This window comes from Gastrolobium bilobum, unplaced genomic scaffold (assembly GCF_033153095.1).
Source record: "Gastrolobium bilobum isolate Gb01-03AN ecotype WA unplaced genomic scaffold, APGP_CSIRO_Gbil_v1 utg33850, whole genome shotgun sequence".
Classification (NCBI taxonomy): domain Eukaryota; kingdom Viridiplantae; phylum Streptophyta; class Magnoliopsida; order Fabales; family Fabaceae; genus Gastrolobium; species Gastrolobium bilobum.
Window position 1 is genome coordinate 66660 of NW_026899874.1, and position 54649 is coordinate 121308.

Consider the following 54649-nt stretch of genomic DNA (forward strand, 5'->3'; position numbering starts at 1 on the left):
TTTTTGGTAAAAGTAGGTAGGTATCAGAATTACAAAAAAAAAAAAAAAAAAAACAATGGATTCGTTTTCTAATTCAGTGACAAATCTCAGCTCCTTGTTATTCTGTACATAACAGAACTGCCTATTAGTTAAAGACAAACATCATTTAAATCGTCCCTCTCAAGTCAACATCTACTGCTACTGTAGTTTTGGAATACATTTGTTTGTTTTGTTATCGTTGTTGATTCGAAAAAAAAAAAAAAAACATTTTCCAATCAAGGAAACGAGGGTGTTGGCAAGTAAATGAATCCAGATATAGAGACAAGTCCAACAAGTTTTTTCTTTTCCTATCTGATACAACAGAGTACATACTGTGTTCATTTTTGAGATTTTGATCTATGTGATAGGTTGTGGCTACACAAAATGGTGCCTGAAAACATGAAGAAACAACTTGCTTTGGCTTTGAGAAGCATCCAGTGGAGCTACGCAATCTTCTGGTCCAGTTCAGCTACCCAACCCGGGTGGGTACTAACTGTTTCATTCACTGTATCTCTATTGTGATTTTTTTATTTTTTTTATTGAGTTTGCTCTTTCCCCTTCTTGAATATGTTGGTTTTCCAATACATGGAAAGACTTTATATTGGATGAGGCATATTATGATTTATTTTTCTCCTCTTGGTTAGTTTGACATCCAAGTGAATCTGTTTTATTGCTCCGACTAATGTGGATGATGGCGAAGTTTGATTGTGCAGTTTTGTTTTATACTAATGGAAGAGAATAATAAATCAACAATTCTAATCTAACCAACTACATAGCTACTTGAAATTCTGACTTCACTAATAGATTTTCTGGTATTACTGGTTATAAAGTTGTTTGCTAAGAAGCCATTATATTCAAAATTAATTTTTTGGCTGATAATTTTGAAGGGTCTTGAGCTGGGGGGAAGGTTATTACAATGGAGATATTAAGACTAGGAAAACAAGTCAAGGAGTAGAACTTAATTCTGATCAAATAGGCTTGCAGAGGAGTGAGCAACTGCGAGAGCTATTCAAGTCCCTCAAAACTGCAGAAACCAGCCCACAAACCAAAAGGCCTTCAGCGGCACTGTCCCCTGAAGATCTTACAGATACTGAGTGGTATTATTTGGTTTGCATGTCCTTCGTATTCAACATTGGCAAAGGGTAAATAATTTCTCATTTTTTCCTTTTTTTTTTTTTTTTTTTTTTTAAGTTTTGGATAATCAAATTGTCTTCCCTAAATGGGGGTTGTGTAATCTGAAGTGTGTGTTAGTCTTAGTTATCTTCAAATCTGTGTATGCTCGTAGGTTACCAGGAAGAGCTCTAGCAAATGGCCAACCCATTTGGCTCAACAATGCCAATTCCACTGATTGTAGAGTTTTTAGTCGCTCTCTGCTGGCAAAGGTAAGATTCTGTTTCTTGACTTTGCTTGATTAGAATGTCGTTTTTTTTTATACTCTTTAACTCTTTACCTTGCTTAAAATGACAAAAAAGTCTGAAATATGTCTTCTTTGTTTGGTTTTTGTTTCATAAACACACACGTGACAATTGTCTTCTCTCATGCTCAGAGTGCATCCATTCAGGTAAACATCCTGATTTTTCTTTACTTAATCATCCCTGTACTATAAACTCCAATAGTTATTAACATGTTATCTTAGTACTATCAAATATGATGCGAAGAAATTTAGATGTGTTCGAAGAGGTCTTGCTTTTGAAACCAATCTGTACTCTGTAGTGTTTGGTCTGGAATTTATGCAACAATATGTATCTTAAATTCCTAATTAGTAATTACACCAAGTAGAAGAGAAAGCACTCTAACATTCGTCCTGCATTCATGACAATTTCCTCTGGACATAAGCAGTAGACCTGTAGTTTCTGCAATGGTAGCTTGTTATCCTAATTCCCAATCAAGGCAAGACTACTTAAAATCTTGTGATCTGTTCCGTGCATGTAGTTTTCTTCCAACAAGGGACTGAGATTCCAAATCTACGACTACGATGACCATAATGACCATCAAAACTAATTTCTGTCATATTTAGTAGGAAAAATCTAATCAATGCACTGTGTAATTTGTTTTCTGCATCTCATCTTTCAGACAGTGGCGTGCTTTCCTTTTATGGAAGGGGTTATTGAGCTAGGTACAACTGATCTGGTCAGTTTTCCCTTGATTTTAACATAATATTTTTATTCTGTTATCCCCCCCAACCACCTCACAACCATGTTGCTGATTTCTTCCCTTTTTTGTGTGTGAAGGTCTCAGAAGACCTCAGTATCCTTCAACGGATCAGAACTTCTTTCTTGAATATTCTGTATGTCAATGTTCCTAATAAGTCTGGAGCTACATTGAAATCAAGAAATGAGGAAGATATTGCTTGTGTAGCATTTGATCATAATGCATATGATGTTGAATCAATTCCAGAAGTAGGGTATGAAGTAATCAACACAGCCTCTCCTAATGGTAGTTCAAATGCTTTACAAGCCAATCAAGCACCAGATGAAACATGCATGGTTGAAAAGATAAACGGTGGCACCTCTCAATTCCAAAGCTGGCAAGTTATGGATGATGAATTGAGCAACTGTGTCCCTAACTCCATGAATTCTAGTGACTGTATATCACAAACTTTTGCCAGCTATGAGAAGATTGCTTCTGCTTCCATGGGTGAAAACCCTTCTGACCCTTGTGCTAGAGACATTCAAAAGTGCAATAACCCAAAAATGACCTTAGTGGATCCTCTAAGTGATGATCGCCATTATCAGAGAGTTCTTTCTTCCATTTTAAAAACCTCAGACCAGTTAATTATGGGGATGCATTTTCAAAATTCTCATCGTGAATCAAGCTTTGCCAGTTGGAAGAAAGGAGGGGCAATAGATTACCAAAGGCCAAGAGCAGGAACCTCACAAAACTTATTGAAGAAAGTAGTGTTTGAAGTTCCAAGGATGCACTTGGATGGGCTGCTCGAGTCTCAAGAAGAGAATGATTATAAAGAAGGAATGAGACTAGAGGGTGATGAAATTGGCATGAACCACGTTATGTCAGAAAGAAGGAGAAGAGCAAAACTAAATGAAAGGTTTTTAACCCTTAGATCAATGGTCCCTTCAATTAGTAAGGTAATATATATTTTAGTCATGACATTTGTTCGCTTGATTTTCACTGCTCCTATTGATTAAATGCATCATTCTTGCAGGATGACAAAGTTTCAATACTAGATGATGCAATTGAATACCTTAGAAAGCTTGAGAAAAGGATAGGAGAGTTGGAAGCTCGCAGGGAGCTAATAGATATGGAGACTAGGACTAAAAAATCACCTCAAGATTTGGAGGAGAGGACTTCTGATCAGTATTTTAACAAAACTAACAATGGCAAGAAATCAGTGATAAAAAAGAGGAAAGCTTGTGAGATAGATGAGACAGGGCTAGAGATTAACTCAGATGCTTTTAGAGGCAGTTCAACTAAAGATATTACTGTCAATATGAGTGACAATAAAGTTGTGATCGAAATGAAGTGCCCTTCGAGAGCAGGAAGACTGCTGGAAATTATGGAAGCAGTTAACAGTCTCAGTATAGACTTCAATTCAGTTCAGTCGACAGAAGCTGATGGGAATCTTTTTCTGACCATTAAATCTAAGGTGAGCACTTGGATATGTCTTTTTGGTTTTATACTTTTATTTGTTAAACAGAACATGAATAACTGATAATGTTCTGCATTTTATATTTGTTTCATACTTCCTAGCATGATCATCTCTCAAGTGTATACCCCATTGCCTTTTATCCTTTATTTGCAGTTCACAGGATCAACTGTTGCAACAGCAAAAAGGATCAAACAAACACTCCAAAAAGTGGCTTCGAAGTGTTGAATCTTTTGATTTCCCTAAAAAACCATGGGGATGTTCAATTTAGTTCCTTCCACTGCCGTGTGACTGAGGGTTCATTAGATTGATGGAGTCACAGCTGCAAGTTCTTCTTGGAGATTCTTTTTGAAGACTTTTAATAAAAGGAAAAAATATAGTTTTTGGGCAATACCATAACTCTTGGTGATGTAACATGGACTTTTGTTTAAGCAGTTGTAAATGAGTAGATAGACTTAGTTGACTAGCCATTAGCTCCTATAGCTTAAAACAGCATGAACATTGACCACTGACTATATTTTGATCGCTAGACACACATTCTTAATTATGGTAATCTTTCAAGTAGCACGTGATATTGAAAATGAACCCATCTACATTATTTGCCGAGAGCATCATACTGAAGTGAACAACTATTTTGACCTCATTTTTGTTTTTTTTTCTGTATGAATCAATAATTCTCACTTTGTTTACAGATTTCTAAGTCATGGGACTCTAAAATTCATGTGGCTTAAGAAATGCATGTAGATTTTAGAGAGTACACGTAATATACATACAGATTCTCAACATGAAAGAACACATTCCTATTAGAACTTCTCATTACATACTCATCCAATTTCATAATCTTTCCTATCTAGTAATGTAAAAAGAGAAAGCATCAAGTATTTGTAGAGGAAAATAAAATACTGGGAGGATTGCAAGGGTTGTAAATTGTCTCCTCTTTATAATGAAATACTGTACGGGTGAAACATTAATGGTAAAAAATTATATTACAGAAGTGACAAATTTTGACCCATAGTTGTGATTACCATCAATTATTCCATTCATTTTTATTGACGGTGTAAAGAACCAATTCAACCCAAAATGTTAAGCCGTTGGGTGGGTGAGACTATTTATATATCTCAACATGCTCCCTCACACGAGAGTCCAGGGCTTAAAGGGTGGACAATGCACAAGCCCACTACCTGTGCGAAGAAAGAAAGTGGGGTGGCGAGGATCGAACTCGGTACACCGAGACTATGATACCATGTAAAGAACTAATTCAACCCAAAAGCTTAAGCTGTTGGGTGAGACTACATTAATAATTTTATATATTCCAACAAATGAGATTAATATTTATCATTTTATAAGAAATAATTTTATCTCCTATACATATATAAAAGTATGTGGGGCCTGTATGAGGCTATGTGAAAAGAAGAAAAAGAAAATATAAACCTCACACACTTTCAGTGTGAACACTGTGTGTAGGAAATAAAATTATCCCCACATGAGAAATATTAATCTCTTTATTTATTTATTCCCTAAGAATACTTGGTCTTGGTCAAATTAAGTTTACAGTATTATAATATTTCTACTTTTTATATTGAGATCAAAGCACTACTTTGCTGGCTCTTGACGGATCCATGCGTAGATCAGTTTTTAAAGTATGGGGTAATACAACCCACAGCCGGCCAGAATATTCCAATTTGTTGTCAAGAGATAGTATCTGGTCATATTAATTCAATATACTTAAAATAATGATGTTCACACCATTCAATAGTACTGCATTATGCGAGTAAAAAAGAGAATATCTTGACTAAGGGGATAATTTTCAATACGACCTGCTAATATTAATTTGAACATGATATGAATTTCTTTTTTTATGTGTATCAACCACTGCCGACCCCAAAAAAATCATACTGTGTTCTTGTTAGGGATATTCATATTATTAAATAATTATTTAATTATTTATTAATTTAAGGCAATTTAAATAATTTTTATTCACAAAAATAAAATTTAAAAATTATTTATGTCGTATCATATAAGTCTGTAGAATAAAATAAGTTGTATTTATATACAAAATTTTAACACAAATAACTATTTGTATGATCATCATATTGAATTCATATCAATCCAAGCACAGATGAAAATTTTCATAAAATTTTTTTGTGACTGAGAATGTCAGTCAAAAATACTACTGAAATGATGATATTCTCGAATTCCCATGGAAAAAATTTCAGATGATTGATAATTAACACTCCCTTCGACCCTATCCGTGACAGATATTATCTATAGTTGTCACTTTTCAACCCTATGCTTCCTAACGCTCTGGTAAGCTTTTTCATGTTTCCATAGCTTCACATTGTTTTTGCTTCATTTTGCTCCGAGATTTTTCCTCAAACTTTATTATTATTATATGCTGGAAGAATAATTGCACTTTTTTGGTCCATTTCTAACAAAATGCAAAATAATACTGGTTCAAACTGAGTTTGAAGGAATTAGTTGAGGCGCTTGTATTTAGTGCTGGTTCTGACAAATAGTGCAGTGTTGTTCTTCGTGATTTTTTTTTTTGTTTTTAAATGCTGATTTTGTTTTATTTTTAGATTATGTAAAAATGAAAATTTAATTTTAAATTGTAAATGTTTTGAATGAAAATGATGGGTAGGGTTAGTTTGGTAAAATTATCTCACATTTTTAATAATATTTGATAATTAATCAAACGTAAATCTAAAAAATTTAAGTCAACATTTTTGATAATATTTTAACTTACTAAATAATTTAAATTTTTTTTTTTTTTTGAAAACTCATTTTTCTATCATATTTTCAATAATCATAATTTTTGAATAATTTTTTTTTCCGAATATTCAACTTCAAAGTACTATGGACCTCACTGCACTGCACCTACCCTTTGATTGCTTTATGGATGTCATACGTTCGCTGCTGACACTTGGTAGTAGGAAAAAAAAAATTAGTCAGGAGAGTGGAGTGAGAAAAATAATTTAACCATCAAAAGGAGTAAAATTAAAAAGTGATTGGGAATTTTTTTTTGATGGGTAACAATTTGAATGATATCAATAGGAAATATTACCATCTAAGGTATGGTAAAATAATCTTTTCTTATCTTATCCAGTAATAAATTTTGGTCTACTAAATATTTTTTCTTATCTTATCCGGTTATAAATTTTTCCCACCATGTTCTCGACAAATTTTTTCACTGATAAAAAAAATATCTCCTCTATCAAATATCCCTTAAGTGAATGTATGTATTTGACTATAGACCTCGTGAGTAAAGGTACTAATATATTGTTTAATATTTTATTAATAGATGATATCTTATGTTGTCTTGATAAGAAGAAAACTCATATCATTTAGATATTGTATTTGATATTAAAAAAATTAAAATGACAGCTGGCTTTCCACGAGCACACAATGAATGACTGATTCGTTGTCCGTTCTCGAACTCAATCATGATGAGACTTCTGATCCTGAATGATGTCTCGTAGTAAACAATCGGGACTCTTGGAATTTGACCAGGTTTTTCACTGTGTGGACCCTTTTTTTCTTTCAGAAACTAGACATTAATGCATTCATAGAATATTTTTTTTTTTTTGGTATAAAATAATGAAAATCGAACATATAATTTAATATAAATTATTTAATTTTTTAAGAAATTTATTTTTTTAATTCAAAAGACTAAGGTGCATTTAATACATATTTTGTTGAATGACCAACATACAAAAATAAGAATTTTATACTATTATCTACCAAATTTTTTTTTTATACTATTCGTTATTTAATATAATTATTAGAATATTTTTATGCTTGATATGCGTACAGTATGATTGGAAACATTAAAGAACAAAGATTAATGATTTTTGATTCTGTAAATAAAATTGTCATTCGATTAGAGAGTAACAAATTCAATCTTTAATATCATTTCTCAAGTTATTTTATCCAATATTTCTATTATTTTAAAAATCAAATATAATTTTTTATCAAATACTTTAATTTATTCCACTTAATATAAATGCCAACAAAAATTTCAAAAAATTAATAATAAAATTTTACAAATAATTTATTTCCTTTAAAGTGATATAATTTCAAACAAACAAAAACGTATAAAGCAACAAGGACAAAGATATTTTTTGATTCTGCGTACAGTATGATTGGAAACATTAAAGAACAAAGATTAATGATTTTTGATTCTGTAAATAAAATTGTCATTCGATTAGAGAGTAACAAATTCAATCTTTAATATCATTTCTCAAGTTATTTTATCCAATATTACTATTATTTTAAAAATCAAATATAATTTTTTATCAAATACTTTAATTTATTCCACTTAATATAAATGCCAACAAATAAAATTAAAAATTTCAAAAAATTAATAATAAAATTTTACAAATAATTTATTTCCTTTAAAGTGATATAATTTCAAACAAACAAAAACGTATAAAGCAACAAGGATTTAGGGCAAAAATTAAAGTTTTTTTATAATTATAATTTAGTTCAAAATTATAATAATATTTTTTCATTATAATTTTTTAAATTTTCAACTTAAAATGATGTCATTTTGAAAGTAAATATAAATAATTTATTTAGAAACATTAAAGCCAAACAATAATTATTTTAAGGAAAAAATACGTGTTATTTTAAAGAATGTAAAATTATATTATTTTAAATGAGAGAAAAAAATAGATAAAAAAAGAGAGAAAGAGTCGGCAAAAAAAATATAAGCATAAATCTCATTTCTTTGTGAGAGTAAAATGACAAAAATTGTATCATTTAAAAGGATAATCATTTTTTCCTTATCTTAAACCAGAGCGGTACTTACAAATCAAAGTTTTGCATGTTCAAGAAAAAAAAAAAAAGACAGGTGATTGAAAATGTCTCTCTATGGAACACAAGAAGTGACAAATATTAGCAATAACACGAAAGAGCACTAAAAGACATTAATTATAAGAAAAAAATATTTCTAATTTTATTGCACTAAATTTTTTCTGTTAGGCAGAAAAATATTATTTCCAATATAAATAAAAAAGTGACAGGCTTATTTACCAAAGCGTGTAAAACCTGCCACATAACCCACTTTCATGTTATCTAATGCAGCCGGGCATATATTTACACCCATCAACAGCAACACAGATCATGAGATGACAAGTGTATAATTAATAATACTTTCTATAGTTGAGGAACAAAATTCATTAATAAAATTGATTCATGAGTAAAAAAATCATTACAATGAAATAACTTTGTTTATGGTCCTCTGAACTCTAGCTATTCCAATCTCAAGAATCATACCAATCCCATCATCAATTCCCATATCAATCTAGACAGGCAGGGAAGAACAAGATACCCAAACAAGTAATAAACAGCAAGAACCTTAACCCATATACAGTTTGAAGTACCTCATTACTTTTGCAGAGTAAAGCATTAAATGTGATATTATTCCCATTCAATTGTTGATGGCGGCTTGGACGTAATGTCTTGCACAACACGGTTTACACCACGGACACCATTACAGATCTTTCGCGCAACATCGTCAAGGAATTTGTGCTCAAAGTAGTACCTGGGATTTATTTCATAATATAGTTAAAACAAATTGCATTGAATGGGATAGTTTCATAAATAGGAAAAGAAAATCCCATAGAAAAATTTAAAGGAACTTGCATTCCAAGTAAAAAATCAATGCCCTGAAACTGATGTATGTTTAACAAGGACAATGCCCAAGTATTTAATTAAGATCAAGATATAGCTTAATGAGATGATAGTGTGCTTAAGAAACACCACTTCCTCCTGTATATTTCAGAATTTTCATATATTAGGCGTTCTTTAAAGTCTCGAGTAGGTGTATAAGTTCTTATAATCTCGCGGTAAAGACATTGACGGAGCCAGCAAAGTAACCAAGCCAGGGCCTAAAAATTTAGTCCGTGCCAAACACTAAATTTTTGAAACGTGGCTAGCTACGATTATTTGGCTATGTTTAAAACGCGGCTAATTTTTAAAAATTAACCAAGGCCAAGGCACAGGCTAGAGCCAATGTGGCTCCGCCACCTGATAAAGAAACCTTCTGCAGTATCAAATAAATATGCAACAGCAACAATATTGAAAAGCAGAATATTCTATCATGGGAATCGCATCAGACTTTATTTGTTTCATTGAATAATTTGCTAGAAGCATATTTGACCTACAGATGGTAATTTAGTACCATTTTTAAAAAAGAAAGAAAGATTATGCAGCAGCAACACAGCATAACCAAACATGCTTTTCATAAGTATATTCTGCAAATGGAGCACAATCAGCTGTAATAAGAAATAAAAAGTTATCTAGCAGCATAGCCATACATTTTACAGTTGAAATCTTACCAGTCTGCAGTCATTCCATCTTGACTCGTAACAGCTCTGAGAGCAACAACATGAGAGTGTGTTCTTTGATCACCTTGAACTCCAACAGATCTTACTGGCAAAAAAACTGCAAAGGCTTGCCATATTGAATCATAAAGCCCAGCATCCTTGATTGACTGAATGAAAATCTCATCAACCTGGAAATATAATTGGACTTAAACACCAGAGGTAAATCAATATTATAGGGACACATAAATCCATAAGCACAAAATTTCCATGTACCTGTCGGAGAATATCTAAGGCATTTCCTTGAGTCACATCACCCAAAACTCTCACTGCAAGGCCAGGCCCGGGGAATGGGTGGCGTTTTAGAAAAGCCCCTGGAACGTCCAAGATCCTCCCTAATTGACGAACCTTTATACATGAGAATACAAAGAACAAAAAAATCAATGCATAACACAACAAACACATAGATAGATATGATCAAGCTAATAGATCAAATGTAAAACCTCATCCTTGAATAGAAGTTTAAGTGGTTCAATAAGTTTCAATTTCATGTCCTTTGGAAGACCTCCAACATTATGATGACTCTTGATGGTATGGGAATGGGTTCTACCACTTCCAGGTGGTGGGCACGATTCAATCACATCAGGATACAAGGTTCCTTGAACCAAATAAGAAGGTTTCTTTCCCAGTTTCTGCTCTAGCTTCTGAGCAAAAGCATCAAAGACGCAGATAAACTCTTTTCCAATAATTTTCCTCTTTATCTCAGGATCGGTTACACCTTTAAGCTTTGTAAGAAATTGATTAGCAGCATCCACACACACAACCGGCAGATGAAGATCCTTTTCAAAGGTTTCCATCACACGTTCCTGCTCCTTATACCTGTACACACATAAGAAGAATGATAAAACCACATATTTGAAATTCAAGATCTACATACAGAATCTTTTTTTTTTTTTAAATATTTCAATCGGTTCATAGCTTCACAACTACTCCGATTCAGAACGGATCCCGATATTAAGACTTTAAATCCCTCTGAAAGATGGGACTGAGGAGAATGAACATGCTCTCACCCCCTACTCAGTTTCCTAACACCAACTGAACTACCATCATTTGGTATCTTCGTACAGAATTTAACTGAAAGATAAGTCACCTAAGCAAGCCATTGTCGACAAAGATACAATGAAGCCTATCCCCAATGGCTTTATGGACTAGAGTAGCAGCAACTGTGGAATCCACACCTCCAGACAAGGCACAAATGACAAGCTCATCAGGCCCCACCGTATCTTTGATCACTTTCAGTTCTTCCTCCATCACATCCTCCATGTTCCACCCCGGTTCAACCCCACAAACATCAAAGAGAAAATGCCGCAGCGTTTCCATTCCTTGTGGGGTATGTGTCACCTACACAAAGAAACAATGTAATTTTCAACAATCATTTCCATAAAGCACAAGGTAAAGTTTTAAACTTTCAATTCTAATATGAAAAGGTTATACCTCAGGATGATACTGTAGGCCATAGAACTTGGAAGAAGGATTTTCTATGGCAGCGACTGCGCCCTGCTGGCTTCGCGCGACGACGTCGAAGCCAGGGGGAAGCGTGACGGCCTCATCGCCGTGACTCATCCAAACGACCTGTCGTTTGCCGACGTTGTCAGAGCCGAAGAGTGCGGAGGGCTTGTCGACGTGAATTTCCATGCGACCGTACTCTTGCTTGTGGCCGACACGGACATCGCCGCCGAGACGCTGGACGAGGAGCTGGAGGCCGTAGCAAATGCCGAGGACGACGACGCCGTTGGATTGGGCCCATTCGAGGAAACCGTCGGGGAAGGAAGGGGAATCGGGGGTGTGGACGGAGTGGGGCCCACCGGAGAGAATGACGACGGAGGGTTTGTGGTCAGTGATGGAGTTGAGAGAGGAAGTGCCGGAAATGCAAAGGGAGAAGACTGAGAGGCTTCTGATTCGGCGAGTGATGAGGTGAGTGTACTGTGAACCGAAGTCTAAAATCAGAACCAAATCCGATTTCACGCTTTTCGGGTCCATTACCTCCTCCTACTCCTAGGGTTTATGCTTCTCCCTAAAGGGTACCAGCCACCAAATCAGGGTTTATGCAAATGCAATAATGGTTATTTATATATATATATATATATTTTTTTTTTATAAATAATAATCGTGTGACATTAATTACTAATTAGTAGCACTAATAAGTAATAGAGTTTTATAAGAGTTATGTTGTATAAAAAGTGATTATGCAAAGTTATAGAGATTCATTTTGCGTACCGTAGTTTTTTTTTTTTCTTTTGCTTCAAAAAATGTGAGTCCCACAAAATGTTGTGTGCATAGGAATTTTTTTTTGTGTAATGTTAAATGAATTTTTTTTGTGTAATGTTAAATAATAAATACAAACCCTAAGTAATAACCATGCTCGGTTTGGCGGGAAGCGTTCCAAATTTTTCTTCCTATAATCTAAATAATAATTACGTTTATATATAATTTTTTGTGCTGATACTTTCATTTTTAATTTAGTCTTATCATTTTTAAATAATCATTCTTTTTATTATTTATTACTGTTATAACAATGTGAGATTAATATGAAATTAATATAAAACAAAATTTAAATTAAAAAATAACTATTACTTATTGGATTAAAAATACTAAAAATATGATATTATTGATTCTTATATGCAGTATTTATACTTTGTTATGTTATAACTCTAATAAATGATATTATGACAATGACGATGAAAATTTAGATTAAATTTTTTCAATGAAAATTAAATGGAATGCACATGAATAAAAATGTATTTTAACATGATAATTATTAATAATGGATTAGTGGTGTGCATTTAATTTAATAATTAGTAAAGGAGTTTTGTATTGCACCAAGCAATGTGTCCCTAAGTACTAGCAGTATCATTGATTAATTGTAAAAATTGAATTCTTTAAAATGGAATTATGCCAAAAATACACGTCAATGATATAATAAAATTAATGCGAGCATATACATTATTTGAATCAAATTTAATTATAAAATTATTAATTTGGGTAGACATGTCCTTTTATTTAGCCAAGTAAGTAAACCATCACTTTCCCTCGTAATTTTCAATTTTATTTTGACTTTTGGCAAGCAAATCCAAACAAATTTCTCACTCCTTAAAATAAAGAGTAAAGCGCTAAAAAAATACAATTCTTATATTAGTCTCTTAAAAAAATATCTATATTAATTATTTTTAGAAATTAAATTAAGTCTTCATTAATTTTTGAGAGACCACGTTTCTAAAAAATTGAAATTATAGCAAGATAAAAAATTGACATTTTTTTATAAGAGATAAAAATAAAAAGGGTGCATCTAATCTTATATTATAAGAGATACTCTTCTCATGTCATAGACATCAGATAAATTCCACTATATGTTAAAAAATAATAAATAAATAAAAGACACATTTATCAATATATCTACAATATAATATAACTCTCTCTTATTACATAAGAGAATAATTTTCCAAGTAAAAATTATATTTTTTTTGTTAGGGACTCCAATCGAAGTTTACTCTAGAATTAATTAGCATCAAGTGACAGCAAGGTCTGACTTCAATGAAATACAATATTAAAGAGGTCTGCGAATATCCATAGCGATGAAGGTTTAGACATAATAATCCTATAAAAAAAAGTGGGATGAAATAAATATATCTTTTATATATATATATATATATATATATATTTAAGATTCATATTTTATTTTTCTCTCTTCTTTTTTATGGCTACACATATTTATATATATATATAAAAAATAATTTTATCGCCTACAATATAAAAATAAACACTAATAGAAAAAATAATACTTGAAAGCATATGAAAAAAGCAAACCAACAAATATGAAATGGTTGGATTGCGTATTAATATGCGAAAAATAATTTGATATGACATCCAAAAATCCAAAATAAATATTATAATGAAAAATGGGTGTTCCTATTGTATGTATAAAATGATGTTTACAAGTTTAATTTAATTATATCTTAGGAAGCACACTATTGGTCACCAAATTTAGGATTTATTTAAAATAAAAATAAAAAATTGCTTGCTTTTTAATTCTACCAAATTGCTTTATCATCTCCAAGGAGACATTGGTTCATTGCAATCTATCATGTCTCTTGTATCCATCTCAGATGCCATCTCCAATACCAGATTTTCAAGGACATCTTCCCCTACCTCTATTGCAATGCTTTCTGCATCAACCTCTATATTTAGCCATGATCCACGTCTTGCTAAGTCCTTTCCAACAAGCTCTTTTAATGTTATTGGTGATGGATGAGGAAGAAAGTGCAAGTCAATGAGTTCTGTAATCTCTCTAATCAGAACTTTCTTCAAAACATATGCTTGGACTTTTGGATTTTTTGATGAAATATGAGGTAGGAAGCCACACTTCTGGTATACCTCCTTGAAAGTTTCGATAACACAGTCAAGCAAGATTGTACTACAGCCAGAAAGTTGGCCAGTTAATCCCTTCAATTCATCAAAGGTGGATGGATCCAGCAATAGCTCAGATGGTTCGCTCTTAATAACAAGTTCATCCCCTTTTAAGCTGAAATCCTGCAGAATTTCCCTTACATAGTCTGAGATGTCTTCGGAGGAAGAAGTTAAATTGTTTATTGGATACAAAGAGGAACTTATAAAGCCTGTAAAATGGTTCTCTTCAAATTTATCATGTATCAATGATCCATCTGCAGAAGTACTAAACTGTCAAGGCCTGATAATAGTGTGAATAAGATAAAGAAACTTGAATATCTGATATCTCCAGATTCAAAACCATACCTGGTTGAAATGTTGGTGGGTTGGTGACATCATTCCCAACATATTCAGCACGGGGTTGCTCAACTCTCTTCCTCATGTTCGAAGAATCTTCTATTATCTGACATGATGAAGCAACTCCTGGTGACATCTGGATCTCTCCAAATTTCTTTGTTCACGTTAAGGATAAAAAAGAGAAAAAGATAGGATCAATTGATAAATGTAAAACATAGAAGGATCTATGTGTCACTTCAGATTAAATGTCTAAAGAAGCTTACCAAAAAATATTCAGTTGCTCCGGTTGTATTATTTATGTTTAAGTCCCGAGTAGGACTCTCCTTACATTCGTCATCTGATTCAGAAAACATATCCATATATCTAATTTCTGTCTTACGTATATCGTAACAAGATTTTATAAGCTTCTCAGACTATGATAAAGAATTGATAGATTGCATTTGCATGGATGATACAAGAGACACATATTTATTAATTTATAAATGTCTATGTTCCGAGAAGGCTGAAAAATTAGTTATATAGAGCATACCTCTGGGAATATCATAATGTGCATGCAGATTGGCGCCAGGAAGACTTTTCCTGATACTAATATCTGCATCAAAAATGGCCACCGGTGGTTCCTTGATTTTCTGTCCCAAAGTGCTATTGTGACCATTTTCCCCTTCTTTCTGAAGCTCCACCTTTGTTCTGAGGACCATTTCATAGTTATTATAATATCTCATCCCTTCAGTGACTGGAGTATTATTTCTGTTACTACTGCAACTTTCACCAAATGAAACATCTTCCTGTCCCATGCATAACTCAGAATCCTTGAACTTGATAATCTTGTTTTTCTTCTTCAAATAAAGATATGAATTCAACCTTTCTCCAATACTAGCATGGACATTAGTTGGTGAATTTCTTCCAGCAATTTCCAATTCTTTTACTTTTTTACCATCTTCCAAGCCCTGGGAAATGCAGGGAAGTTTACATGGCACTTCATCAGTGGTCCTCAACTGCTGTTCTTTACTCCTCACTCTCTTGGCATGCCTCAACTTTCTCTTCATACGACCAAGGGGAAAATATGAAGGCTTAATATTTTGCGCATCATAACTGTGGCATTTAGGAGAATGAGGCCGAGGACAGCCAAAGCTAGTGTCAGCAATTTTTTTCACATTATATGTGCCAGGCTTCAAAACTACTATTCTGTTTGAGGACCGAGGTTCACAACTTGAACATGAATCATGTCTATCAAAGGACTTAAACGATTTTACACATCGTCTAGCATTACTATTTTGAGATTTATTGAATCTGATCATCCTTTTTTGCCTTGCATGATATGGTTCTCTCACTTGAGAACTCTGTGAGTCATGAATCTGTTTTACTAGCAGAGAGTTTGGATCTTGCAGAAGTTTTACGAAAAGTTCCTTGTTTGAATTTAAAATCTGTAAAGCATTGAAGAATTGTTCAGGCTGACAGCCTGCCCCATCTTTACCTTGAACATTTTTATTGACAAATCTCTGATCAACAATCATCTTTGTTACATCATTTCCCCAATCTGCTACTTGATCATTCTCCATGCATCCCATACTTTTCCAACTATAATCTCTTCTTTTTCTGGAACTTACCTGTAGTTAGAATTCTTCCATCAACTTAAGACATTATGGCAATCACCTTGATAAGTGGGGGACGGGGGAGAATATGTGGTTGTAAAAAGGGTGAAAACATCATTCATGCCATGATTTCAGGAATTAGACTCTTGAAAGCAAGGGGTCCTGTTATAATATCAACCTTATAAATGGAAGTATGTTTGATCAAAACTTACACCAATGTGAGGGCACTTTTCATCAACTTTGCTAAGCAAATCTGAGCTATTTCTGGAGTTTCCATTTCCTGCAGCTTGTAACAAAATTCGTAAGTTCCAAACTTCAGAGTAGAGGGGCAAAATTGATTACAAATAGTTTCCTGACCTTCAGGAAAATTAAAAATTGATTTCAAGTGTAACAACTTCAAGTAAAAATATGGTCAATGGTGGCACAGCAGAAAAATATTCGTGTAAAATTGCAGCAAATATATTATAGTAAATGCAATATGCATCTAAGAAACTTGGAGCCTTTCTGGATGATGTGATGGAAATTCTATTACCTAATATTATTTAAGGTAAAAAAAATTGAACTCTTACCAGCAGCATGTGTATTCAAATGCCTCCTATTGGAAACCAATCTTCTGTTGGAATGACCTTCACGAAAATTGAAGATTCTAAACATTCGCCATGTGCAACCTGACTCGCATTTTTGGTTAACCACAGGAGGAGATCTTCTCGCCATGACAAAGAGGAAAGCTATTATCTGTGATCTTTTAGTCAATTTTAACTATAATGGGAAAATCAGAAAAGTCTGTGCAAGCACAAAGATGAGAAAATGTTTCAGAATGTCATCTATACATTGATAAGAAATCAGAATCTAAAGTACTTACTGATAATTAGTTTCAAATCCCACAAAAAGTTTAAGTACTAACCATTGAAATAGAAAAAAAAAAAATGTATATATGAAAAAGATAAAAACTCAAAAAGAGTTTAATTTTACAATTGAATGATCATATTTTCTAAAATCAAGCAACTATATTTATATATTTGATCTAACCAATTGACAACTTCACATATTACCCCAACCCCGGAACAAAAAGCAAATAAAAGAATGAAAAGGAATCCACCTTGTGTGTAACACGTTTGGACCAAGGTTACTTTCTCTATTACTTATGTGATTGAACTTTGATTAGGACCCAACCTCGAACTTAATCATTAATTCCTATCACTACCAAGTCATTACATTTTCGATCACAGCAATATACCAACTCGCTAAAAGGAAATGTTATATATGTAAAGCTTCTTTTTCTTTATTATTACATGCAATGTAAAGCTGAATCCTTTAAATTACATCATCTTATGGTGGTAAACGGGTTTTCCATTTTCCATAGTGAATTTCCAATCTTGGTTGATACGTACAATGACCATACTAACTAGATGCTTTTAGCCATAGTTACACTCAATTCATAATATAATGTATTTCTAAGTCTACATTGGAAATTGTGAGTATATAATAATTGTATGTGTGTGTGTGGAGGTAGAGAGAGATACCTGAATTATAATGCCTAATTTAAGTCCTTATGCAGCTTAAAGGCTTAGACAAGTGCATGATGATGATGATGATGAAGATCCAGAATAGAAGAGGTTGAGTGTGGACATGTGAAACACAGATATAGGAACACGGGGGATGTGTCTGTCTGTATAATCAATGGGATACAGATTTGGACATTTAATAATATAAAACACGACAATGACAGGTAAATTGTAAAACAAAATTGGTTGAGGAAAGCTTTTAACTGAAGGCAACTTGGCTTGCTTTTTTTGCTTTCCCATATCTCTCTCAATTCTCAAACTATCCTATCACTTCCTTGCAAAATTCAATTCCACCTTCCTTTATCTCATCTCAATCAAAATTTAACCGTCTACTATTCTGACCCACTATTTGTTGAATCCAGCTCCGTGATGTCTCAAAATGCACCAAACGTTGTCGTTTTTAAGGAATCTTCCATCTTGCTAAAGCTTGTCGTTGACTGACTTCTTTCGCTGGATAAGACGTGTTGTTGTACATAGTATAGAAGTCCACATTGAGTGTGTCTCTTTGTATTCTTCAATTGGTTTGCTATATAATAGCACCAATGTTGTGTAGTTCAATATAACAAGGATTACAATGAATACCTCTTGTCTCTTGATAATTAACATGGTATCAGAGCCTCGCCGCCCCCCACTTTCTCTTGTGGCGTTTCTTAGCACAGGTAGGCTGGGCCTGTTGCATTGTCCACTCTTCAAGCCCAATGGGCTCTCGTGTGAGGGGGCGTGTTGAGATATATAGTCCCACATTGGTTGTATGTGCAACTAATGTGGAGTTTATAAGGCCTTGGGCACTCCCATCCTTTGAGCTAGCTTTTGGGATGGTGACCTCAAGGTTCTTAACAAGACGTTTTCCTCTCATTCTTGTTGCGCAGGAAACAACCCCTGGCCCTTGGAAAACTTTTCAGTGCTACCGATGCACTGAAGTTCAGTCCATTAGTAGTTCATTTATACTAGAATACGTAGGGCGGATTCTGCGTAAATTTCTAGAATCCTACGATGGATCCCCCTACGTATTCTAAGATAAATAAACTACCGACGTACTCAAGTTTTGTTCCTGGCCTTGCATTTTGTTTGACTGCATTTGGCAATGGAGAACCACTATAGGTCCCATTGCTGCGTCATAAATCAAAATGGTCCTGCAGTCATTTATTGTGTAGACTTACGTTAACTATTTAAATAAGATTTTGTTTCTATGGAAGTTTCGTGCAATACGTAGGTACAAATAACATCACTACTATTTTCACTTTTATGAGCAATAACATCACTATTCTACTGTCATTGTTGTCATAGGATTCAATAATGTGGCTCTCGCGACTACACAACTGCATTTTTTTAGCCGTGTTTAATCTATCCCACAAAATTCTCTTTCCAAATTAATAACATGAATAGTAATGAATTGCGTATAATTTGCGATTTGTTGGCGAGTCAAGAGTGCACGTCATTTTGAATGTGAAATACATATACATACATCGTACAATTTTGCCAATAGCATTGCGTGTTACGCAATCCACACAGATCAGGTGGCTGCAGAAAACTCCATACAAGTTGAAACACACAGAATCATATAAAGAAGAATAAATACACTTCAAATCCACGCTCTACCACACATCCTTGACGGTAGTGAGTGATACAGGTACAATATTACAACCCTTTCAACTGATATGAAAAAAGGTTTTGTGGAAATCACCTCACCTATTAGTCTATTACTAACATTTAATTAAGGGTAATTTTTTTTTCCCTGAATCGTGAATTTCCCACAAATATTATCAAAGAGCTATTTTGTGGTCTAAAATATTATCAGAAATATTGACTTAAGTTTATTGATTTTATGTTTGGTTGATTGCCAATGATTATTATGGGAATGTGGGCAAATTTTACAAAAATAATTTTTGATCATTTTTTTAAAAAAAATTCTGATATGCCACAAAAAGATAAAAACGCGGGGTCACTGGAGAGAAGTGGTGTGAAGCATAGAGAAACCCAATATAAAGGCATTGTGAAAAGGAAGAGAAAGGAACTCACAATTTTGTAAAACAGAGTAAGGTGCTAGAATTCTAACAAGAGAGGGTATTTTATTTATGAAAATATTAAAGCAGAGTTATTTATGTCCTATAAATTATGTAAAATTTTCTTAACAAGTGGGAATTCAAGAATACAACTCAACTGGTGGTATTATTTAATGAGATTCTTATTTACAATTTTAATTCCCAAGAATCTTATCTTCCTAGAAAATTTTTAAGAATCTTTGTACCAAAAGAGTAACTAGGATTCCCAATATGAGTTTACTGAAAATCTAAAATTTATCCCTCTACCAAACTATCCTGAGAAAAAAGGGAGTGGATCCTCTCATGTTGAAAAAGACATGACATAATCATATGAACAATCATAATCATATAAAGGTAGATCAATGATAATAAAAGAGGAGAGAAAAAATATATAAAAATAGGTAGTTATTAAATCTTAACTATTAATTTTCCTTTATATGATTATGAATGTCCAACATGACTATATCATTTTTTTTTTTTGGTTAAACATAAGAGCATTCATTTCCAAAAAAAAAATGTTAAATGCATGTTCTCAAACCTGACATCTCTCACATCCTTATGGGCGGAGCCCAAAGAAAAGAAGACTAGACAGAGTCCAAGATTATGGGAGAAAAGTTGAGAGGGTAATGTAGTATAGTATGGATAAAGGGTGTGTATTATTGGGATCTGAATCAGGCATAGGCCCAATAAATTAATCTATCGTATCCACATTTGATAATTGATACAACTAATTAAAACCCAAACCCTTCATTCCACCCACAAGCACTGACTCTATTGAGTAACTTGTTAAGTCATCACCAATGTCTGGGATGGCTTCACCACTTCTTTCTCTTCCAAACTTTGTTTCTCCTAAAACTACAACTACGTTGAACTCTATCACTATAAAATCCCAACAACACCTTCTTCGTCTTCGTCTTCGTTCTACTCTCTTCCTTAGTTCCTCTTCATATCCAATACTTCGTGCTATTGGGCCCGATGGCAAGTTCTATCCAAACCCAGCAGACGATGACCCACCGGAGGTACTCGACGATTCAGCTCACGGCTTCAACAAATTCCAGCAAATTGAAATCCAAGCCGAGCATGCACGCCAACTCCAAGAAGAAGACTTCAAGAAAAACCAGTCCACTTACCTCGCCGCCATCGCTGACGTCGAAGATGCTCCCGAAACTCCTTCTCCCTCTTTCAATTCCCAGGATGACTTGTTCGGCGAGATCGATAAAGCCATCGCCTTGAAGCGCAAAGAGTTCGTCAACCAGGGCCTTCTCGAACCCAATCCCAGCAAGAAAGAACAAGAACAAAACGCCGTCGTCGAGGACCTCGACGAGCTTCAACCCGAAGAGGTCGTTGATTTGGACGAGATTGATCAACTTCAAGGCCTTACACAGATTTCCGACGAGGAAAACACTGAAAATCGAGGTTCGTCTTTGGAATCTCAATCTCAATCTCCGTTTGAGTTAGATTTTGACAGTTACGGGAAAAGTAAGGCTAGAATTGTGGAAGCCAAGTTTAGGATGAGTTTGGCTGAGCTTTTGGATGAGAGCAAGGTCGTGCCTGTGTCTGTGTATGGTAATTTGGAGGTTGAGATCACTGGGATTCAGCATGATTCTAGGATTGTTACTTCTGGTGATTTGTTTGTGTGCTGTGTTGGGCGAAAAACCGATGGGCATTTGTTCTTGACTGAGGCTGATAAGAGAGGAGCAGTTGCTGTTGTGGCCAGTAAAGAGATTGACATTGAGGATACTTTGGGTTGTAAGGCATTGGTGATTGTGGAAGATACCAATGCTGTTCTTCCTGCCTTGGCTGCATCTTTTTACAAATATCCTTCTAAAAATGTGGCTGTCATTGGGATAACTGGGACGTATGGCAAAACAACCACCACCTATTTGATAAAAAGCATGTATGAAGCTATGGGTCTACGCGCGGGAATGTTCAGCTCGGTTGCTTGTTATGTGCATGGGGATAATAAGTTGGACTCTCCTGACATGACCCCGGATGCTGTTTTAGTGCAGAATTTAATGGCAAAGATGCTTCACAATGGAACTGAAGCAGTGGTCATGGAGACTTCTTCTCATGGATTGGCTCAAGGAAAGTGTGATGAGGTTGATTTTGATATCGCGGTTTTTACTAATTTGACTGAGGAGGCAGATAGAGATGCCCAGGCTAAACTGTTCTCCAGAATGGTGGATCCTGAGCGGCACAGGAAGGTTGTTAACATTGATGATCCAAATGCGCCGTTCTTCGTTTCACAGGGTAACCCAGGAGTTCCTGTGGTGACGTTCGCATTGGAGAATAAGAACGCAGATGTTCATCCCTTGAAGTTTGAACTCTCCCTGTTTGAGACACAGGTGTTGGTTAATACACCCACTGGGATACTAGAAATTTCATCGGGTTTACTTGGAAGACATAATATTTACAACATTCTTGCTGCCGTGGCAGTTGGCATTGCTGTCGGGGCACCCTTAGAGGACATTGTTAGAGGGATTGAAGAGGTTGATGCAGTTCCCGGTCGATGTGAGTTGATCGATGAGGAACAAGCTTATGGGGTAATAGTGGACTATGCTCATACTCCTGAGGCCTTGTCTAGATTGCTTGATTCTGTTAGAGAGCTTGGACCACGCAGGATTATAACTGGTATGTTTGCGTTTCTCTTAATTGCTGTGGAAGATTTCCCTTTTTTAATTTTATTTTGGACATTAAGAAATTAAAACAAATCATTCTCTGTTAAAACTTGAAACTGCATATTTGTTCGCATGCCTGAAGTCTGAAGACTGATATTATTTGACTGAAATCTACCTTCACTGTTTGAAGTTATCGGTTGCTGCGGTGAGAGTGACAGGGGGAAGAGACCCATGATGACCAAGATAGCAACAGATAAGAGTGAAGTGACCATGCTGACATCTGACAATCCCAAGAATGAAGATCCATGTATGTATTTTGACCATGGAATATAGTCAATAGCCTTATTGGCAATTTATGAATGTTTGTGCATTGCTTACAACAAAATTTCATAAAATGGTAACTAGCAGGGTCAACAGCTTCAGAATCCTAATTTTGACATACTTTTTTACTTTTTGTCCAGTGGATATTTTGGATGATATGTTGGCTGGGGTAGGATGGACAATGCAGGAATACCTGAAATATGGTGAGAATGACTACTACCCACCTCTTCCGAATGGCCATAGGCTTTTTCTCCATGACATTAGGAGGGTAGCTGTGCGAGCTGCAGTTGCAATGGGAGAGGAGGGTGATGTGGTTGTAAGTAATTGAAGCTCCATTCTACTTTGCACCTTCTAATATAGAAATGAGCTGCGTTGAGATGATGCAGAAGTCACTTAATTGAAAACATTTTGGTTCTTGGTATAATGGTATTGCAAAAAAGGATTTATGGTTTTTTATTTGCTGAAAAAATTGAAGAATATTAAGATGTTTATCAAAGTGATATTTCAACGAAGGATGAGATTTTCCTAAAAGAGGTTGCAAAGGAAACAAACAACTATACTCAAATATGTTAAGAGGCAAATTGGGAGAAGCTTAAATTTAAACACAATGAACAAACGCAGAATAACTATTTGTCGTGATCCACAATAATAATTCCTATTGCATGTGCATGAATTCTCCACCGACATTCAGTTTACTGTATGGCATTTTAGTGATCCTATGAAGTCACAACTTGGATGCCATGATGAACTGACTTCCTTTTACCCCTCAAATGTGGGAATTCTAGTTTATGTCTCCTTTTAGCAGCCTTGCTCCAATTGAAGACTTAACTAATCCTTTTCATTTTATTTATCATACTTGTGATTGATGCTACTGCACCCTTGTAGAGAATGCCCTAACTCATTTTGCTTTATGATTTGTGTTTATTGGAGTTGAGAAAACTTCATGTTGACTGTCAGTCTACTATTGACTATGTCTTCTATCTAACTTTAGAGTGGCTGTTTGGAAAGATAAAATACTGAAAGCATTACAATTTGAGTTCAATAATTTCTCTCCTCTTTTGGACACCTTTTTTAGTTAATTATCTCAGAATATCACATCGTACATAAGTTAAGATAATGCACAAAAAAATTAATATTCAAGAAGGAATAGTTAATTTGTGGATTGTGATAAGTGACATGAGGTTTACATTTTTAAATGCATGGTGCAGGTGGTTGCTGGCAAAGGCCATGAAGCATATCAAATAGAAGCTGATAAGAAGGATTTCTTTGATGATCGAGAGGAGTGTCGTGAGGCATTACAGTATGTTGATGAGCTTCACCAAGCTGGAATAGATACAAGTGAATTTCCATGGCGGTAAATTCAAATGTTTTCCTCTTTTAATGTCTTTTTGTAACTTCACAACGCATTATTGGTCTAAGACCACACCCCTAACAAAATAAAAGAAAAAGAAAAGCACAGAAAAATAAGAATTGTCATCTGTTGCTCAGTCAAAAAAAAAAATGTCACATGTTTTTGTGTATAATTTAGGTTTTTGTCTTGCATTTATTGTCGCAGGTTACCAGAGAGCCATTGATACAAAAGGCTGCTGGGAAAAACAATGGGTACTGCATTACTTGTTTCCCTGATTAGAAGGCCTTTCCGTGATTAGAGGCTCTTTCTTTGCAGGAGCTTCGGAAGCAACCAGGTAAAAATGGACTTTTGAGTTTGAGCGGCAATGGCCTTCCGAGTCCAGCTAAAAATTGCTAGTTTGACATAGTACACTACAGTTTAATCCAACCGTTATTTTTGCATATACAAGTGTAGTCATAATTGTTTTCATTTTTTTTCCCGGCCTCCATTGTCCATGCACCTGTAATTCTATGTCCTCTAAACAAATTATTGAAGAGTGAGGCAATAGTCCATCCTCCTCCTTGTCTAATATATGATTAAACAAAAGTCCACTTGTATGTGAATTTGTTGAAGGGTCCGTTAGAAAGAATGCAGCTTGTTGCAAAATTTGCTATCAAGCATTAGAAAAGCCAATTCATATCCAAAAATGTCCAACTGTAGAACTTAATTAGCTTTTATAGTGGGCATTGGAAGAAAAAATTGATATAATCTGTTTTAACTTTTATCAAGAAAATGATATCATCTATAACATTGCAATACAGCTTAGTAATTATTAATTAGTTGGTTCATAGTTTCATGCATCAATACAGGGACGTTTCTGACAATAGGGCGGAAACGAGATCAGAGGACTTTGTGGACAGGAGAACCAGAAAAACCATGTCTACATATCAGACTCCAACAACACAAAAAACCTGAAGGATATTGTAACTCCGACCCATACAGTTTTCTATATATTCGTTGTATATAATATTGTAATACGGGAGTGTTGTATGAACTATGAAATATGAAACCAATCCTGCCAGTCTAACCCACACACCCACGCATAGATACATATACTCCATTTTCTCTGTTAAAGTTTCTTCATTTTTTATTTATTGCCGGAGTCATCATGATTTTCTTTTTTCTAATTTTAAGAGAACGGGAGGTTATTTCATTTTAGAGTCAGTAGACCTTTTTTAATAAATAAAAAAAAGAATTTAAGGGTGGTGTGGTCTAAACAGTAAAGTTAAACTCTCTCCTACTTGTGAGAGGCTGTGTCTTTAGACGGGGTCGTCAATAGTCTCATATCTATTGACTAAAGCTACCAAGCCAAGGTTCGCATACTCACGACACTAGGTAAACTTTGCAAAGCCATGCAATTACAATGGTTTTTCAACCATCTAAATATCACTTTTCAAAAAATAAATAAATGCCTATACAATTCAAAACAGGAAAAAATTATAAAAATAATGCAGTGAAACGCACCTTGGGAGGATGTGAGTTTAAGGGGCCCTTGGGCTTGATGTGCCTTTAAAATTGATTGAATTGTTTATTGCCAAGCCGAGTACAAGATAAGGTTATTTTGCCACGGTTTAAGCATGGAAAGCATTTGTACATAGCAAATTGCCTTGAATAAAATTAGCCACGGTCAGACCGTGACAAAATAAACGCGACGAAATACGCACCAAGAACTACATTAAATTGGTAATTCTTTTCAATTTTAAATGATTTTTAAAAGAATTAAATTATAATGATCAAAAATCCCAATCACAATCCTTGGGGGCAGATGTTATATGATTTAGCAAAAACTGACAATAAAAATTTAGGTTAATTACTAAAGAAAATTTACGGCAACAAGAATTTAGCATATAACGTAACTAACAAAATACGTCAAACCTCACAAATGCAACCAAACCTTATATTTATATATTAATTAATGCACGTGGATGAAGGTGATTCACTACTATTGTAACTAGGGATGCAAATGAGTTAGATCGGTCTACAAGGGCCTACGACCTAGCCTATATTAGGTCAGGCTGGGCTTATTTACAAATAGTAAAATAGAACAGACTTAGGTTTTTAAAAAAACCTATTTAGAAAAGGACCATAGGCTTTTTTGTACATGTCGGGCCTATAAGCCTACAGGCCTATATTATTATTTATTGTAAATAAAATTATTATTTTAATAATTTGAATAATAAAATAATATTATTTTAGTTATTCTTTTAATTGTTGAATGTTTAATAGGCTTAAACAGGCTAACAGGCCTAGGCTTAGGCTTTTATTTTTTAAATATAGATCAGTCAAACTTGTAATTTGGGGCCTACACAGGCTAGCAGGCTAGGCTAGATGCAACGTTTTTATATAGGCTTAGCCTATTTAAATCAAATTTAGCCTAACCCAGCCTATTTCACCCCTAATTGTAACTAATGTAAACCCACTAAATTTTATAATCCTCTAAAAATAGAACACATATTATATTGATGTTCTATTATGACATCAATTTTTTTAAAAAAATAATAATTAATCACTCTAAATTTTTTTGTTGTATTCCGACCCTAATTATCTTTTTTGAGTCCCCGATATCCTCACAATCTTTAACTCTTTAAGCCGGCTATTGTGTTTAGTCACAGTTAAAAATTCATTGTCTCTGCCCACAGATGTATTTGGTGGGAATCAAATCCAAGTTCTCTCCTCACTCTATGCAACCTGTGTTGCCAACTAAGCTACACTCGTTAGGTACTAATTTTGTTTGTTATAAAGTAATTTATGTTATTTAAATGATTAATTTAATAACAAAAATATGATATTAAAGATAAAAGGTTATACTTATCACCAATTAAGTTTACCACTTCTTACCACTAAATTTTAACTGTTAATTTTGGATAATATGACGATTATAATTTATTAAAAATTAAAAATTAATTAATAAGTCTCATCTAATAAATTATAACTATTATAATCTTTCTCATATTAAAGAACTAGTTTATTATCAGAAAGATTAATATTTGCATCCTAATTTAAAAAGTAACGAGATGTGTGTGTGAAAGAGAAAGAAATATGATAAACATGGGGCATGTTATATTTATAAAAAATTTTGTTTACAAATTCTTACAAATTACATTATCTTCTCCCGGAAAAACACTAGTTGTCCTATCTTCTCTCGAGAAAAGATAGCGTAATTTGTAAAAATTTGTACAAAAAATTGTAAACGGATCCTTTCCCGATAAACATATCAATAATTTATGTACATGTGTGAGTGCGTGAAATAATTATAACTATTTATTCTATACATACATTATAAACATTATTTTATTTTATTTTATTTTATTTTATTCTATTCATACTCTTTTGGAACATTATATTTTTTTATAGAAATAATTATTTTGGATATATTCATTTTATGAAATTTTTATTAAATAAAAATAAGTAAATGATTTTATTTCTTTTAACATTTCTAACACATTACACTTCATCCGTATGTGAATTGAGGCAACACCAATAGGTGTTATCCAAAGAGTATGAGCTGTCATGCACAACATAAAAGGCTAGTGCTGACCCTGCCACTCTGCTTTTTGTTTTTGCGCACATGTTATGATAATAAATACACAGAGGATTAGGCCCACATTAATAAAATTGGTGGAATATTGGAGACACAGCTAAATAAGAACACAAATAGCCCCACATCATTTATTATTCATGATTCTTCATGTTCATGGAAATCATAATGAATCAAAATCAAAGATTAGGATCCCTAAAATCATTCAAAATCTACAAAAACATATTCACTTGTGCATTATAGGGTTATGAAATAATCTATGCTTCCCTCTATTAAGATGTAAATTGTCGTGAATGTTTTTTTTTTTTTTTTTTTTTTACCTTTTTTAGCAAAAACATGTTGAAAAGTTAAAGCAGCTTCTTCAATTATAGAGATATGACTTTGATGTACGAGTGTAACACTAACGTAAACCTTCGCAACAGGGACAATAACTACAAACCAGAGCTTGATTACGACCTCAGAACAGAAAATAAAACTGGTTGCCTATGTCCATGTGCTTACGGTATAGGCTGTCACTTTCTCAACGGTCACCAAACGGTCATTTCTTTCAGCCCATTCGATTTGTTTCTATCAATCTCTTAAACCTGTGGCTGTGATTTTCCTACCGTTAAATTGATGGCATTTGTATTTTTTTGAAGTCAAAATAATTTGAAACAGACCTTCAAGACTTGTATGGTATAAAATAATAACCTCACATTATTGTAGATTACTGAATAACTCCGCTTAAGTCATTAACTACTTGACGCCATGAAGTACCTCCTCAACAACAACTGCACAATTTTCAATATAACTAATTATATATATAATGTTTCATCACTCATTATAGAACATTATTCAAGTACATATCTTTTGTATGTAAATCTTAATTAAATGTTCATGATTAAATTAATTTAAAGTAACTTGAAGTTAATTATAATGCGTTAAAATTTATTCATAGTCACGGGTGTTCAGAACTGCAAGTCGCTGCAACAACTTTTGTGTGTAAAGAATCACAATAGGAAATTACCAAAAAAAAAAAAAAAAATCACAATAGGAAAAAAGATTAGAGAGAACATCACAAAGAAACAAGCAAGTACCGCTCACATCCTTCCACATCATCATTTGTAACACTTCAATCCACATCTTAATGATTTTTTTTATTCTAAAACTCCTCTAACGAAAACCAAAAAACATAACAGCACATTAAAACTTTGCTAAAAAAAAAATTGTTTCTCATGTTGTTAATGATAAAATTATCTTCTATATATATATGTGAAGTCTATATGAGGCTATATGACTATGTGAGAAAAAGAAAAAGAAATATAGACACCACGTATTTTTATTTAAGAAAATAAAATTTATTTCCTACTATACAACAAACATTATTTCCAACCAAAAAAAAGTTCTCACTTTACCTATAATTATTATTAGTAGCCAGCATAGCAAATAATGGACATTTTGTCCAGTTTTAAGTTTCCTCTCTCCTATATAATGAGACTATTCTCATTCTAAAGCACATTACATTTTTAAGACAGAGAACAAAGAAAAGAGTGGGAGTGTTGGTTGTAACTTGTTAGAGAAAATCATGGATAAGGAGGAAGATGTTAAGATAGGAGCAAACAAGTTCTCAGAGAGGCAGCCCTTGGGGACAGGAGCACAGGGTGACAAGGACTACAAGGAGCCACCACCAGCTCCACTATTTGAGCCTGGGGAACTCAAGTCATGGTCTTTTTACAGAGCTGGGATTGCTGAGTTTGTGGCTACTTTCTTGTTCCTTTACATTACCATCTTGACTGTGATGGGTGTTAATAGGTCACCCACCAAGTGTTCATCTGTTGGCATTCAAGGTATTGCTTGGGCTTTTGGTGGTATGATCTTTGCACTTGTGTACTGCACTGCTGGAATATCAGGTACTTGTAACCTTTTTAATTTTTAGTATGCTTTTGGCTTTTGCTTCACATTAATTACATGTTAAAGATTTTCCTTTTAGAATGTTAAAAACTAACCCCCAGATCTATGTATGTTGTGGTTGGTTGTCACAGGTGGACACATAAATCCAGCTGTGACCTTTGGTCTCTTTTTGGCTAGGAAGCTGTCCCTCACTAGAGCCTTATTCTACATTGTCATGCAGTGCCTTGGAGCTATCTGTGGTGCTGGTGTGGTGAAGGGTTTTGAGGGTAATGCTCGGTATGAGTTGTTCAAAGGTGGAGCAAATTTTGTGAATCCTGGATACACCAAGGGTGATGGGCTTGGAGCTGAGATTGTTGGTACCTTTGTTCTTGTGTACACTGTTTTCTCTGCCACTGACGCCAAGAGAAACGCTAGAGACTCTCATGTTCCTGTATGTATTCTCTCCCATTCTCGTGTTGAATTAGCAAATATATGCGAGATTTTTACTACGTAAAGAATCAATTCAACCCAAAAATTAAGTTGTTGAACGACATTACATTAATTGTTTTATATATATCTAACACACTCTTTTACAAAAGAGTTCATTGGACTTAAAAGTTGGATGATATATCAGGCTCAACCTACCTTTATTAAGAAATTCCACACACAAAAATGGAGGCGGCGAGGATCGAATCCGAAATACCGATGCTCTGATACTATGTAAAGAATCAATCTAACTCAAAAACTTAAGATGTTTGTTGAAGTTATATTAATAATTTTATATATCTCTGACATGATAACGATTCGAAGAAATAAATGAAACATGCAAGGATCTACATATATCAGCCTTATAACTTTTGTTGTAGTTATAGAACCAATCCACATGAAAATTTAGAGGTGTCTACTGAAGGAGCATTAATTCTGCATATGTTTTTTTTGTGGACTTCTAAATGTTTGATTAATACCTAATCCAATGTGTGTATGTTTTAATGGTATAATTGTAGCTTTTGGCACCTCTTCCCATTGGGTTTGCTGTGTTCTTGGTCCACTTGGCCACCATTCCCATCACAGGAACTGGCATTAACCCAGCTAGGAGTCTAGGAGCTGCTATTATCTTCAACAGGGACTTAGCATGGGATGACCATGTATGTTGTTTCGACTTCTTTCTGATGAAATTTTTGACTTGAAATTTTGTTTTATTTCCAATTGCTTAGAATAAAAATGCATAAATAATAATAAAATTTCATGTTTTTTACAGTGGATTTTCTGGGTTGGACCTTTCATTGGAGCTGCTCTTGCTGCTGCATATCACCAGATAGTCATCCGAGCCATTCCTTTCAAGACAAGGGCTTAAGGCTCTTATCCGTTCTGTGCTTGTTTGTTTTATGTTGTATTTGGTGTCTTCTTCATGTCCAATTGGACGTTCATTTATGTGAATCTATTTTAATTTTTTTTAGTCCATCTTATGGTGTAAATTATGACATAATTACTTCCTTGTTTTTGTGACACTTTCAATGTATAATTCTTTTTATGCTTTATTAACGTTCTGTGCTTGTTTGTTTTATGTTGTATTTGGTGTCTTCTTCATGTCCAATTGGACGTTCATTTATGTGAATCTATTTTAATTTTTTTTAGTCCATCTTATGGTGTAAATTATGACATAATTACTTCCTTGTTTTTGTGACACTTTCAATGTATAATTCTTTTTATGCTTTATTAATTTTATGTTACTTCATTTATAGTGTTGCCTACTTGCCTTTCAAGTTCTGCAGATGTCGCTAAACAGTTACCCCATAATTTTTATTTACTTTTTTTATGAGCTACATAGAAAGATGCAGGGAAGAGGGGAAGGATTAGTTATATTATCACGAGTAAATTTGCTTCTTTTTCCTAATTTTAAAATGGAATTCGGAAATCATTAATCTTCTTAGCTTGAACAATTAAAATAAAGCTAGTAAGTGAAAATAAAAAACATTTAATATTATTGAGTAGTGCTATTTATTATAAAAGTATTCACACAAATAACTTTTTTTTGTCATGGACCATAAAAGTAAGAGCTCCCACTCTGGGAGACCTGAATGTACAAACAATAGCTGAAGCGGGGCTGGAAGAAATGCAAAGGAGAGGTCAAGGAAATATGTATGGAGTCACAAGAGATGTTCCCAAGGGTGCATAATTTTCTACACAAATCCCATGTACATCAAACCTAAATTGTATAATTATGACAATAATTTCTTCTATTTTAGGGTTTTGCATTTGTCATTTCACATGACACAAATTTTTTTTCTACACACACAATATTTTGTGGAGTCCACACTTTTTGAAGCAAAAATAAAAATAAAATTATGGCACGCAAAACGAATCTCTATAACATTACACAATCACTTTTCCTACAACATAACACCTATAAAACCCTCTATTTTATTGCTATCAAAAATTGTTAGGTAATAAAATTTACACCTAGGTATGGAGTCACAAGTGATGTTCCAAAGGGTGGATAATTTTCTACACAAATCCCATGTACATCAAACCTAAATTGTATAATTATTACAATAAGTTTTTCTATTTATTGCTATCAAATTATTAGGTAACAAAATTTACACGTAGATACTTGTTAATGCGGTGAAATGCGCACATCATCTGCTTTTATCCTAACCGTTTCTAAATTTGTTTTCATCAATTTTATCAAATTAATAATAAATATATAAAATTTAAAAAAATGTAATATGAATAATCATGATTATAGACACGAAGATGTAGGACTATGATCATATTATGTTTTTTTTTTTTTTGGTAAACTATATATTATGTTATTTCTTATTAAGAAACCCCCAAAAAATTTATGGGGATAATTGTGCAGTTTACAAATGAAATAATAAAATTATAATTCATTTAGCTTTAATGCACTTATCTTTCTTTCTTTTCTGTTTTTTCATTCGTATGCTAAGTTTTGTGTGCAAGATTTTATGGTCCTTGCCAAGAATTTTTCTTCGCGTGAATATTTTTGTATTAAATATCATTACTTAATATTAATGCACTTTTTTGTTTGTCCATGTCAAAGTTTTGGACGAATGCTAAGAAATTATTTTGGATCCCTTTTTCTTACGTTGTTTGTAATTTTTTTTTTAAAGTAATCGATTATAACTATGTTTTCGGGAATACATGGTTATAATTTTAAAGTTTTTTTTTCTCTCTTCAGAAATTGTCTATTAACGTGAAGAGTGAAAAAAAAGAAGAGTTTTTCGTTTATAACTATATATTACGAATAATACATAATTATGATTGGTTGTTACAAAAAGAAAATCAAACCAACATAAGAAGTACATTTCTCAATTATTTTTATAGGTTATAAGTTTATCTTATTACAGCAGAAAATTATAATTCCCTAGACTCATAAAATTGGGTTTTTTTTTACCCATTTGTCTTTTATTAATTAAAAAACAATCACTTTGCCTCCATTCCAAAATTATACATTAATTTGTCTCTGTTTAATCGATTACAAGACTCGCTTAATCAATTAAATGTTGAATTAAAATAGTAATCGATTAACAAACATGTTTAATCGATTAAATTTCGGTGATACTTTTTCTCTCTCAGGTTTCTTTCAATTGCTCTCCTGGGGTATACATGGAAAAAGATTGGAGAGAGCTCAGCTCCTCAGTGTCACTTGCCCTTTGTTTTTGCTTTATTTATGATTGATGCTATCTATTGTGAGGGTATTTAACCTCCCTCACCTTCACCTTGTTTCTTTATTTCTCTTCTAATAAAAAATTCTTTGTTTATCCTTAGAAGAAATAGGAAGACGCTTTTTCACTATATGAAGTTATCTTTTTTTAGAATGAAAGACCATTTAACCTCTCTCATTTTTTTGAGAACTGAGGCTATCTTTATGGGTATTTTTCCTTGGGAAAAGATGTTTGATGACATGGGGGTTTTGTGGCGATTTGGATATGTTATGTGGTTCACTCGGGGAAGGAAATATTGTTGTCAGGCAAACTAAACTCGATGCAAGACTTCATGCCCTGACCCTTGGTAAAAAATTATTACTAGGACAACTCTCCTTTGAAGAGTCAACTTTTACAAAAGATCGCTTGCGTATGTTGCGCTGAGTAGAGTGAAGCAAAAGAACAGAGCAAAAAACCAGATACAGAATCAACAGAAAATAAAGATGAAATCAATAGAAAAAGAGCGCAAGCCAGTAGCAACTGAAAGAAACCTTAGAGAAAAAGTGATAAAAAGATTTTGAAAAAAAGAGTGTTTTGTGTATCACTTTAATCGATTAAACATGTTTGTTAATCGATTACTATCTTAATTCAACATTTAATCGATTAAGCGAGTCTTGTAATCGATTAAATAAGGGAAAAGTGGTTATTTTTTAACTAATAAATGATAAAAGGATAAAAAAAGCCCATTAAATTGTGAGACCCACCAAATTAAAAAAAAAAAAAAGGATGAAGATATGTTTCTCCTACAACAGTAGAAACTCATTATTCTAATTTTTATTACAAATTATATGGATCATGGTATATTTTCAATCTTAATTATTGAGATTATTTATATTTAATGATTATAAAATTTTAATTATATGAATTATTGAATTTTTTTTATAATGTTATGAGAGTATTTAGTCCCTATGTATATTTTAAATTCGTGTCAAATACAAAAAAATAAATGAAATATTTTTTAAAATATTTAAAACTATAAATAGTAATTTTGAAAAAAATTAAAATTTTAAATTAAAAATAAAAAAAATATACATATCATTCTTTAAAAGAAGATACACTTTAGAATTCAACTGACATTAAAATAATAAATTTTAATAGAATATATAAGAGTAAATATTTTAAGTAATTGATTTGACGAAAATTTATTAATATTTAAATAATAACTTTTGTAACATAAACAATGATATTTTCAATGATTTCCCTTTTGAGGAGTAAAATATTTCCTTGCTCAATATTTCCATGATGTATAGGGCAAATGTATATATTTTGATTAAGGTCATATTCTATGATAATGTTTTTAATATATACGTCTTTTTCATCTTGTCAAAAATTGTTTTTACAATATAAACGCTTGTGACCTCCGTCTCTATACCATATCGTAATGATTTCTTTGGCATTTCAATCATTACCACAATTATGTTGTCTATAGTTCAAATGATTCTATGGATTGGATCTTATCTCACTTTATTGTCTATGGCCTCACTGCATGTGTTCGGGTTAGAAGTTTGTTATAAATGTATAACCATGTTATTAAGTATTTTTATTTAAATTCTTTTCTTACTAAGAGGTGGAATAGAATAATTAGGTTGAAGCATAATGTTCATAGGTCTATAATGCATTGCATGTCTCCTAATAGGTCACACATTTCTACCCTTTATTGGAAATCAATGACTATTCATAGCTATTACCTTCATATCAAAGAGGAGTTCGACCCAAAGTTTTATTTTTGTCCTAATTGATCGTAATTTGATATTAGAAATATATTGATTTTCTCTCAATAACTGAACAATTTTGTCTTCGCATTGAGTTCTACTCTCAATTTCAAAACTGATTTTTTTTTTTGTACATAGAATACTACTTTTTTATTGTTCATATGTTATGATTTGAATATACCACACTAATTTGTTATGTATGGATGATGAGATCATATTAGTACAAAGACAAAGTATTTTTTTTTTCTAACAAATGGTTAGAACTTCAACTGAACTGCGTAGTTTTTCTAGTATTTATTAGTATTCTTAAGTTTGCTCATTCTCTTCTTTCTTTTTTCTTTCTATAGTGGAAATAGTCACTCATAATGACACATCACGACCATGTTATTAAAATTTTGGGATAAGAACGAATTTCCTTCCGAGTGGCTGAAAATAATATTCCAAAACTTTGATATGTTCTCCTTTGCTTGTGTGTGTATAACTTTGTTCATAGGGATCAATTTCCTATCACATTGCCTCATAATAATTTTGTAAAGCTTCTCATAATTTTCATTGAACCAAGATATGTTGCAATCGTCATTTGGTTCATAGGATCGCCATCTCACAATCGTACATGAGATTTTCACCTCATATATCTTCTCTTTCCTTTATATGTATAATGATAAAATACTACATAAAAAAAAGATGGCATTATTCTCCTTATCAACTAAGAAGGAATAATACTTTTAAAAGAAATTTGAAGTCAACTTTTCCGTAAAAAAAAAATATTTTTGGTACTGGATAAAAAAAGGGGCAACTCTAAATTTATTTCTTAGCAATAATACCATTCAACTTCACATAATTAGTCACTTCAACGGTCTTCGATCATGATGTGACTATCTAAAATACTAATGAGATGAATATTTGTTGCCCTAACCATTCTTAATAGTTTCGATCTTGATAAAAAAGAGAGGAGAATTTTATTTTATTTTTTACAAAGTTTTCATGTTATTGACTCCTTAAGGAGGTATTTCTTCCTCCATGGTACCTCTTGGTACTAGTTGCATTTCTTTTTTTTAATCTTACACCTCTTAAAAATAATTACTTTCATATATAGAGTGAAGATATTTTAACTATAAAAATTTTTTACTTCTAACTTACTACTCATCACATCACCATTGAATCAAAGAGAGAGAATGTTAAAATATTTTTGAAGAGAGAGAAAATATTAATCTAATAGTGATTAGTTAGGTAATAAGTTGGTAATGAAAAATTTTGATAGTAAAAACATGTCTCCTCTCGTATATATATTTTGACTTATAAGTTAAATACTTGATTTGATGTTTTAAAGTAAAAGTGACGTCATGTTAATTTGTTTATTAGTAACTTCAAGTTGGTATTTAAATAATAGTTAATATTATGAATTTATTTTTACTAATAACTACCTTAAATAAAAAAACATGACATTATTAATTTAATGTTGAATACAAAGAGTGTGTTGATATATTTATAAATAACTTTTAAGTACCTTTTTAATATATCTTTTAACTTATGGAATCTAAATCTAAATATAAATCGTATACAATGTCAAACTAAACTAATATAACGATCATTTAAGGAAAAGTGACATTCATATCACGAGGTTCATATTTTTACTTTGAGATTTGAATTAGCATATAAAAAAGGTTATTTTATTTGACATTAAAAAAGTTAGGTCAACCAATAAAAACTCTTAACTCTACGAGTCACTTTTTAATTTATTCATAAATTAACGAAAGGCTTGATGTTACAACTTATAAGAATGTTAAAATCAAAATTATGGAATAGTACATATCATAAGAAATGTTAATACAAATAAAAATACATGATGTAAAATAAGACGTAGGATATTATAACAATCAACTAATATTACTACGAATTAATTGTACCGTTATATTAATTACGTTGATCCAATAATTATATTTATTTTCATATTTAGTATTAATACTAACCAATTGATAATTAATTGTTACAATATATATTTCCTCCGAATAATTAGCATAGTATTTTAAATCAGTTTAAAGCAAAGTGTGTTGTCCGTGTTTGGACTTTCGGTGTGAAGAGGGAATATGTGGTTTATTGGTTGGAAAGGGCCATCGGGGTTCTCAGCTTCTTCCACTGCCGATCAAGTAACTCAAGGGATTGATGGAACTTCTCTCACCGCCATCGTCACAGGTTTTTTCTTATGTCTTGTTTTTATTTTGTGCTGATGTAGGGTTATTTGTGTTGTTGTTCCGTTAGTTGTTTTTTTTTTAATTCCATACTTTGTATTATTTTAACAATCAAACAAAGTATTGTGCTGTGTTTATCACTTATGTTTTACCAAATCAAACCACCCTTTAGGTTGTTTTTATAGTTTAAGGATGCATCATCTTATTCGATGGTGACATGAGTTTAGATCAGAGCTTTGTACTGCTTGCTAGTCTCAGCACTTGTGATCTTCTATGGAAATGCAATATGACATAATATGGTATACATTATTATTACACTGATTGTTTTTCTTTCATTGATTCTGATGATGAACATTTTTGCGGAATTAAACTAATAAGATCCCTTAACCTGTTATTTAATTTTTAGATTAGGGTATTTAATTTAGTTTAATTTCAGGTGCATCAAGTGGTCTTGGTCTGGAGACTACCCGGGTTCTTGCATTGCGTGGTGTCCATGTTGTTATGGCAGTGAGGAATGTGGACACTGGTATGAATGTCAAAGAAACAATACTTAAGGAAATTCCCACTGCTGAAATTGATGTTATGGAGTTAGATCTTAGCTCTATGGCATCGGTAAGGAAATTTGCAGAAGATTATAAGTCATCTGGTCTTCCTCTCAATATCCTAATGTAAGAACCTTCAACTTTAGATGTTTTAGATATCTTGGGTACTGTTATTATTTAACATTCTAGCTCATTGTTTCTGTTTGTTTATGTTTCTCCAATTGGTTGAATGTGACTGATTGATGTCTTTTGATTAATGCATGCTCATTCATCTCTTTTTGGAAAGATGTTTGTTAATTTTACTACTTTCTTGTTTGATATGGTGCTTGATAAACACTTCCTGTCAAATTTGCTATACGGGTCTCCTGCTTCCCCATTTTCCCCTTCATTTTCTGCACTCTGGTTGGGATACTGCACAAATGACATTGCAAAGAAAGAAACTCCTATCTGTCTATATGTTTAGATTGCTCATTTGAAAGTTTAAACATATGATATTCTTTCTTTCTTTTGAAGTAACAATGCAGGGGTGATGGCAACTCCATTCATGCTTACCCAAGACAACATTGAATTGCAGTTTGCAACCAATCATTTAGGTATCATATCACATGTTTCCCTCACATAACGAGTGAGGTTTATCCAACCTGTTGTTTCTGCAATATATCTTTCTAAATGATATAACCGAAAATTGTTATTTATTCTCTAAGAATATACAAAATAACTTGAAGATTAATACTTAATATTATTTTGTAGGCCATTTTCTCTTGACAAACCTTTTATTAGAAACTATGAAAAAAACTGTACTGGAATGCAACCGGGAAGGAAGGATTGTTATTGTATCATCAGAGGCACACAGATTTGCATACAGTGAAGGGGTTCGTTTTGATAAGATCAATGATGAATCAGGGTAATGGTCTCGTTGGAATGATAAATAGACGATTTTTCCTTTTCTCTGTCATCTGCTAAGCTTATGCTATAAAATTTTATAATAAATGTTTACTTTTCGTGTACAATGTTTTAAGTTCTCAAAATTGTATAATTTCCTCCCCCTCTATCTGATTTTTTTGCAGATACAACAGTTATTTTGCTTATGGACAATCAAAGCTTGCTAATATTTTGCATGCAAATGAGCTTTCTAGGCGCTTGAAGGTATTATACTCGCGAAAAGTCATCTCTAGTTTATGGAATTTGGTATGATTCCACTTTATTTAATGCAATCTTAAGAAATCTCGTGTCTGTAAATAGTCTGCTTTATTAATAATGGATTTTTCCATCCCTCTGAACTTATTGATTGAGTTTGATGTAGAACCCTTGCATATTTCTTTGTTTGACAGGAAGAAGGAGTGGAAATAACTGTGAACGCCCTTCATCCTGGATCAATTATTACAAATATTCTGCGATACCATGGTTATGTTAATGGTTAGCATTCAAAACCATTCAATTATAGTGTCCAAGTGTGTTATTTTGATTAAAGTATCCTTGCTTTTTGAAATAGGTCTGATAGCTGAGGTTAGGCATTATAGTTAAACGATGAAAAAATCCATATCGATATGTTTGTCATGCTATGTATAATCTTGTGAACGGACATAGAAGCTAGAGGGAATTGTACTAGCTGGTATTTCTTATACTTAATTCCTTGCATAATATTTTTGATTTAATAATATTCATGTATATACTACTTGGCTTGTGCAGTCATTGCTAATATGGTGGGCAAGTATTTCCTTAAAAATGTGCAACAGGTATTTTGTCACGTCCTAGAACAGCGTTGAGGGTGGCATAACATGCATGCCTTGTGCTGCTGATATGCTGTTAGTAGTCTGAATGTAAGACCAAAGCTACTAACTGAATTGTTGTGGCATGTTTTCAGGGAGCTGCAACTCAATGTTACGTGGCATTGCATCCACAGGTGAAGGGAATTTCTGGGGAATACTTTATGGATAGCAATAAAGCAAACCCAACCTCTCAAGCTAAAGATTCAGAGCTGGCAAAAAAGCTATGGGAATTCAGCGTAAGCTTGACTAATCAAAAGTAGCTTAGAGGTTTGTTTGACTGGACCCTGAGCTAGAGCAAAAATAATTGTGTTAGAAAAGATGTTTCAGAGAATTAGAAATTTGCAGTTGAAGCTTTTAAGTACAGCTCAGATTATCCATTACTGGTTTTATACGGTCATTGTTGAAAATCAAGCAGTATATAATTATTTTACGTGTAATCACTACATAGTATTTAGCACATGCATACCTGAATTTTCCTAAACAAAACGAAGCATGATAAATTCACATACCCTTTCGCATGTGTATGAATCTGTATCGAGTTAACCTGCATACCTTAGCAAAACGAAGCTCACAAACGTGGGGACATGTAGTCCCTTAGCAATCTGAATTTTCCTAAACAAAAACAAGGGTTGATTTATTTTTTAAAATCTAGTTCATTTAAAATGATTCTACTTGCAGGTGTGTAGTTGTTACTGCAACATTTTAAGGTCAGCCCACTGAAGCTGATAAATTCAGATCCTAGCACAAATTAAGTGCATCAACCCCAACAGATACTTGAAGAAAATCATGGTTAAATAAACTATAATTGAGTTTCTAACCATCTTTACAATAGTCATTAGCTATACTTCTGCTTTTGGCGCCGCCACCATTTTCAATTAGTATGATAAATTACAAAACAGTGACGGCACCAAAGTTGGTAATGTAAATTTCCTAAAAGGTCTAAAAAAAAATGTTTTTCTCAGGACAGAATTAATCTGTCCTCTGTAAAATCGATGATATTGTCCAGACCATATCCACAACAAAATTAAAGTTTGGCTAAGTATCCAAATTTAGCTGAAGGCAAGTTAAATGCCATTTATGCGACCAAGCATAGGGGCACCCGGCTTAACATCCCGGGATGTATTTAGCTTTGTATAATCCCTCAACACCTGGTGCGACAAACAATCAGCCAAATTTGACTTCTGGTCATGAATTTCTCTAGGGCCACCCTGGACAGCCTTCACATCATGGCTTGCACGGGCATCATTATCAGATGACATTACATCCCGGCAAGCATGAGTACCTCGTCTATTTCTCCTAAACTGATCATGCTTTGAACCCTGATAAGCAGTGCTTACATTTGAATAAAAATCATTCTGAGACCTTTGAGTCATACTCACTGCTTCACATGGGAATGATGGTTGCTTTGTTTGATGAAATGGGATTGCATCACCCCCACTGGTGAGCAGTGTAGATGTGCCAGATGCACCATGAGGACTAGCTATTGGAGAGGGAGACATCCTTGCAGTCACATGCAATGATCTAGAAGGAAAATGAGGGCTACAGGAGGGAGAAACGGGACATGGGATGTTCATTGGTGTATGGGCGTCGCTGAAAACAAGGGACCAACAAAAATTAGTACCTTCCCATTGGTATCAAAGTACGTTGAATATATTTTTTATTTTTTATTTTTTTAAAAAGCACCGGTCAATTTTCTATTCGGTCATGACATCAGTGCCTTAATCATCACCTTTCCAAATTACCTAATATTGAAGCTTAACTCGAGAGCTATTTATCTAAGATGAGCACTAAGATTATGCCGGATCCTAGCTTTTACATATTATGTACAAGTGGGCACTACAAATATTAATATGCACAACCAGACGGTCGTATTTCTTTATCATGCATGTGATCTTTTTCATGCTTGTGTGTGCGTTTGTGTGGGGGGGGGGGGAGAGAGAGAGAGAGAGAGACCTCGATCCAGAACCAGTTCTCAAGCTTCTAGGCGGATAGATACCAGCCACTTCTGAGTCTAAGCATAAATTATGTTTTGCAGGTCCAATGGCCTAAAAGAACATTCAAAGGGTTAAAAAATGAACTCATGCAGTCAGTGAAAATCCAAGTACGGAAGAAAACAGACAAACAAAACATGCATCCATATCTTTACCATGAATCAACAGATCTTACCCGTTCCTTGTCCCAATACCAAACATATTATATTTTATTTATTTCAGCATGTACCCCGCAATTCATAACAAATCTATCTACTTTGCAGGGCTTCTTGTTATTTTAACAACGTAGATATGCACAACCTCAGAAAAATAATGAGCTGTAAAAATGATGTAGTATGAACGAAGGCATTGAATATACAAGTGGTCAACACACGTCAATTGCTTGTACCAGAGATCTCAGTGCATTTATAACAGCAGGTGGTGCTTCCAAAGGATCTGCAGTCAGAATGGGTCTTTCCAGCGAAACATTTTTAACAAACGGATGCTGTAGAAGTTGAGCCGCTGAGGGGCGATTTAGTGGATTCCTTTGCAAACAATGTCTGACAAAATCTTTTCCATCTTCTGATAGATGATCTGGAATTGTAGGAAGTTCCATGGTATTCCCAATCTTAAACATAGCAGCAACCTTGAAGCATGTAGTGTACAACAGAAAAAACAAATTTAGCAAGACAAGTATGTGCTCCAACTAAGAGAGTCCTATGTGCCAGAAAATAAATTTCAAATGTACATATAACAGTATTCAAAATACTCTCAAGTCTGTCTTCAAAATTCACTTACCCCTTCGTACTGGCTCCAAGGAGGCTTTGTGGTTGCCATCTCCAAAACAGTGCAACCCAGACTCCATATATCAACAGCTAGATTACAACCATTTGGATTTTTTAAAACCTATGTCATTGAGGCAGTGACACAAATAAGAATACTATGAGCAAAGTATCAGTGACAAAAGTTCTAAGTAGACGTAGGAATCATCCTGACCTCAGGTGCCATCCAGTAAGGACTTCCTTTGAAAGAAAATGGACAAGGTGTCCCGCTAATCTGTGAATTATTCCAGATACGCAAAATATTAGAAGTCACAGCCTAATGGTTGAAGCACAGAGATATATTCAACTCAAGTCAGATTATACAATGCCATATAGGTTGCACAGTATACACATGAAAACATCTTATAAATGTTCTTACATGCTTTGCCATCCCAAAATCTGCCAATTTTATCCACCCATTAGGGTCCACCAATATGTTTGCTCCTTTAATGTCCCTGATCAGAATCCAGTAATCAGACCAGGACAAATTGTTTTGTTTCACAAATCACAACATAATTAGAAGTAAAGTTGCTAACTGAACATGTGTTATAAGTAAACTGTCATATGATCATCTACCAAACTCACCTGTGAACTGTGTTCTTAGCATGCAAATATGCAAGTCCTGACAGAATTTGCCGAGTATAATTACGAATGGCAATTTCACCTAACTGGCCATACTCCTGAACCAGTTTATAGATAGACCCACCAGAGACATACTCCAAGTATATATAAAGTTTGTCATCTATCTGTCAGGTATAAAGAATTCATAAAGCGGTTAACACAATCTGAATTTGGCAATAGATACTGCAGATTCTGAAGTATCAATTGTGAACAGTTTGACAGAATCTGTATATAGTATATTATATACTGCAATTGAAGTTGCGTATTTATTAAAGAATCTGTTTATTATATACTGCAGTTGCAGTTATAAAGAAATCTAATGGTGGGTTTCTCAAAATATAAAAAGCAATTACAGTAGCTGATTTGTGAAAAGTAACATTTTTGGAAGTCTTTATTGTAAATAAGAAAATTCAAAAGTGAAATCATTTACTGAATGAAGAACATAATTCAATAAATACCATCTCAGATCCATAATACCGGACAATATTTGGATGCCGTAACTGACTTAGGAGTGCAATTTCCTGCAAATGAAATCACATATATGAGAATATTCATCATGAATTAGTTTTGATTCGTTATACATATATAGTAATTGATATACAAAATTATCCTTAGTTCTCTAGTATTTTTTATCCGTAGTTCTTTTTTGTTTAAAGAAAAAGCAAGGGAAACTGGAAACAGTAAAAGGTTTTTTTTTCTTACTCTCTAAACAATACATATAATTTGGACTTCCCAAAGGAAAAATGAGTGTGATATACGTAAAATGGAATGGATTAAGTAAGTTTGACCTAATCTACACAAGCAAGCTTACTTGGCCAAGTTGCCGCGCACATTCCTTTGATTTAGCATCATCTGAAACAAGGGTTACCTCCTTCATGGCACACATTTCACCACTTTCTCTATAGATAAGAAATTGAACTAAGTTAAAGCTTAAAAAGTTGAAAGAACTTAATGAAGAAAAAATCATACATATAACCAAGACCACAACACATGAAAAACAATAAATATCAATTTTGAATCAGGGCCAGTGTTGACATGAACAGATGAAGGTTAACTAAAATGCAGACATGCATATTCAAAAACAATCTGCTTGGTTAAGAATTCCAAAATCATGCATACAGAATTCCTAATATTAATAATATAGCGATCATAGGTCCAACAGCAGAATATATATAATATTTTCCTGGCAGCCACTTGACACAGACCTGTTAAAACCAAGATATACATGTCCAAACGTTCCCCTTCCAAGCAGCTGCCCCTTTGTCCAGCGTGAACCTGGGCTTGTTGGATTTTCTGCACTGCCAGGACTGTGAGGGGCTGATGGAGTTGCAGAATATGTTGGAGAAAATGGACAACAATTATTGACTGTTATTGGAGGAAGGGGTAACCTATGAGTTTGTTGTTTCACATTGTCAGGACGTCTTGTAGGCAATTCTGCAGCTGCAACTCCAGCTCGTGGATGTAGAGGGGAAACATCACCGCTATGTATCCTGGAACTGGGGCCAGGGCTTGTCATTCTGGGACTGGGTATTGGGGAACATTCAGCGCTGCACCTTTTATGCTGCTGAAATGTCTGTCCTGACAGATCCCCACCAACTGAATTTTGACCAGAATTATGGCCTGAACTGGGACTATAGTAGTGCCCAGAAGCTATATCTGGATAAGGCTTTGCTGTCCAGAATCCGGTGTTCAACACTTGCTCAGGACCACATGCTCTCATTCGATTGCTAGAAGGACTTGACTTTGAACTATCTGGAGCACTACATAAACCACCTGGTCGAGCTATTTGCAGATGCAAAGGAGCTGGTTTTGAGGATGCTCTTGAGTTTCTCTGAATAGTACTAGGTGATCGATCCTTGTGCACAACACTATACGAGCATAGAAACAAATTTAGTAATAGAATGAACAGAAAATAAGGTAATTGCATGGAGAGAATTAAAAAAACTGCATCTAGAAGGAAACCAACTCACCTGGAAGAATTGTTAATGGTGGCTATGTTTCCATTTTCAAAGTCAGATGCCAGAGTACTAACAAGATGCAAATCAGACAAGTTATCACTATCAATTGAGCTGCCACTATAAACAGATGCAGCGGCGGTATCTCCCTCTTCATCTTTGGGTTCTCCCCTGTTAGATATATAAACAGGTTTTGGTAGGGGAAAATTAGATGGCTTAGAGCCTCTGGCTTTTTCCAGTTTTGATGCTAAACTAAATTCCGAATTTGTATCACTGACAGTAGGAAGGTGAAAGCATGGCAATGGGAGTGCCCGAGGATGAGGCCTTTCTGCAAAATTTTGACAGCAAGACACATGTGTATTGGGTGATGGTGATCTTGAAGGTATGATGGATCTAGATCCCTTTTCTGAGATAGTGTCCCTTCGATGTCTCCTAGATCCTCCTGGTTTATCATTGCACTTGTCTTCAGAAGCATTCTTTGATTTCTGCAGTAGTGTATCAAGAATACTTTCCCTATTTGGCTTCCTCTTCACTTCTTTGATTTCTCCTAGTTTATCATTGAACTTCTCTTCAGAAGCATTCTTTTCAGAAGCATTCTTTGATTTCTGCAGTATTGTATCAAGAATACTTTCCCTGTTTGCCTTCTTCTTCACCTCTTTGATTTCTTCTGGTTTATCATTGTACTTCTCTTCAGAAGCATTCTTTTTGGAGGAAGATTTTCCCCACCATGACGGCATGTCTTGAGAAAAGCTTACCAAAAACACACAAGGAGAGAGAGAAAGACAGAGAGAGCAGGAAATAATAGCAAATTATGGGTGTAAATTCAAATTTTGCATTACGGCAATACATATGACACGAAAGTTTGTAAAATAGTGAATTCAGTTGATGGCATCATCTAATTTCCACTGAAGAGGCACTACTCTGATCTTATAAATTACAGATGAGGCGTGTGTCACACCATAATGACCTGAAGAGAAAATTCCAATGTTAGTTAGTTCGCTCCAAAAATAACATTTAATAAACAAATTATACACACAAAAAGTACAAGGCTGTGAAACAGTAGATGAGATCAGATAATGGATCATCTATGTTCACAGAACTCTTTAATATTGCTTGAAAGTTCAGATTTTTTTATCTATCTTGTAGTCTATGGCAATTATTGGATCCTATTAGCATTTACTAGCTTCCATTAATAAAAGATTGGATCGGTATCAATTAGCATTTGTTAGTTTCTATTAATAAAATACTGGTATCAATAGATTGATATTAATTAGTCCAAATTAGTATCGAGTACCTTTTTAGTATTTCAAATCCTTGTATTCAGCTGTTATAAGTCACAATGGCTGTAAGGAATAAGCAAGCAATGATGCTCTTCCAACCATTCTCTCTCTCTCTCTCTCTCTCCCATATTCTTTGTCTTTTCTCTCTGAAATTCTGTCATTCTACAATTACCTCTTAAGAAGAGGTGCTTTCATCAACTCTTGCCTGTAATCCTCCACCACGTTAGCACCTTTTCTCAAGAGTACAAGGTTCAATTGCAAACAGTACAACAGCCTCTGTCGTTGAACAATTTTGCTAGGATTTCCCAGACTTTCAAGCCAACCAACTTAAAGCAAAAAGTCTCATGGTGTTACTGGACAATCTTGATCAACACCTCTTTGCCACCCTTCGACAGCAGCCACCAACATTACCACCACACGAAACGATCCATCATCGGGCATTCTTGGTAGCTGTCATGCATTCTTGGTAGTGTTCCACACAAGTCCACGACTTCAAAAAACACGCCAATGCATGGATGTAAACTTTGCCTCGATTATATGGCTTTTCAACATGCAGCACTATTTTTAGTATCATAACAAGCACCCGGAGAATTGAATGTTTTCGATCTCAGTGCATCTCGATGCACCTGTGGCCACATGGTGCCAAGGTCTAGCGATCGATAGCCTCCAACACAATTGGGACGCATTTGTATGATGCACGGCTTGATCCAATCAAACATCTGACGAACGAGGAAATGCAAGCGCGACACGACACAGGACTATGCTTCAACTACAACAAAAAGTTCGTTGCATGATGCAAAAGCTTCCCTTTTATGCTCGGAAGGTCTTTGTAGTACGGAGGACGACTCGCTAAAGTCCAAGCCTATCGAATTGGAATTACTTCACCTAACCCATTCACTAGCCACTTGCTCTACTGTCATGACGGGTTATCATGCGAGGTACTCAATAAGTCTTGCGGGTGTTAATTCAATTGTAGGCCCTTGCACCCAAGGACTCTAGCATGGGAATATGAGAAAGCATTGAATATTACTCAACTTGAGGACAAGTCGCATCTAGATAGGGGAAAGGGTGTTATGCACCAAGCTCTTTGCATGGTAGCAATTAGGATTAACTAGCTTCCATTAATAAAAGATTGGATTGGTATCAATTGGTATTAATTAGCATTTGTTAGCTTCTATTAATAAATTATTGGTATCAATTAGAACATATTAGTATCAATTACCATTTTAGTATTTGAAATCCTTATAATCTGCATCTATATAACTCACAATGGTTTTATGTAATAGGCAAGAAATTAAGCAATTACCTTTGTCCCATCATTGTCTCTCTCTCTCTCTCTTCTTCTGTATCTTTTCTCTTTGGAATTCTGCCATTCTACAATTACCCCTTAACACATATGCTTTCAGATCCTAAACATAAATCCAAGGAAGCAGAAAAAATCTTTGGTTAATAATTAATTAGAAGGCATGCTGATAAAATCATAGCTCTAGAAAGTTAAAGACAAGTTAAACATGTCATTGACTAAGTTTTATTGATTTAGACATTTAGTCACAAACAGTTAATAGTAAAGTGACCCATAAAAGCCGGGAAACCATGGATCTTACTTGTTCTATGACACAGTTACTCATTTTATATTTTGAACATTAAAAGAGTGAACCACTAGCAAAGAAGTGATGAAGATGATTTCGGAACAAGTTGATCATTATCTGACTTTTACCTTTACAAAAAGTAATTTTTTATTATGTATACATAATGTACAGTATATAATATCAGGTAAGTAGGAATTCAGAAGGTACTTTACATAACTTGCCATTTTACAAATTTGAGAATGAATTTTACCCATGGCATTATGTTTTCTGTCAATAACATTCAGAAGCAAGAAAATCAAAATGCAATTAAAAAATTTCCAAAACTCTTCCTGCCTCTTTCTTAATGTACTTTAACTAGAAAATTAAACTAATGAAAAATCATCTCTTTCTTTCTTGAGAACAAACTTGCCAGTATGGGAAAAAAATAAATTCCTCCGAGTTCTTTCCCTCCATTTTCTCTCTGTCATTTTTGTTTTTAGGCCAGATAGTATAATCTAGCTCTGAACTCGGACAACTACGACACAACATCACATAAAAACATAAAATCAGCAGATGAAGCATGAGGAATCAATAGCAGAGGCGCTAAATTCAGATCTAATTGTTTAACCAACTATCAAGAACTAAAATGATCACATGAACAACGAAATTTATGAAGTAATTGAGTCAAAATCACAAACACCAGGAAAACAACCAGCAACTATATAACACAAACAGCAACTGAAAATGCAGAAAAACACAAGCTGCGATTCCTATATACAAATCAGCAACCGGAACTAAACAAGTTCGAATTCCGAAATGAAGCATGCAAATGATCCTTGACAATGACAGGTTTTCAAATATAGAGTGTTCAAATCATACAAGAAAACAAACCAGAAAAAAAAAAAAAAAAAAAAAAAAGCGCGCACAACACACACACAGCGCAACCCCTACATTACTCACTGGTGTGTTCCTTCAGGTTCAAAACGTTTGTTGTTCGAACACAGCAAGCACAGCAATGAGAAACTGAAAAGCGAGAGGGAGTGAAGAGATTGAAGAAGCTGAAGAAGTAAAAAGGCCCACAACAGCATCCTTCAGTTCAGTTTAGTGTCTTTCCGAGCGTTAAGTGTAGTGAGATAATAATTGTTCATTAAAAAATAAAAACTAAAATAACTCGGTGCGTCGCATGACACAGTTGCAAAGACGTTGTAGTTGGGATCTGACCGTAACTTAGCTATATTGAAAGATGTGATATGGACCATACAGTGATGATTGTGTGGGAGCATGGTATTCCTGTGGATCCTCTAACATAGAATTTTTTCTAATCTTTAGTTTTGTAACGGCACTTATTTAATAATCAACATATTCTATTATTTTCATGATGAATTATAAAACTAGAAGATTTTTTTTTTCTTTCCATTCTAGATGTTTCTTGTTGGTGTAACTGACTGCTATTACTGCCCATTTAAACTTCAACTTCATGCAAGTGTGTTGTAGCCTACAATTTAAATTGAGGACGTTTATCGAAGAAAAAATAAAATAAAAAATGAGGACGGTTTTTTAGAGACAGCTCAGTTTTGTGAAAACGCAATTTTTTGTCATGGCCATTGTATCAGCAAGAGGAGAGCGTTTTTACTGCCACCGTTGGTGAGATGGTATAACTATGTATTTAGAACCAGTATTAATAAAATCGGATCGATTCGGTTGGATTGATCTTAAAATTGATAAATTGGTCATATAATCAGTCCAGTTGAAGCAACGAACCGGCTATACATCAGAATTGATGTGATCCGGTTTGACCCGGCCGATTTTCATGAAAATCGTGACTCGGTCAGGTCCCAAGAAAAAAATTCCAAATTCTTTTTTTTTTCAAAAAAAAAATTATAATTGACATATTTGAATTTTTTTTTACTTATTGACTTACGTAAGTTATTTACCTACAACATTAATATTATCTCAATTATGCATTATGCAGAAAATTTTGATTTGATTTATAGTTAGAGATATCGTTTTCTGAACCTAAAGCCTCGTAGCACGATCAATATATTTTTGTTTGATTTTTTATTGGATAATAATATGTGATTTATTATTTTTTATATTAAAATATTTGAAATTTTTATAATTTTTTTTAGAAATTTGAGTATGTTTATAATTTTTTAATATAAATTATAAAATTGCATATAATTATCGGGTCATGCGGTTGAACCAGTAACCCAGTACCTCGACCAGATCAATGACCAAACCGATTTTAATAACATTGTTTAGAAGAGTATATAATTATAATATTAAAAAAAAAATTCACATCAGTCGATAAATTTTTGAAGAAAAAAATAATTTTAATATTATAACTATATACTACTTAAAGTAATAATTATAATAATAGCATTGCACCTACTTGCACTAAAAATATTTCCCACCGAGAGAGTATACGTAGCATGATGACTTGGCTTCGGCTTATCAGTACTAGTTTGTTTATGATTTCAAGCTCTACGTCGTTAGCACCTAAATATAAAGGTTTCATTCATCGCAAGACTTAATCTTACATCTTATTGCATGAATTAAGATAACCATGCACCAACGACCTACCAAAAAAATAAAATAAAATAACCAAGCACCACTTACATTGTGTTCTTCAAGACACCCATTTTATTCTTAAGAGCATATTTATGTACTCGTATATGGTCATAATAGATTTATTTTGTAAAAAATGTGGGTTATATAAATCTAATTTACTAATTGTAAAACATTTAATTACTCAAATGTTTTAAGAATAATCTTAGGTTATTGAGTTTTCTCATCGTCGTAAAGTTTCATTTTCCATCCGAAATTAATCTCCTTTTTAAATGTGAAAGAAATCATATTTACAAAAATTTATGATCAATTCATTTAATTTTTTACTTTTTTAAGATAAATTTACATACTTAAAGTATGTGTTTATATATGTAAACTAAGTGTCAGATGTAGAAATATCCTTATCCTATCAATGTGAAAATCTCGGTTCAAACCCTTGATATATATTGGGTGAATATATCTTGTTCCTACATAATTTTCATGTATCATAATATGAATATATCTTCCTTTTTTAAGTAACAAATCCTCGCATTTATGATTAAAACAATTATCCAAATATTCATTCACTTTTTGGTTTATTTTTTAAATATGCTGTTAAATTTTTCCAGGGTTTGAAGTCAAATGTTGCAAAGTTCATTTTTAATTGAAAATGTTATAAAAAAAAGCTCGATACAATAGCTCCAATTAGTGTAGTAATTAATTAGATCATTGTCTAAAGAAAGATCTCTATAATGTAATAGAGCATGTCATTTATAAGCCAGTGATCTAGGCCAATTCAACCGATTTTTGTAAATATATATAGGAATCTTTCTCATTATCGCAATGGATTAATTAAAAAAGACTTTGTATTGAATAAAGTATATGTTCTGGCTTTCTTGTATTAAAATTTTGACTTGTAAATACTAAAGTAGTCTACATGTTTTTTTTTTTTTAAAGATTACACTACAAGAAAAACGGAATATGATGGCACTGTTATTACGTCGGTTAGAAAAGAGCCCCCGTCAACGCTTAATTTTCTCCTTAACTAACTATCTTATGAGCTTTTCACACTGTTGGAGTTTATATATATATAAATTGTGTAGACACTCTATTGGTTATGAATAAGAAGTTTGGTAATGAAATGGTGTGTCTTTTCGTCGACAAACAGATGTATCTTTTCATCCTAAAGGATGTGTTGTTTCATCTGAACGGATGTGTTGTTTCATCCGAACATATGTGTTGTTTCATCCTAATGGATGTGTTGTTTCATCCTAACGGACATGTTGTTTCATCCTTGAATGGGTGCCTTTTCGTGTTGAACGAATGTGTCTTTTCGTGTCCAACGGATGTGTTGTTTCGTCGTCGAATAGGTGCCTTTTGAAACGTGACCGGTCAGTGTCTATAAATAGACACTGACACCTTCATAAAATGGATCCAATTTTCTGCACTGAAACTCTGCCGGAATTTTTCTCCTTCCGGTTTTGCATATTCCTTTTCATACTCCGGTGTGATTTCCTCTGGCATTTTGTTGTGTTCGTTTGGGCTGTTGATTGGTAGTGCCACCATTCTTCAGACGAAATCCGTTCTATCCTGGGAGACAAGTGTCCATCAACCTTTGGCATCAGTGAGGGGGCAAATTGTCTTAAGGAGACACGTTCTGTGGGCTCGGATTTAATTCCTCTACTGCATACATTAATCTGTTCTGATTCTTTATACTCACTACAAGTAAGTCTGTTTTTAATATTTTTATAATTGCACAGTGACAATTCTGATCATCTACTCCCTTCTGGTTTATTCATGGGTTCAAACCTCTTAGTGATTTAATATCACTCACTATCTTCAATAACAATCTTAAGACAATTTGGTGTTTTGAACCTGTTATCAGTATATTTTATATTTCTACTTTAATATACTATTTGTAATTACTGTGTAATTAAAAGATTAATCTGTGTGATTAATCATGATTTCTGTTGTTATGAAATCTTTAATTTTTTGAAAGAAGGATCTCACGAATTACTTTTTTCAGTAACCCCTGATACATTTGTCATTGCATTTGTCATACGGAAAAAATGTCAAACCTCGGTGTGCATAGAAAGTTTATATGCAGATATTCAAAAAAAAAAAAAAAAAAAAAAAGAAAGTTTATATGCAACCTGTATCATGAATTACTCTTTGTTTTTCATTTTAAAAAAAAAAAATGGTTAGCATTTTTGTATCGATTTTTCGTGTCCATATATTGCTTTTGAAAAGCATTTTCAACACTGTACGTACTCTCGACTTTTTGTACAAAGATGATGATTATAATATTGGTTTTTCATATTGATTTTGAAAAATAATTTCTTGAGGGTCGTGCCTTCAAATTGGTTTTGATATATTTCATTCTGTTTTGGTAATCATGCCTTGGTTGATATTGCTTTTCAATATAAATGTTGTGGTCATATACGATGTACCATTTCTATTATTTTTTTAATATCATTCCGCATTGTGTGCTTATCGTTTTTCATGATTCTATAGCATGAGTTATTTGGATGCACTGTTACGGTTTATATATTGGTTTGAAAGTGCATTTTTTGAAGCCATTTGTCTGGCATTCTCAATAGTCGTGTTTGTTCAATTACTTTGTTAGAATTTGACGTTTGCACTGTCAATTCTTTGAAAAAAAAAATTTGCATTGTTTACATTCGACCAAGTAACCGACTTGAATCAAACAGTTCATGTGATTATACCTGGAGCGTAGTTTTCATGTTGTCATAATCGCATCCTATCACATGCAGTGAATAAATTTTTTCACTTATATATTGAGTTTCTTAAATTATGGATGGCTATTGCCATGAGTGGACTGATAAGGGTTGCTTCATTCTTGAATAAGATTCGAACATAGTTCATGCATGGGCTCTACAACCCGAACATGTGGTCTGATGAATAGAATGAGATTTTATGCAATGTCATATGATGAGTTTTATTTAATATTATATGTGAATATGGTTACTTCACATCTCGATTTTTGTGTGATGAACACAAACCATATGTTATTTTGCATCGCAATAAATACTAGGATTGAACGTTTGCTTCCTTTGTGGATGGATGATTATAGTATGATGCATTGATCATGTTCTTGATATTGGCCATGGTTATGGAACTGTTCCTCATGGTATTTAAATTTGTCTTTTTATCATACGTTTAAATGCCTCACATGATTAATATTTTAAATTCTTTTGAATATGGAAATACAACTCGTGACATTGTGTCTGAATGCATTTTTAGTTTTTAATGGCATTTGAACCAATTAATGTCTTGTAGTTACAAATTAACTATTGTAACTGTGACTGAGATATTTCCTTTATGAACCGATGCAATGGTGCATCATGATTTGTATTCAAAACTTCCATTTTTATTACCCGTTAATGTGAAGGCAGCCTCGAATGCATTTATTATCATAATTGCGGTGGAATTTGATGTTATTTGATGGTATATATTGTGCTTAGTGAATTTGATCGCATCGGAGGCCATTAACTTACGGTTTATGTATATGAATACTTTATGACTAATTGCATTTATTGAGGTGTGGATTAAATGTAAAAATTAATTGTGTATTGCATGGAATTATATGCAATATGTGGTAACAATGGATATGAGAGTTTTATATCTAGTGAAATATTTGATACTATGTGAACTCAAAAGAGCTATCTTAGTGATGGCATGATCAAGGTCAATGGATAACTTTGAATATTGTAAATGACATGATAATTGTATATTATCTTATGGTTAAATTGGATTTATTATTTGATATATGCTAATGTTCAGTAAGAAAGTTAAAGGCATTAAGGAGCGATCGAGGGGAAGATTATAATGACCCTTCGAGGAGTTCAGTTTGGAGTGTGATATCATATAACAAATGATTGCTCCTTATGCTTCAAAATCCAATGGGATTGCTGAGAAAAAGACCCAGACATTAAATGATATGATCTTGTTGATGTCTGGTTTGTGGGGAAGAGTCATTTAATGACAAATTATATATAATCAGTAAAGTATCCCACAAGAAAATTAAGAACACCTCCTATGAAATATATGGAAAGGTAGGGAGCCTACCTTGAATTATCTTGAAGTGTGGGGGTGTTTGACAAAGAGCATACCATACGACATATGGAAAGGAAAGTTGCCATCCCTGAAACATTTTAGAGTGTGGGGGTGCTTGGCTAATGTTGCGGTTCCTAAACCCAAAAGGTTGAAAATCGGACCTAAAATCAGAGAATGACACTATTGATAA

General features: G+C 33.5%; 7 protein-coding genes across 10 annotated transcripts; 4 read left to right on the forward strand and 3 right to left on the reverse strand.

Moving 5' to 3' along the window:
- The first annotated feature begins 258 nt into the window (after positions 1-258).
- LOC133294054 (transcription factor EGL1-like) lies at positions 259-4204 on the forward strand. The gene is made up of 8 exons (XM_061492703.1): positions 259-500; positions 906-1160; positions 1304-1400; positions 1565-1579; positions 2092-2148; positions 2250-3104; positions 3182-3622; positions 3779-4204. Exons 1-8 carry the CDS (start codon positions 403-405, stop codon positions 3848-3850), a joined length of 1890 nt encoding a protein of 629 aa, XP_061348687.1. The 5' UTR covers positions 259-402; the 3' UTR covers positions 3851-4204.
- A 4586-nt stretch (positions 4205-8790) lies between these two features.
- On the reverse strand, positions 8791-12028 carry LOC133294056 (uncharacterized). The gene is made up of 6 exons (XM_061492705.1): positions 11443-12028; positions 11099-11349; positions 10452-10827; positions 10225-10356; positions 9964-10139; positions 8791-9167 (listed from the first exon to the last, which is right to left on the reverse strand). The coding sequence occupies exons 1-6, from the start codon at positions 11986-11988 to the stop codon at positions 9044-9046; spliced, it is 1605 nt and encodes a 534-aa protein (XP_061348689.1). The 5' UTR covers positions 11989-12028; the 3' UTR covers positions 8791-9043.
- A 2024-nt stretch (positions 12029-14052) lies between these two features.
- LOC133294050 (uncharacterized) lies at positions 14053-17054 on the reverse strand. The gene is made up of 6 exons (XM_061492698.1): positions 16910-17054; positions 16553-16620; positions 15278-16355; positions 15012-15085; positions 14758-14902; positions 14053-14666 (listed from the first exon to the last, which is right to left on the reverse strand). The coding sequence occupies exons 1-6, from the start codon at positions 17052-17054 to the stop codon at positions 14053-14055; spliced, it is 2124 nt and encodes a 707-aa protein (XP_061348682.1).
- A 3667-nt stretch (positions 17055-20721) lies between these two features.
- Positions 20722-25352, forward strand: LOC133294045 (UDP-N-acetylmuramoyl-L-alanyl-D-glutamate--2,6-diaminopimelate ligase MurE homolog, chloroplastic). 3 transcript variants are annotated; one of them, XR_009749139.1, is made up of 6 exons: positions 20722-22578; positions 22756-22872; positions 23027-23202; positions 24095-24240; positions 24442-24571; positions 25068-25352. XR_009749139.1 is itself a non-coding variant. In XM_061492694.1 (5 exons), the coding sequence occupies exons 1-5, from the start codon at positions 20748-20750 to the stop codon at positions 24458-24460; spliced, it is 2289 nt and encodes a 762-aa protein (XP_061348678.1). In that variant the 5' UTR covers positions 20722-20747; the 3' UTR covers positions 24461-25060. The 3 variants fall into 3 exon arrangements, 1 of the variants encoding a protein (XP_061348678.1); XR_009749138.1 differs by having other exon boundaries at positions 25086-25352; XM_061492694.1 differs by lacking the exon at positions 25068-25352 and having other exon boundaries at positions 24442-25060.
- Positions 25353-29378: 4026 nt separating this feature from the next.
- LOC133294046 (probable aquaporin PIP1-2) lies at positions 29379-31037 on the forward strand. Its single transcript, XM_061492695.1, has 4 exons — positions 29379-29703; positions 29836-30134; positions 30688-30828; positions 30942-31037. Exons 1-4 carry the CDS (start codon positions 29379-29381, stop codon positions 31035-31037), a joined length of 861 nt encoding a protein of 286 aa, XP_061348679.1.
- Positions 31038-37174: 6137 nt separating this feature from the next.
- LOC133294057 (short-chain dehydrogenase TIC 32, chloroplastic) lies at positions 37175-40396 on the forward strand. Of its 2 annotated transcripts, none has more exons than XM_061492707.1 (8): positions 37175-37313; positions 37746-37977; positions 38365-38444; positions 38632-38755; positions 38919-38997; positions 39183-39267; positions 39541-39587; positions 39716-40396. In XM_061492707.1, exons 1-8 carry the CDS (start codon positions 37208-37210, stop codon positions 39878-39880), a joined length of 918 nt encoding a protein of 305 aa, XP_061348691.1. In that variant the 5' UTR covers positions 37175-37207; the 3' UTR covers positions 39881-40396. The 2 variants fall into 2 exon arrangements, with proteins under 2 accessions (XP_061348691.1, XP_061348690.1); XM_061492706.1 differs by having other exon boundaries at positions 38602-38755; positions 39716-40391.
- Positions 40397-40538: 142 nt separating this feature from the next.
- Positions 40539-45724, reverse strand: LOC133294052 (mitogen-activated protein kinase kinase kinase YODA). The gene is made up of 12 exons (XM_061492700.1): positions 45696-45724; positions 45003-45527; positions 44238-44900; positions 43844-43931; positions 43491-43553; positions 42997-43157; positions 42791-42866; positions 42587-42646; positions 42389-42496; positions 42000-42236; positions 41574-41665; positions 40539-41210 (listed from the first exon to the last, which is right to left on the reverse strand). The coding sequence occupies exons 1-12, from the start codon at positions 45722-45724 to the stop codon at positions 40685-40687; spliced, it is 2628 nt and encodes an 875-aa protein (XP_061348684.1). The 3' UTR covers positions 40539-40684.
- Between the last annotated feature and the right edge of the window lie 8925 nt (positions 45725-54649).

Excerpts from the sequence above, each read along its gene's own strand:
- LOC133294054 (XM_061492703.1), top strand. The coding sequence starts at position 403 with ATGGTGCCTGAAAACATGAAGAAACAACTTGCTTTGGCTTTGAGAAGC. Across the intron at positions 501-905 it reads AGTTCAGCTACCCAACCCGG|GGTCTTGAGCTGGGGGGAAG; the intron begins GTGGGTACTAAC and ends ATAATTTTGAAG. Across the intron at positions 3,623-3,778 it reads TTCTGACCATTAAATCTAAG|TTCACAGGATCAACTGTTGC; the intron begins GTGAGCACTTGG and ends CTTTATTTGCAG.
- LOC133294056 (XM_061492705.1), bottom strand. The coding sequence starts at position 11,988 with ATGGACCCGAAAAGCGTGAAATCGGATTTGGTTCTGATTTTAGACTTC. Across the intron at positions 10,140-10,224 it reads CCTTAGATATTCTCCGACAG|GTTGATGAGATTTTCATTCA; the intron begins GTACATGGAAAT and ends TTATATTTCCAG. Across the intron at positions 9,168-9,963 it reads GATGGAATGACTGCAGACTG|GTACTACTTTGAGCACAAAT; the intron begins GTAAGATTTCAA and ends AATAAATCCCAG.
- LOC133294050 (XM_061492698.1), bottom strand. The coding sequence starts at position 17,054 with ATGGCGAGAAGATCTCCTCCTGTGGTTAACCAAAAATGCGAGTCAGGT. Across the intron at positions 16,356-16,552 it reads AAAAGTGCCCTCACATTGGT|GTAAGTTCCAGAAAAAGAAG; the intron begins GTAAGTTTTGAT and ends TTCTAACTACAG. Across the intron at positions 14,903-15,011 it reads GAGCAACTGAATATTTTTTG|AAATTTGGAGAGATCCAGAT; the intron begins GTAAGCTTCTTT and ends ACGTGAACAAAG.
- LOC133294045 (XM_061492694.1), top strand. The coding sequence starts at position 20,748 with ATGTCTGGGATGGCTTCACCACTTCTTTCTCTTCCAAACTTTGTTTCT. Across the intron at positions 22,873-23,026 it reads TCCCAAGAATGAAGATCCAT|TGGATATTTTGGATGATATG; the intron begins GTATGTATTTTG and ends CTTTTTGTCCAG. Across the intron at positions 23,203-24,094 it reads GAGAGGAGGGTGATGTGGTT|GTGGTTGCTGGCAAAGGCCA; the intron begins GTAAGTAATTGA and ends TGCATGGTGCAG.
- LOC133294046 (XM_061492695.1), top strand. The coding sequence starts at position 29,379 with ATGGATAAGGAGGAAGATGTTAAGATAGGAGCAAACAAGTTCTCAGAG. Across the intron at positions 29,704-29,835 it reads CTGCACTGCTGGAATATCAG|GTGGACACATAAATCCAGCT; the intron begins GTACTTGTAACC and ends TGGTTGTCACAG. Across the intron at positions 30,135-30,687 it reads CTAGAGACTCTCATGTTCCT|CTTTTGGCACCTCTTCCCAT; the intron begins GTATGTATTCTC and ends GTATAATTGTAG.
- LOC133294057 (XM_061492706.1), top strand. The coding sequence starts at position 37,208 with ATGTGGTTTATTGGTTGGAAAGGGCCATCGGGGTTCTCAGCTTCTTCC. Across the intron at positions 37,314-37,745 it reads TCTCACCGCCATCGTCACAG|GTGCATCAAGTGGTCTTGGT; the intron begins GTTTTTTCTTAT and ends GTTTAATTTCAG. Across the intron at positions 39,268-39,540 it reads ATACCATGGTTATGTTAATG|TCATTGCTAATATGGTGGGC; the intron begins GTTAGCATTCAA and ends TGGCTTGTGCAG.
- LOC133294052 (XM_061492700.1), bottom strand. The coding sequence starts at position 45,724 with ATGCCGTCATGGTGGGGAAAATCTTCCTC. Across the intron at positions 45,528-45,695 it reads TGGTGGGGAAAATCTTCCTC|CAAAGAAGTGAAGAGGAAGC; the intron begins CAAAAAGAATGC and ends ACTAGGAGAAAT. Across the intron at positions 41,666-41,999 it reads TAAATGCACTGAGATCTCTG|GCCATTGGACCTGCAAAACA; the intron begins GTACAAGCAATT and ends ATGTTCTTTTAG.